At 43.0% G+C, this 61,211-nt stretch overlaps 5 protein-coding genes, 1 long non-coding RNA gene and 1 pseudogene across 8 annotated transcripts; 1 reads left to right on the top strand and 6 right to left on the bottom strand.

The window, feature by feature from the left end:
* Positions 1–4,328: 4,328 nt before the first annotated feature.
* Positions 4,329–19,110, bottom strand: LOC139422228 (ribonucleoprotein PTB-binding 1-like). Of its 3 annotated transcripts, none has more exons than XR_011635713.1 (15): positions 18,765–19,102; positions 17,033–17,099; positions 16,402–16,871; positions 11,476–11,667; positions 11,246–11,366; positions 10,538–10,638; positions 9,940–10,018; positions 9,392–9,579; positions 9,174–9,252; positions 8,926–9,065; positions 8,418–8,489; positions 8,134–8,265; positions 6,344–6,403; positions 5,203–6,243; positions 4,329–5,150 (listed from the first exon to the last, which is right to left on the bottom strand). XR_011635713.1 is itself a non-coding variant. In XM_071173398.1 (15 exons), the coding sequence occupies exons 1-15, from the start codon at positions 19,077–19,079 to the stop codon at positions 6,109–6,111; spliced, it is 2,223 nt and encodes a 740-aa protein (XP_071029499.1). In that variant the 5' UTR covers positions 19,080–19,110; the 3' UTR covers positions 5,897–6,108. The 3 variants fall into 3 exon arrangements, 2 of the variants coding, with proteins under 2 accessions (XP_071029498.1, XP_071029499.1); XM_071173398.1 differs by lacking the exon at positions 4,329–5,150 and adding an exon at positions 10,312–10,383 and having other exon boundaries at positions 5,897–6,243; positions 18,765–19,110; XM_071173397.1 differs by having other exon boundaries at positions 4,329–6,243.
* Positions 19,111–19,402: 292 nt separating this feature from the next.
* LOC139421273 (non-receptor tyrosine-protein kinase TYK2-like) lies at positions 19,403–32,286 on the bottom strand. The gene is made up of 24 exons (XM_071172002.1): positions 32,170–32,286; positions 31,338–31,546; positions 29,437–29,560; positions 28,748–28,880; positions 28,439–28,602; positions 27,808–28,192; positions 27,499–27,684; positions 27,071–27,228; positions 26,877–26,994; positions 26,555–26,738; positions 26,267–26,385; positions 25,849–26,031; positions 25,478–25,565; positions 25,090–25,217; positions 24,729–24,864; positions 24,201–24,352; positions 23,927–24,077; positions 23,705–23,796; positions 23,355–23,547; positions 23,003–23,121; positions 20,996–21,168; positions 20,790–20,907; positions 20,514–20,624; positions 19,403–20,423 (listed from the first exon to the last, which is right to left on the bottom strand). The coding sequence occupies exons 2-24, from the start codon at positions 31,522–31,524 to the stop codon at positions 20,283–20,285; spliced, it is 3,543 nt and encodes a 1,180-aa protein (XP_071028103.1). The 5' UTR covers positions 31,525–31,546; positions 32,170–32,286; the 3' UTR covers positions 19,403–20,282.
* LOC139421274 (uncharacterized) lies at positions 31,393–35,537 on the top strand. The gene is made up of 2 exons (XR_011635606.1): positions 31,393–31,555; positions 34,454–35,537. It is a non-coding gene; the product is annotated as an uncharacterized lncRNA (long non-coding RNA).
* Positions 35,538–37,956: 2,419 nt separating this feature from the next.
* LOC139421275 (hsp90 co-chaperone Cdc37-like) lies at positions 37,957–41,004 on the bottom strand. Its single transcript, XM_071172003.1, has 8 exons — positions 40,622–41,004; positions 39,921–40,202; positions 39,668–39,773; positions 39,472–39,587; positions 38,971–39,093; positions 38,701–38,883; positions 38,519–38,590; positions 37,957–38,336 (listed from the first exon to the last, which is right to left on the bottom strand). Exons 1-8 carry the CDS (start codon positions 40,730–40,732, stop codon positions 38,196–38,198), a joined length of 1,134 nt encoding a protein of 377 aa, XP_071028104.1. The 5' UTR covers positions 40,733–41,004; the 3' UTR covers positions 37,957–38,195.
* A 112-nt stretch (positions 41,005–41,116) lies between these two features.
* On the bottom strand, positions 41,117–43,571 carry LOC139421277 (vascular cell adhesion protein 1-like). The gene is made up of 5 exons (XM_071172005.1): positions 43,434–43,571; positions 42,617–42,883; positions 42,111–42,443; positions 41,745–41,996; positions 41,117–41,461 (listed from the first exon to the last, which is right to left on the bottom strand). Exons 1-4 carry the CDS (start codon positions 43,483–43,485, stop codon positions 41,746–41,748), a joined length of 903 nt encoding a protein of 300 aa, XP_071028106.1. The 5' UTR covers positions 43,486–43,571; the 3' UTR covers positions 41,117–41,461; position 41,745.
* Positions 43,572–46,488: 2,917 nt separating this feature from the next.
* Positions 46,489–50,182, bottom strand: LOC139422532 (intercellular adhesion molecule 2-like; annotated as a pseudogene).
* Positions 50,183–51,397: 1,215 nt separating this feature from the next.
* LOC139421276 (intercellular adhesion molecule 3) lies at positions 51,398–59,507 on the bottom strand. Its single transcript, XM_071172004.1, has 8 exons — positions 59,270–59,507; positions 58,500–58,772; positions 58,083–58,409; positions 56,466–56,729; positions 54,687–54,935; positions 54,011–54,334; positions 53,516–53,758; positions 51,398–52,731 (listed from the first exon to the last, which is right to left on the bottom strand). The coding sequence occupies exons 1-8, from the start codon at positions 59,328–59,330 to the stop codon at positions 52,505–52,507; spliced, it is 1,968 nt and encodes a 655-aa protein (XP_071028105.1). The 5' UTR covers positions 59,331–59,507; the 3' UTR covers positions 51,398–52,504.
* Positions 59,508–61,211: the final 1,704 nt, after the last annotated feature.

Raw genomic sequence — 61,211 nt, forward strand, 5'->3', positions numbered from 1 at the left:
CATTAGTCCTCTGAATATAGTGTATGCATGTCTGTCTGTCTCTCTGTGAGAGTGAGCGCTCAACATAAACCTGTGCCTGCTGGGTATTTGATGTTTTGGAATATTGATATTAAGATGATTCCGGTAAAGGAGCGCGCTCTCTCGCTCTTTGATGCATCACCAACACATGAAAGTCTCTATTTATATCATGACAAGAAAAGCCCTGTGTGTCTGGCCTCTGTCCCAAGCTGTGTGTAGTGTAGTGTGAGCACCAGGGAATTCTGGGAATTGTCTGTCTGGTCTCTGTCCCAAGCTGTGTGTAGTGTAGTGTGAGCACCAGGGAATTGGACCTCCTCTTAGGGAGGACAATGAAAAATGAATCCACACTACTTTTCTGACAGTGAAGAATAATCTTGCCTGGCCACTAACATTGTGTGTGTGTGTATCAGTAAATATGTGGTACTGTAGGACAATGGGTGGTAGAAGGTACTCCATACATGCTCATATGCCACCATGTCAATGCAGCCATACATAACAATGTAATAATGTATTTTGGTGGAAGGTAGTCCATACATGCTCATATGCCACCATGTCAATGCAGCCATGCATTACAATGTAATAATGTATTTTGGTGGAAGGTAGTCCATACATGCTCATATGCCACCATGTCAAGGCAGCCATACAAAACAATGTAATAATGTATTTTGGTGGAAGGTACTCCATACATGCTCATATGCCATCATGTCAATGCAGCCATGCATAACAATGTAATAATGGATTTTGGTGGAAGGTAGTCCATACATGCTCATATGCCACCATGTCAATGCAGCCATACATAACAATGTAATAATGGATTTTGGTGGAAGGTAGTCCATACATGCTCATATGCCACCATGTCAATGCAGCCATACATAACAATGTAATAATGGATTTTGGTGGAAGGTAGTCCATACATGCTCATATGCCACCATGTCAATGCAGCCATGCATAACAATGTAATAATGGATTTTGGTGGAAGGTACTCCATACATGCTCATATGCCACCATGTCAATGCAGCCATACATAACAATGTAATAATGGATTTTGGTGGAAGGTACTCCATACATGCTCATATGCCACCATGTCAATGCAGCCATGCATAACAATGTAATAATGTATTTTGGTGGAAGGTACTCCATACATGCTCATATGCCACCATGTCAAGGCAGCCATGCATAACAATGTAATAATGTATTTTGGTGGAAGGTACTCCATACATGCTCATATGCCACCATGTCAATGCAGCCATACATAACAATGTAATAATGGATTTTGGTGGAAGGTAGTCCATACATGCTCATATGCCACCATGTCAATGCAGCCATGCATTACAATGTAATAATGTATTTTGGTGGAAGGTACTCCATACATGCTCATATGCCACCATGTCAATGCAGCCATACATAACAATGTAATAATGGATTTTGGTGGAAGGTAGTCCATACATGCTCATATGCCACCATGTCAATGCAGCCATACATAACAATGTAATAATGGATTTTGGTGGAAGGTAGTCCATACATGCTCATATGCCATCATGTCAATGCAGCCATACATAACAATGTAATAATGGATTTTGGTGGAAGGTAGTCCATACATGCTCATATGCCACCATGTCAATGCAGCCATACATAACAATGTAATAATGGAAATTCTTCCATCTGATGTCATTTGTATAAACCTAGAAATAACCTCAGTGTCTACATTTTCTTTTTCTGCAGTGGTGGTGAAGGAGCGTGTTCATATTGGCTATGAGCCCGTTACCGACCGGCATCCTCCTTTAAACTCCATTTGAAACGGCAGTGTCTCTGTGTGCATCTCTGTGTGTGTGTTTGTGTTCCAGGGCCGAGGTGGAAGAGAGAGAGATGACGTGATCTAATGTATTAGGAATGGGAGACCTTGAGACTGTGGTTTACTTTGGGGACCAGCTGAGCAACATTTATGACTTTTAAGTCCAGATAAGTAGATTTGGGAGCTTCTTAAAACCATATTGATGAGGCTGAGGGGCTGGAGAGGATATCTGAGAGCAAAGATCCAGTAGCTGACCCATCCACAAGGCTGTCCAATTTCCTCACTGCCGCTCCCCCATCTCCCCATCCACTGCCATGGCTTCTGTTTCAAACACAATTAGCAATGATGCTGATACTGCGTCTGTATGGAACATGGGCATTGAACACCATGGATGTGACACCACTGAAATGGGGAGTACATGGCAAAGCAGTTGCTTTTTATTTTAACTTTGGAACCAGAGGGGCTGGACCCATTGGCCACCACATAGATTACAGATTAATAAAACATTGCAGGCAGCCTTACATTTTTCACATCGCCTACCAAAGCTTTTATATAGTCAGCGATACAAGTGGAAAGGGTGGTTTAAGAGGTATTCGTGCTAAAAACAGCTCCATTAATTGAATGTGATTAAGAGTATGATTTGTAAACCCCCCCAAAAGTCTCTGGTTGATTGAGTGTTCAATTGTCATTTCACTATACTGATTATAAACCGAATTGATCCTGCAGAATAGCAACACTTCATGTCTAAGTGTAGCACAGGGAGAACATCTCTCTGCTGCTGATATTTACAGTGCAGTCCTCATAGCGCTTCTCCCACCCTCCTGTATTTTGGAAAATCACAGGTTTCTGCAGCAACTGTGTGCAGGGTGACTGCGTGGGTGGAAATATGAAAGGCAGAAATCTAAATGTGTCTGACACACTGTCCACTGAGCCGCGTTTGGTGGTTCCCCCAGAGCGCTCTGGTTAGACAGCAGGCACCACGAGAGATTAAAGGCACTAAAAGTATCAAAACACAAAATGGAGGTGTACAGATTTGTTTCCAATATGCTAAAATGATGCAACCATCTGAGCAACGTTCCATTTCTATGGTAACATTTGTTTCCGTCGCCATAAAATTGATATGAACGTTCCATTTAAGCCATATGAGAATGGTGTTCAGCCAAATGTAACGCTGAATGTAACGCAAACATTTCCTCTACATAGCATCTAATTGGTTTCATCTCAGTGCCCCAGTCAAGAACACTGCTGCTTCTAGCGGTTGTGACCAGGAGACAGTAACAGCCAACCAAAGTCACCTTGGAGCCTGATTACAGGATGGAGGACTGGCCTCTTCAGTCCCCCTCGTTTCTTACAGTAGGAGCTGAGGGGGTGAAGGGCACCAACAGTAAAACATTTGACCACGGTGTGCCCTAAAACCACGGTGTGCCCGAAACCAACGGTTTCCACAGAAATCCCAGTGCTGGTGCCCTGAACATCATCAGCGCCTTTTCAGCTATAAGATGCAAGGAAACAACTTTATTTTTTATATATATTTTTTTTAATTGGACAAGTTCAGGTAGTCATATGTCCATTTCGAAATATTTTCACCCTACTGAACACAACCATGTAACCTAAACACCAGTCAACTTCCCCTCCTATTAACCACTGACTACTCAGTTTTGTCCAGTTCTCCCTCTAAGAGAGTTAACATTTTCAGTCATGTCAGTCTCTCCATTGGAATTTCTCTCCATTTCATCATATTGACATTTATCCTCCTCGCCACAAATGGCCATGGCTTTGGAGTCAAGCTGTGTCAGCCAGTATCAATTGCCAGCACCACGTTCACCGAGTCTAAAGTAGACTAACATCTTTTCCATGTCTAACTCTGGGACTGTATTGTGCATGTGCGAGAGGTGCCTTGGGCCATAAAGCATAACAGACCCAGAAACAAGACAAACAACTATCCTCTCTCCTAACAGCAGAAGCCATACTTGGTCAGTTTGTATCTGTATTCTGAAGCCATCTATTGGATCTTTGATTCACCTCGACAATGGTTTCAAAGGCAGCCAATGAAAATTTCAGTTGATGAATAGCAGAATTTGTGGTTTACGAAAGACTATTGAAACGCAGTCCTTGTGCAGACCTACAACCAAAAATGAGTGCTAGTTTGCATGCCAACTAATTGGTATTATGGGGTTGCTTTTGGCCAGTTATTATAACCCATTTGCATGAGTACAGGACTCCAAATGTATTCATTTGACAGTTAAGGTTTATGGAGGTATTGTTATAAATAACATGAACAACCCAAATGGGGACTGTAGAGAGCCATAAAAGTAACAATAATTTACTTATACGTTTGATCTGTGTTCCTCACTTATGAGAGGAGGCAGGGAGTCTCAGGTGTGGTGGCTGCATCCATGGCAACATTGTCAACCAAACTTTGCAAGTCAGTGTTGTCCTGAGTTAACAGCATCAAAATGTAACTGCTGTCTAACACAGCCAGCGTATTGACCATGGAAATGAATTGACCACAAAAAGATGAATTAAATAACATTTACTTGCTCCAAAACAGACATATGGCAGTACAGATGACAGAAGAGATGAGCTTCTTGTATTCATGTCATACAGCAGCACATCTGGGTCTATACAGAACATGGGGAAATCTGCCATGTGGCTGCACTTGATAATGGTCACTAAAATATACACTTTGTATTGAGCAGCAGTTTCAATCTTAAAACAGACCAGAAGCCAAAGATATGATTGAGAAAACAAGAGTTCAGGACTCGAGGAAATGTTCAAGCTTTAAAGTATGTACACGGCAAAGAGGGGGGTAGTCTAAAAGCCCAGAGGGGGAAGATGAGATGACAGGGAAAAACTGTTAAGGCGCAAGTGTAATTGCAGTTCCCATCAGAAGTCAAGAGGTAATGGTGATCACAATCAAAATGTCAACCAGATTATTCTTCACAGACTAAGAACTCAATCACTGACCAATCATAAGCTTAATATCCATGCAAACCTCCCGAGGCAGACAGAGTAAACACCTGTTAAGAGTCCCTGGACACTCCCATCACAGTAACACTTCAGATAGGAAGTCAACTTCTCCTGGACTGGTACACTGGATGAAAATTCTACAACTGTCAAGCTTGATTAAATATCAGTTTAGCCCCTGAGGATAAACAGCCCCCCCTGCTGGTCTAAAGGAGAGGGACAGCCACATGGGAGCCAACCTAGCCATGGCTCATTAATAAATGACAGTAGTTAATTCATGTTTAGGCTCTGAGTGGATAGAGGCCACAGGTGTCCCTGCTTACTGTTATAATCTGTAGATATTAAAGTCGGGATAAGGCACAGCAACCATCCCCTCCGAACAAACGAGCGCAAGTCAGGTGCCATGGTGGTTGAGATGCAAATACTAACTCAGACAAAGAGCTCACGTCAACACAGAATACACCGATTTAGCAGAGCACAGGTTGAAAAAAAAAATGAAAAAAGTGAGAACAGAAATTCAACAAACCTGGAGAATTGTGACCCACCTGTGTCCTCCAAGTGCAACACTAAAACACTCAGTGCAGAGAACAGGCTCCCAAATGAGATGGAGGGGTGGAAGAGTGAAGGGTTGAAAACAGCATATGCCAGACTAGTTTTTGGTAAGGCGACGAAAGACAGTACTGCTACACAGATCTAAGTGAATCCAAGTAAAGGCCTGAATCCTGTCCAGACATAACCCCTGTAGGAGGAAGGAGCGGGAAAAACACCATCCAATCAAACAAACTAATTAACTATATACACAAAAATATTGGGAGGCAAAACGTTTTAAAATAGAAACCCGTTGACACCATCACAACAGGAAGAAAAAGCTAATGCAAAAAGATTTTAAAAAATAAAATAAAATAGTATTCAGCCAACCAATGAAGAGAATACGCAGAAGAAAAAAAGACCTGAAATCAGATTTTACAATTATTTTCTTATAGTACAAGGTAACTCCCAGTTTTTAAACAAAAGGATTTCCTGAATGAAAAAAATGACATTAAAAAAAAAAGATAAAACTTAATTTACAAGCACACTGAAATCATATTTACAAAAAAAAAAAGAAAACATCAAACTCCCATACACTGGCACGCATTATGTCCTGATTAGCGACAGGCTGCACCCCCAGCGCCCTCCAGGGGTCACTGGCAGGAACACAAGTGAGAGACCACTGGACCACCAAGCCCAAACCTATAAAAGCTGATTGGAGGAGCTCCGGGGTGAAATGGAGCCATGAGCCACATCCTGGCTGTTAATTGGCAACTCATACAAGAAGATTTGATTGGTTTCCATTAGAAGATACGCTTGCGTTTCAGATAGGAGTCAGCATAGTGGCCCCCAAGGCCCTGGGAGTGTTGTCCCACGTAGCCCCCTTCTGGGCTGGGCTCTGGAGACGGGATCAGACGCTTGTGACCACCAATGGGAGTCTACAGGGGGCAGAGACATTACCACTGTCAATGCCATGGTGAGAAATGGGGACAGAACAGGAAATGGCAAACAAACTTACAATGACAGAGGCACACTGACCTTCATCCCCAGACCAGATGGGTGTGTGTTAGAGTGGATCACCGGAGGCATGCCCACAGCCTGAACAGACAAACAGTGTTCAGGGATCAAAACAGAACCACAAAGCATTGGGTCTCATCTAAAATGCACAATATGATTTCCAGTGAAGACTGCCAGCTTGGGTCTTTGAGTGTAAAACTAAAAAAAAAAGGAACAAACAGGCACAGTAAAGCCTGATCAACTTCGACAGTCCACTCAAACAAAAATATGCAATATCAAATATCCGCATCTGACTACACAGGATTTCGCTACAAAATCCCTGCAGGGCAATTCTCCACCATTTTGTTTGTCATTGTCCTGCCAGCATGGCTACTGTGGTTATGCAACAATGCGCGGCTTCAAGCATATCAGATAATGTATTGTCCGCATTCGTCTGAGTGGACCGAGGACACGCAGACTAAGCCAATCATTTCAATTAACATTTGCAGCCCAACTGTTTCATAACGTTCAGAACGTAAATTGTCCCCAACATGGGTGCTACGCGAGCCAACAGACGTCAAGACTAGAGGTCGACCGATTAGGATTTTTCAACGCCGATAATTGGAGGACCAAAAAAGCCGATAACGATTAACCGGCCGATATTTTTTTGTAATAATGACAATTACAACAATACTGAATGAACACTTATTTTAACTTAATATAAAACATCAATAATCAATTTAGCCTCAAATAAATAATGAAACATGTTCAATTTGGTTTAAATAATGCAAAAACAATGTGTTGGAGAAGTAATGTGAGCCATGTAAAAAAGCTAACATTTAAGTTCCTTGCTCAGAACATGAGAACATATGAAAGTTGGTGGTTCCTTTTAACATGAGACTTCAATATTCCAAGGTAAGAGGTTTTAGGTTGTAGTTAATATAGTATTTATAGGACTATTTCTCTCTATACCATTTGTATTTCATATACCTTTGACTATTGGATGTTCTTATAGGCACTATAGTATTGCCGGTGTAACAGTATAGCTTCCGTCCCCCTCCTCGCCCCTACCAGGGCTCGAACCAGGAACACGTCGACAACAGCCACACTCAAAGCATTGTTACCCATCGCTCCACAAAAGCCGCAGCCCTTGCAGCGCAAGGGGAATAACTACTCCAAATCTAAAAGCGAGTGACGTTTGAAACAGTATTAGCGCACACCCAGGCAGCCCAAACGGTTGCATATACACTGACTCTGCGTGCAATGAACGCAAGAGAAATGACACAATTTCACCTGGTTAATATTGCCTGCTAAACTGGATTAGTAGTTATAACTAGTGATTATGATTGATTGTTTTTTTATAAGATTAGTTTAATGCTAGCTAGCAATTTACCTTGGCTTCTACTGCATTCACGTAAGAGGCAGGCTACTCGTGGAGTGCAATAGTTAGAGCGTTGGACTAGTTAACTGTGCGGTTACAAGATTGGAACCCCTGAGCTGACAAGGTGAAAATCTGTCGTTCTGCCCCTGAACAAGGCAGTTAACCCACAGTTCCAAGGAAGTCATTAAAAATAAGAACGTGTTCTTAACTGACTTGTCTAGTTAAATAAAAAAAGGTATAAAAATAAAATAATCGGCGCCTAAAAAAAAAAATCGGCCATTCCGATTAATCGGTCGCCCTCTAGTCAAGACATCTCCGCTAAGTCTAAATAACAGAGGTCAAACTTTATATTTTGATCAGACACTCAATCATTACATATGGTTGATTACATTGGGAAGAGGCAGAGAGAAAGTCTAAGCAGCATTGGGGGTGGGCATCAGTGTGGGCCTACCTTGTTGAGATGGCTGGAGGGGAGGCTGCCGGGGCCGGGTGCCACCGAGCTGTAGTAGGAAGACGAGGGCGGGCTGGGGGGGTAACTATAGTGGGAGGAGGCCTGCTCACTGTAGCCGGGGTGGCCAAACCGCTACAGAGACATTCATCATGTTATTCTATGCTGCATGTACAGTTCTACATGCATAGAAAAATGTCAAAAAAGACTACAAAGGGGAGTAGAGATTGAAAAGGCAAGAGATGCCTCAGTTTGAAGGCTGGATGTGAATAGTGGAGATGGTTTACCTGCTGTCCGAACCCTGCCAGAGCTCCAGTGTCCAGAGCCTCCTGCTGTTCATACAGATGGCCCAGAGGATCCTGGGGAGAAAGGAGCCAGATGCCATTAAACCTACTGCTCATATAACCAAGTTAAGACTCTACCGTACACTTAAACCACAGCTTCAAGCTTTTTGGTGGCGCATCTGGCTAGTACATTGTCAAGAGGGCAGTCCCGTGTTTGTGAGGCAGAAGACCCTAGGTTCAAACCATTGTGAGGACAGGGTTGCTAGACAGGGAGAAAGTGGTGCTGATAAGCAGGCCCACTGTGTTCCATCACACTAGAAAAGCCCATGCACTGACCACTGGGCAGCCAGAGTTAGAAAACCCACCGGTGGCCACAATGACCTTAACCAAGACAGCAGTGTCCTCGGATATCAAATAAACATCAATGACCAGGCATTCTATCACAACATCAGATCAGCCATGCCAGGCAATAGGCCTGGACAGTAAAGGTTAGAGGATAAGGGGGACCTACCTGGTGTATTGGGGGGTAGTCTGGGGTGTAGGACTCCTGGTAGCGCAGCCTGTAGTTACAGTGGATGTTCTGTGTGCGCTGGTTGGATGAGTTGCCTAGCGCTGGTCTCTTCCTGTAAGGGTGGGGCCTGCAGTTGGTGCCTGAGTGAAGGACGGCAGGAATGGAAAATGTCAAAAACCCTACGAGTCAGTACTGGGAAGGAATCAGTCAAACTTCACAGTATGCAGACAGTAGGAGGGGCAGCTCACCTGATGGGAACAGGCTGTGGACATTGAAGGGGTTCTGGGGAAGATTCACATTGTTGGGAGGGTGTCCTAGTATGGACAACTATTGGAGAAGACATAAAAATAAAAAAATCATTAAATTAAATTAGGGGACTTGATGTTATGTAATGACGCACAATGACTTGAGCATCCCTCCTAGTAGGGACAATATTAGAAAAGTATACAGACTATTTTAATCATACCCCAGGTGCTGTAGGCCCCTCTGCCCCCATCACTCCACCCAGGTGGGAGATGGACATGCCCTGGAGAGTGGGGGAGGGGTTCTGGGAGAAGCTGGTGGGAGACTCTCTGCCCAGGGGTCGACCCATAGAGTGGGGGTTTATGGGTCCCATAGGGTCTGAATGGAGGCCCAGGGATGGAACCACAGCGCCTGGGGACAGGAGACAAACACCTTATTAATATAACAAACACCCCATCACTACACAGAGCCCTGAGATCACATAAAGTCAATACACTGAAAATCAATACAACACTAATACAGTAAATAACCTAGATGTAATAAGTACTGCCCAAATCCACTGCATGTGTAAAGAAGCTGTAATGTAAATCACTAACAGACCAGCAGGGCTAGCATAGCATGCATATGCTCAGCATCAATGTAGAGCATTGCTGTATGTGATAAATAAGTCAAACTAGAGAAACGGCCACTAGTGAGTAGTATTGGCAATACAAAATAGACTTTAGTTATGCCAATAAAGTATTTTAAAATTAGATGAATGGAAGGCCAAACCTTGAGGCAGGTCTCCCAGCAGATGGACTCCCTGCTGGAGAGGCATAGCAGCCAGAAGGGTGTCCCCCACCAGTCCTGCCTGTAGGAGACAAGTTAGACACACACACCTCAGTGACCACAAGATGATAAAAACAGTCTACATACCAGATATTTACTGAACCAAAAATGTCATCACATTTAAGAATTATGTCAGTCAACAGAATTCACAGTAAAACACTTCAAAACCAAACCATTAATATTACTAGAAAAACACCTCAAAAAGAACTTTCCAGAGGAAGAGCATTTACCAGCTTTGGTTTAGGGAGCAGTCCCTTCACGACAAACCTATATCAACCACACGCACATCTACACACACGCTCAGTGATCACTCACACAAGGAAGTAGTCGATTCTCTTTATTGTGCAGCACCTGAGCCCAGAGAAGATGATTTCCCAAAAAGGCTTGCTGATAGTAGAGGAGAGAATAAAAGTAGGAGAAGTGTGGATGAGAGAGACTAATGAACCAACATAAGAGGGGAGAGGAGCTGGAGGTGAGAGAGGGGGAGAGGAGCTGGAGGTGAGAGAGGTGGTGAGTATGCAGGGTATGGTATGCAGGGTACCTGTTGAACTTGGGCCTGGTTCTGGAGGAGGAGCTGGAGCAGAGCAGCAGAGAGGGCGGGGTTAGCCAGCAGCGGCATGGTGGGAGCAGCACCAAGGAGACCTGCAGAGAGACCATTTGACCTTAGGACCTGACAACCTATTATTTCACCATGCATTAAAGGTGCAATATGCATCCTTGTTGCTAAAATTCTAATATTTGCCTAATTTCAGTTTGTCACAAAACAAGCAAGTGTAGAGAATCATTGTGTGACCTAAACCGCTGTGAAATATATTTTCAGCTGGTGTACAAAACCGTAAGCGACAGACACAAAAAAAACTATTGAGAAGCATAGAAATTGCGCACATAGAAAAAACCTTTCATTTCCCAGCCTTGCTTACAATGAGAATGACAGATCTTTAACTCACATTCTATGTGAATTTGGTCGGGTCGCCGAAAAAGTTAACCGTTGCAGCTTAAAAGCACGTGTCAATCTCATTCCACATAATTTCCACAGGGTTTGGCTCCTCCTTTGTACTTGTATGATGAATTAAGGTCACTAATTAGTAAGGAACTCCCCTCACCTGGTTGTCTAGGTCTTAATTGAAAGGAAAAACACTATGCCCACTATGAAATTATTTTGACACCCCTGCTTTAAAGCATTAACACCAGGGTAAGAGACTCATACCATACATTGTCATCCTTTAGGAAATGGCATGATCTTACTCACCTTGTTTCCTGCCCTGGGTGAGGGGGTTGAGCAGCATCTTGAGGGTGGCAGGGTTACTGAGGCCTGTGAGGATCTGCATGGCTGTGGGCTCAGGGAGGAGCCCTTTTCCTCGGTTCAGGGCCTGTGGAGAGGGAAGAGGACAGCCATTCAGAACATTTGTTTTACCACAGTAACATAAGGGAGTAATAGTTCAAACATATGGTCTGGTGTGGCAACCAAGAAGTCTTTACCATGGTCTGGGCAGCGATGAGGGCAGCCAGCATGCTCCGTCCCGGGGGTCCAGGGGCACAGAAGGAGACCCGGATATGGGTCCCAGCTAGCGCCCTGCCGTCAGCCTCTCTCTGCACCTGCTCAGCCATCTCTGCCGAGGAGAACTCCAACACGGCAAACCGCCGGAAACTGTCATCCTGGCCCTGAGCCAACTGAATAAAGGAAAATTAAGTTAAATATGCATTCCTTATGCAATCAGTCCAAAACTAATGACTAAGCCTTGGTTCTGCCAAATTCACTACATTCACTTCATTCTGTTTGCCATTGAAATAGGTTTACGCAGAGAATTCAGTAATATTAAACTTCTTGACATGGTTAAAAACACCATCCACACAATGATAACTTTCCATACAGCAATTAGTAGAAAGGAGTATTTGATACGATGGTAGAGACAGTAGGTGGGATTAAACTGAATCATGCCCAGTGGCATTCTGTAATATAAAGTAGAGAAAATACTTCAGATTTCATGTCCACATTTCTCTAGTTTGCCACAGCTACGACTGGAGTCTCAACTTTTAAAAGCAATTACCAATCAATGATCTAAAAAAGAAAAGTAGTAATAAACAATGTATCAAGACCAAGTGAGCTATGGGAAAAAAATCATGAGCTTCATATTCCTGAGTTTTAACCTGTCCAATAGTTAAATTGCCTCACTCGCACTATTACACAACAGTGTTCTGCCAGACCTCAAACTACTGTGCCCTATAGGTATATGAATGAGTGTATGTGGTGCCAAAAGGACAGTGCTGTCTCGTTCCAGAAAGGCCTGTAGGGCCAGAGGCCTGCTGACTGACACCACCTGGGAGTCAGGTGGTCATCACCATAGAAACCAGCAATGCTCATTGCTAAAGAAAGTGGCCACAGGAAAAGCAGGTCAAAGGTCAGGTCAGGGCTCGAAAGCCAGATTCATACAAAATACTCAATCCATATCCACCTCCTTTATATGGAACTTCCCAAGACCCGGTCATCACAACAGATGCCCCATGTTACATGATAACACAGCTCTGCTACAAGGTTCAGATGGTTACCTCAAACAGATTGTCAAACACACTTGCTCAGGGTAAAACAAAAGCAGTTGCCAGTGTTTCCCCTACATGAATTTAGCAGCATTCCACCACCATTCTTAAATCGTGGCGATCCACTGAAAAAAATGGAATATATAATAAATAAAAATAATTCAGGATGGTAAAACATTCAGTGTAAACTTAAACCAGACAAAGTATGTAGACAAGACAATGGAGCTAAAAACTACACTGCTCAAAAAAATTAAGGGAACACTAAAATAACACATCCTAGATCTGAATGAATGAAATATTCTTATTAAATACTTTTTTCTTTACATAGTTGAATGTGCTGACAACAAAATCAAAAATTATCAATGGAAATCAAATTTATCAACCCATGGAGGTCTGGATTTGGAGTCACACTCAAAATTAAAGTGGAAAACCACACTACAGGCTGATCCAACTTTGATGTAATGTCCTAAAAAAAAAGTCAAAATGAGGTTCAGTATTGTGTGGCCTCCACGTGCCTGTATGACCTCCCTACAACGCCTGGGCATGCTCCTGATGAGGTGGTGGATGGTCTCCTGAGGGATCTCCTCCCAGACCTGGACTAAAGCATCCGCCAACTCCTGGACAGTCTGGATGGAGCGAGACATGATGTCCCAGATGTGCTCAATTGGATTCAGGTCTGGGGAACAGGCGGGCCAGTCCATAGCATCAATGCCTTCCTCTTGCAGGAACTGCTGACACACTCCAGCCACATGAGGTCTAGCATTGTCTTGCATTAGGAGGAACCCAGGGCCAACTGCACCAGCATATGGTCTCACAAGGGGTCTGAGGATCTCATCTCAGTCCCTAATGGCAGTCAGGCTACCACATGGAGGGCTGTGTGGCCCCCCAAAGAAATGACTCACCCACCGCCAAACCGGTCATGCTGGAGGATGTTGCAGGCAGCAGAACGTTCTTCATGGCGTCTCCAGACTCTGTCACGTGCACAGTGTGAACCTGCTTTCATCTGTGAAGAGCACAGGGCGCCAGTGGCGAATTCGCCAATCTTGGTGTTCTCTGGCAAATGCCAAACATCCTGCACGGTGTTGGGCTGTAAGCACAACCCCTACCCGTGGGCGTCGGGCCCTCATGGAGTCTGTTTCTGACCGTTTGAGCAGACACATGCACATTTGTGGCCTGCTGGAGGTCATTTTGCAGGGCTCTGGCAGTGCTCCTCCTTGCACAAAGGCAGAGGTAGCAGTTCTGCTGCTGGGTTGTTGCCCTCCTACGGCCTCCTCCACATCTCCTGATGTACTGGCCCTTCTCCTGGTAGCGCCTCCATGCTCTGAACACTACGCTGACAGACACAGCAAACCTTGCCACAGCTCGCATTGATGTGCCATCCTGGATGAGCTGCACTACCTGAGCCACTTGTGTGGGTTGTAGACTCTGTCTCACGCTACCACTAGAGTGAAAGCACCGCCAGCATTCAAAAGTGACCAAAACATCAGCCATGAAGCATAGGAACTGAGAAGTGGTCTGTGGTCCCCACCTGCAGAACCACTCCTTTATTGGGGGTGTCTTGCTAATTGCCTATAATTTCCACCTGTTGTCTATTCCATTTGCACAACAGCATGTGCAATTTGTCAATCAGTGTTGCTTCCTAAGTGGACAGTTTGATTTCACAGAAGTGTGATTGACTTGGAGTTCTTGTGTTGTTCAAGTGTTCCCTTTATTTGAGCAGTATATATATATATATATATATATATCTCACACTGGAGCAAAAAAGTATTTAGTCAGCCACCAATTGTGCAAGTTCTCCCACTTAAAAAGATGAGGCCTGTAATATTCAACTATGACAGAAAATGAGTTTTTTTTACAGAAAATCACATTGTAGGATTAAATGAATTTATTTGCAAATTATGGTGTAAAATAAGTATTTGGTCACCTACAAACAAGCAAGATTTGGCTCTCACAGACCTGTAACTTCTTCTTTAAGAGGCTCCTCTGTCCTCCACTCATTACCTGTATTAATGGCACCTGTTTGAACTTGTTATCAGTATAAAAGACACCTGTCCACAACCGCAAACAGTCACACTCCAAACTCCACTGTGGCCAAGGCCAAAGAGCTGTCAAAGGACACCAGAAACAAAATTGTAGACCTGCACCAGGCTGGGAAGACTGAATCTGCAATAGGTAAGCAGCTTGGTTTGAAGAAATTAACTGTGAGAGCAATTATTAGGAAATAGAAGACATACAAGACCACTGATAATCTCCCTCGATCTGGGGCTCCACGCAAGATCTCACCCCGTGGGATCAAAATGATCACAAGAACGGTGCGCAAAAATCCCAGAACCACACAGGGGGACCTAGTGAATGACCTGCAGAGAGCTGGGACCAAAGTAACAAAGCCTACCATCAGTAACACACTACGCCGCCAGGTACTCAAATCCTGCAGTGCCAGACGTGTCCCCCTGCTTAAGCCAGTACATGTCCAGGCCCATCTGAAGTTTGCTAGAGAGCATTTGGAGGATCCAGAAGACAATTGGGGGAATGTCATATGGTCAGATGAAACCAAAATATAACTTTTTGGTAAAAACGCAACTCGTTGTGTTTGGAGGACAAAGAATGCTGAGTTGCATCCAAAAAACACCATACCTACTGTGAAGCATGGGGGTGGAAACATCATGCTTTGGGGATGTTTTTCTGCAAAGGGACCAGGACGACTGATCCGTGTAAAGGAAAGAATGAATGGGGCCATGTATCGTGAGATTTTGAGTGAATCCCTCCTTCCATCAGCAAGGGCATTGAAGATGAAACGTGGCTGGGTCTTTCAGCATGACAATGATCCCAAACACACCACCCGGGCAACAAAGGAGTGGCTTCGTAAGAAGCATTTCAAGGTCCTGGAGTAGCCTAGCCAGTCTCCAGATCTCAACCCCATAGAGAATCTTTGGAGGGGGTTGAAAGTCCGTGCTGCCCAGCAACAGCCCCAAAACATCACTGCTCTAGAGGAGATCTGCATGGAGGAATGGGCCAAAATACCAGCAGTGTGTGAAAACCTTGTGAAGACTTACAGAAAACGTTTGACCTCTGTCATTGCCAACAAAGGGTATATAACAAAGTATTGAGAAACTTTTGTTATTGACCAAATACTTATTTTCCACCATAATTTGCAAATAAATTCATTAAAAATCCTACAATGTGATTTTCTGGATTTTTTCCCCTCATTGTCTGTCATAGTTGAAGTGTACCCATGATAAATTACAGGCCTCATCTTTTTAAGTGAGAGAACTTGCACAATTGGTGGCTGACTAAATACTTTTGCCCCACTGTATATAAAACCAAGATCTTTAAGAACTAACAAGCAAAGTAAAAACAGTCCAGGACAATCTAAAATTCCAAAAAATGTCATGGCGTTGGCCATCCATTGATTTTGTTATACGTTTGCGTCATCCAGATAGCATAAGAAAATTGTATAAGCAATGGCAAAGTGTATAATAGCTCTAAAACTGCTCATTTTCTCTGCCCAATGGCAAAATGTGTAGAACTGCAGGACATTAGCTTAAAACCAAATGGTGTTTGAGGCCAAGAGGGCCTCTAATTCCGTGCCATTAGCCATGCCCACACTAACTCTGCCACCACTGCTTAAAAAAAACCTAGAGGGAAACAGTTGGAACAGCTTTCATGACAAAAGTTAAAAGTAGTGTCAAAAGTACAAGCAGGCATGTTCTGCTTGCTACTAGAGTATACTGGAGCCACAGATACAAATTGAACTGAGAAAACCTACTAGATACTATTCATGAGAGCCAGATACACATGTTAAATCCTCTGAAAATATCAGAGTAAGTTTGTGTGAGAGGGCGTTGGAGTTCCTGTCCGCATGTGACTGACCTGGCAGAAGATGGGTGCGTGCGTGTCGGCCAGGGCATTGCTGAGGTCCTGGGCGGTCAGCAGGCTGGGGGGCAGGCGGTCCACACAGAGACACCTTGAGTGCAGCAGGGGGTAGGTGAGGGAGCCCACCTCAGTCCAGTGGACGTACAGCATCCTTGAGCCCAGCTGCTTCCCCAGCAGCTCAGACTTAGCCCTAGCCGCAGAGTCCTTCTTCATGTACTCCACGAAGCCGTAGCCCTTGGAGTGGCCAGTGGAGGCGCTGTGGACCAGGAAGCAGCGCTCTAGGTTGCCGAAGGGTCTTACCAGCTCCTCAAACTGCTGCTGGGAGAAAGCGTGGGGCAAGTTGGCGATGCACAGCAGCGCGTCGGTGGGCTGCAGCTGCACAGAGATCTCCCTCTCCCGGAGCATGTGCTGGTGGAACTCTTTGATGGCACATTGTGCCTGCTCCCCATGGAGCAGTGTGATGAAAGCTGAGGGAAGAGAACATGAGCTAAGACCTTGAAGAAATATGTGGAAGGTTACATTGCTCAAAATAGGAAGAGAGTTGAGGAATCTGTCTAGCTCGGTCAGAGAGCCTGCTGCATCCAATTAGTCTTACTGGGATTTACATTTTAGTCTTTGTTTTACTAACCTGTTCCCTTGTATTTGTCCACAAAGCAGTACTTCAAGTCATAGTTGCGCAACAGCTCATGAACCTCCTGAAAGGGAGAAAGTGTGGTTAGCTACAGTCAGCATTTCCCCTAACATTTTTAAAAGCCCTCCTTGGCCAGAGGTTATTTTGCTTTTTTCCCCCTCCTCCCCCCTGCAATTGAACACATCTTGCCTGGGCTTATGCAGTGTTATGCCATCTGAGTGACTCAAACATAATGCCATTTTAGATTCTCCCTATCTAGTTTTTACTTTTGTGATTGTTGGTTCTATCACATTTTTGGGCATGGAAGCAACGATTTAGCAGTGATAGCCCACCGCTGCTAAACTAATAACTTAACCTAAATGAATACCATTACCTTAATACATTAAGGTGTCATTCTTCTCCAACTACCACAGAACACTTAAAATGTGATATTCCCAGATTAGTACAGGTCTACTTTTAACCATACAATGGTGTAGTATTGTAGGCATAAATTAAGCTTAAAATTAAGTGTTAAACACTACAATCACTTGAAAGCATGACAAACTAATGTGATGTGTTAACATCCCTAATCTAAAGCATCTGTTGTGTAGCTCCATCTACATGTCTACTATTATTCACTGACCAGCTTTCCATCATTTTTTTTAAGGGGGGGGGGGGGTCGAAACATGTTGCCATCAGTTTTTCGAAATGTCCAATTAGGGATAGTGTGATATTGGCAAGTGCTTTCCACAACAATATATGAGTATACACATTCTGTAGTGCCTAAATGCTCATCAGTATTGATTTAAAAAAAAATAGAATGATTGCTTGCTTAAAACAGGTGTCTTTAACAACATGTAACAAAAGCAAAGTCATCCCTAGCTATTGGGCAATGGCGGAAAACAGTTGCCCAGTCACTGTGATAGGAGAAATGGTTGTTCCACAACGCTTTGCCTGTTCCACAAACGAATCGCAATGCTGTCTAGCATTTTCTGAAAGCGGCTACGTTGCCTCTACACCTTCAACCCTTTGTCACTGCTACTCACGTTCCCATCTCGAACTCCCAATATGCACCAGGCAAACAATGAAACGCGCACAGGCCACAGTTCCCCACGAGTCAAGCATGTTCCAACTTTTTTTTTTTACAAAATGTTCCAGGGACATGAAGTTTGTTTCAATGAGGAAAATTAACTGAAAATACTTTAAAAACGACACTTTTGAACCAGTCACATACAATGCATGTCAATCCATAGCCTGACAATTACTGGTCAAAACAAAACAAACAGTTTTGCTAACGTTAGCAACTAGCATTGCCTTTCCGCACGAGGATTTTAATTCTGCACTTTCAACTTGTCCATCAACCACGCGTGATGCTGGAGTGGGCAATTGCAGCCAGGCCGTGAATAACCACCAAACATCACCTACCACGTCCCAGATAAACTTTGAGGTCTCAACGTTTATTCGCGACATAATTAGGAAAGACAATTAGTCAGCAAAGCATTGTTAGTTACTAGGAAACGATGCTAGCTAACGGTAAGAGAAGCTAGCTAGAATATAGAAATCACCAAAAGCCAGCGAACCCAGTTAAATTACTGGTAAAAAAGCTAGATGTCAACTTCATGGCAAGGGTATGGTCATTTATGTTTTATATTTATTAGATTCAACAGCTGCAGCCTGGGCTTGACATGATCTGATGCAATTAGAACAATCTAACGCTTGTGAAAACTAAAAGAAAGTTTAGGAAACTTACCTGATTGCTAACATCGGGTGGCAGGTTTTTAATTATGATTTTCCGGCGATTGTAAAACTCTCGACGAGTTCTGTCCAAGCGACTCTCAATCTCTTCAGGGCTAAGCGTCGTCAACTCTTCATCGACCCTTCGCTGACACTTGTTGTCCGATGATGCATCCCCATCACTGGGCTCGAGTTCGGGATCCCTGGACACCCAATTCTCGTGTTCGACAGCGGGGTCATAGTTTTCGTGAAATGGACGGCTAGCGAAATTGGGCCCTGCATTTGGATTTTCTTCTCTGGCAACTGCGCTAACGGACGCCGCGGCCTCCATCACTGTTGCTTGGGAAGTTTTCTGAAACTGACAACACCGTCAGATTTGAGCAGTTTAAACAATACACACATGGGCGCAACTCGGTTTCTAATTGGACGAGAGAATGCATTTTTTTATAACACGTCATGAGCGGGGCGGGTAGTTGTACTGTTGCTTGCCTGTCATATATCAAAACCAGTGATGCCCACTGCAAGTTCCACAAACCCACATGATCCAGTACATTGAATTGAATTACCGGTATGAAAATATGGAGAAAATCATTACATCATTTCTGATTCAATAGAAGAGGTATTTTCATTATATTCAGCTGTGTATGTCCATGATTGACAGAGGAAAATGTACTTTATTTTAGAAAAGCTCAACTAATTGGGAAAATATTTAGGCATAAAATCAAATTAGCTTTCACCTCTAGGCACACTGGACATTTTTATCTTATCCAATCTGAGTAGGCAGTTTGCTCAAATTGACAAACACAAGAAAACTTCCCTTTGCTTTGCACTCAACACCCTTTAAAATAAATACACAATTGGTCATTTACATTCAGTGAAAGTGTTATAAATGATGAGCTAACAATTTACAACCTGCATTTTTTGGACTTTGGTCAAATTGATTAAACACAGTGATACACAGGGATAAAAAATGCTTAATTTTCAACATTCGCCCACTCAAACATTTAATACATACAGACATAAGGAAAAACATGATACAATAAAAACAGCAAATGTTTAATATTTACATCAATACAGAAATAAAGAGAAACTGTTGGTAATATACATGCCTCAATTGAAGTGTTATATTAATCATGTGAACATTATGAGTGACAAATCATATTTCATATGATAGGATCCTCCAACTCGGGCTAAAATGTAGCACCTAATTGGATCAGTCATGGAACATGAACCCAGTTCTCCTCCGGAGACAGCACTATAGCTGCCATTCAGGGAATTTCACACCTAAAAAAATTATATCTGTCGCATCAAAATAAAACAAGTGCCATCACTAAGGGCTCATCTATATGAATGAATAGATGGGAGTAACTAAAAACCTGAGTTCCAATTTATTAATACAAAGAGCAGTCTACTCCTTCAGAACAGACAGAGGGCACTATGGTGCAGGGTGTGGTGTAGACTCTAGAGTAGACTTGTAGCAAAGTGCTGAGGCATACAGGAGTAAGGCCAGCTGGCCTGTGAAAAAGTATGGTTCTCATTGGCTAATTTGGGCCAGCCACATATTGGGTTGCCGTTCGTATGTCTTGCGGATCGCTTCGATGGACTCCATGAGGGATTTGAAAGATGGCCGTCTCGCGGGGTCAAAGTCCCAACAATGCTGCATCAACATGTGGACCTGTTGAAAACAAGACAGATTCGTTTCCCTAGGTGCATTTGGCTTACAGAAATAATGAAGACTGTGAGAGTGTTTAGCTGTATGCTTGACCTCGCTAGGACAGTCTCGGGGGCAGGGCAACCTATTGTGTTTCTCCAGCAGCTTGATCAGCACCATCACCGTCATCTGACCCTGCACGTTACCCATCATCTGAACAAACTTCTATAAAAAAAACACATACAAAACACACACGTCACAATTAATGCACTCAGCAAACCACACGCTGACTGTATCAGTATTATGCAAAAAGTTGGTGTCCTTGATTAAATGGATCATGCAGATTTAGACTGAGCTAGTTTGAGAGAGATGGAGGGTGTCGTTTCGTACCACTGGAGGGCTCTGACGATGGTCACCGTGGGTCAGGACCTCATAGAGCGTCACGCCAAAGGACCAAATGTCCGAAGAGAAGGAAAACTTGCTCTCCTTCAGACACTCAATCGCATACCTGTAAAATAAGTCAAACACCTTTTTCATGCACACATCTGGACTCTAAATTAGCAGACCAGCAGGGAAGTAATGGCTCCAGGACTCACCAGTACACAGGACTGTCTCCATCCTCACGCACACGGTAGTAAACATCTCCCTCTGGGATGTATTTGGTAAGGCCAAAGTCCCCGATCTTCACCAGATGCTCATTCTCCACCAGTACATTCCGGGCAGCCAAGTCCCGGTGGATGTATCGCTTCGAGTGCAGGTAATCCATCCCCTTAAAAGGAAAAAAAGCAGAAGGAGCAGGAGGAGAGATGAGGGAGACCAAGGTGAAAGAGAGTAGTGGTTAGAGAAGAAAATATAATACTTTAATCTATTGTTGTATAAAACAATATTCCAATATTGGATAGCAAATCTTCAACTTGAGCCCAAGCAGTGTACCAGCTACAGAACTAAACAGAACCCTAGAAATAATCTAGATTACATATACAGTTGAAGTTGGAAGTTAACATACACTTAGGTTGGAGTCATTAAAACTCGTTTTTTCAACCACTCCACAAATTTCTTGTTAACAAAACTATAGTTTTGGAAAGTTGGTTAGGACAAGTAATTTTTCCAACAATTGTTTAAAGACAGATTATTTCACTGTATCACAATTCCAGTGGGTCAGAAGTTTACATACACTAAGTTAACTGTGCCTTCAAACAACATGGAAAATTATGTCATGGCTTTAGAAGCTTCTGATAGGCTAATTTACATAATTTGAGTCAATTGAAGGTGTACCTGCAGATGTATTTCAAGGCATACCTTCAAACTCAGTGCCTCTTTGCTTGACATCATGAGACAATCAAAAGAAATCAGCCAAGACCTCAGAAAAAAATTGTAGACCTCCACTCTGGATCATCCTTGGGAGCAATTTCCAAACGCCTGAAGGTACCATGTTCATCCATACAAACAATAGCGCACAAGTATGAACACCATGGGACCACGCAGCCGTGGGAAGGAGATGCGTTCTGTCTCCTAGAGATGAAAGTATTTTGGTGCGAAAAGTTACAATCTATCCCAGAACAACAGCAAAGGACCTTGTGAAGATGCTGGAGGAAACTGGTACAAAAGTATCTATATCCACAGTAAAACGAGTCCCATATCGACATAATCTGAAAGGGCCCTAAGCAAGGAAGAAGCCACTGCTCCAAAACCGCCATAAAAAAGCCGGATTGCGGTTTGCAACTGCACATGGGGACAAATATCATACTTTTTGGAGAAATGTCCTCTGGTCTGATTAAACAAAAATAGAACTGTTTGGCCATAATGACCATTGTTATGTTTGGAGGAAAAAGAGGGAGGCTTGCAAGCCGAAGAAAACCATCCCAACCGTGAAGCACGGGGGTGGCAGCATCATGTTGTGGGGGTGCTTTGCTGCAGGAGGGACTAGTGCAACTTCACAAAATAGATGAGATCATGAGGCAGGAAAATTATGTGGATATATTGAAGCAACATCTCAAGACATCAGTCAGGAAGTTAAAGCTTGGTCGCAAATGGGTCTTCCAAATGGACAATGACCCCAAGCATACTTCCAAATTTGTGGCAAAATAGCTTAAGGACAACAAAGACAAGGTATTGGAGTGGCCATCACAAAGCCCTGACCTCAATCCTATAGAAAATGTGTGGGCAGAACCGAAAAAGCATGTGTGAGCAAGGAGGCCTACAAACCTGACTCAGTTACACCAGCTCTGTCAGGAGGAATGGGCCAAAATTCACCCAACTTATTGTGGGAAGCTTGTGGAAGGCTACCCGAAACATTTGACCCAAGTTAAACAATTTAAAGGCAATGCTACTAAATACTAATTGAGTATATGTAAACTTCTGACCCACTGGGAATGTGACGAAAGAAATAAAAGCTGAAATAAATCATTCTCTCTACTATTATTCTGACATTTCACATTCTTAAAATAAATTGGTGATCCTAACGGACCTAAGACAGGGAATTTTTACTAGGATTAAATGTAAGGAATTGTGAAAAACTGAGTTTAAATGTATTTGGCTAAGATGTATGTAAACTTCCGACTTCAACTGTATCTTTATATTACCGTGCAGTGCTCCTGTCTCACCTGGCAGATCTGCTGTGCAAAGAGGAGGCTGTGAGCCACGCCCAGGCGGTGTTTGGCTAGGTACTCTCTAAGGCTGCCCAGCGGTAGGAACTCCATAATCAGCTGCACCGTCTGCCCTCCTGTGGAGACAACGAAACAGGCATTTACAGCAGTCACTCATACATACAGACGCTACCCTACACATGTATATGTGAACAGATGCTGGAAACCCCCCACACATGAACATGTCATATGTAGGAAGGAGCCAAGCAAGAAACGTAATAAACAAGCATTGTATGAAAATGAGACAGCTAGTCTTATACAGCAGGTGGATGACAGACAGGTGAGCTTGACTGGATCACATGCCACTCACCCAGCTCAGAGCAGCAGCCCTTGTACTTGACTATGTTGCTGTGGTAAAGAGACTTGAGGATCTCAATCTCCTTCATCCAGCCTTCATGGAGATGACTGCCTCCCTCATGCTTCAGGGCCTTTACTGCCACATAGTCCCCTGTCCCGTCGTTGGCTGGGTCATACACATAGAGCATCACCTTCCCAAAGTGACCCTGGAGACAGAGCGAGAGCACAAAGCATTCTCTCAGTTAGAGGGAGGCCAGGGAATAATGTTTTACATAACACCAGTAGATCACAAAGCACAACAGAAGATAAAGAGCACAGAGGGGTTTATAAGAGTCATGTTGACCTGCAGGGAAATTAACTCACCTCCCCTAAGTCCCGGATCTTTTTCAAGTAGCGTTTGAGGAAAATGTTGGGGTCAGCATCCGGGAGAGACTCCAGGGGGGATATGTCAGGATCTGATCAGAAACCAGGAGAGCAACATTAAAGCAACACTAATCAATCACGAAAATGTGGTCAATCTAAATGCTAGAAGAGGAAACGGAGAGAAACAGACTGTGATCCAAAGAATAAAAGGAGAGGACATACTCTTGATCTGTAGTTCAGTGAGCTCTCGAAGCACAGTACGGAAGGACGGCCTCTCCCGGGGTTCGTAGGTCAAACACATGCTAATGAAGCTGGCCAGTTCCTGCGACGAGGGTTCGGTGAGGCGACTCCGCGTCTCATAGAAACGCTCTTTCTGTTGGCAGGGTAGACGTCAGGGTTCAGTATGAATCACAGGCATGGTAAGAGGATGGCAGAAAAATGAGTTATGATTAGAGGGAGGAGAATTGAAGGGCAGTGACGATAGGACTGTAGGTACCTCAGTGAGCGTGCTGCCACTCATGGGCAAATCTCCATTGTTGCAGATCTCCAGCAGTGTGGCTCCAAAGCTCCACTGGTCAGCAGCTCTGCCGAATGGGGCACCGCTTGGCACACACTCCGGGGCGATCCATGGAATTCGCTCGACACGCTCTGTAGGGCATACAGACAGTCTAAGTCAGACCAGGCTATATAATACCACTACATTCAGTAGGTTCATGAATCACATGGTCTCACAGCACAAACTAAATAACCTCTAAAGCCTTCCGGCTAAGTGTCAATATGATAATAAGTACAAGACAACCAGGAAGTAGGCCTCACAGCAACCAGGAAGTGGTTTACACAGGGCTTCCTGTGACTCAATCTGATCTAAAAGAATGAAGATCAAACAAAATCACCAGAGACGGAAATTGAGGGTTGACAAAATAACTCACTGTGGAGAGATTCTATTTCTCATGTAGTGAGTGTTGCCCAACATGGAAGTGGTCTGGAAGGAACCAACTGTTTTATTGGTCAAGTAGGAACTAACCTTCTCTGGACAGCACGTTGAGGGCAATGCCTGGATCGCTCAGCTTGACGAAGGGAAAGGTGCCCTCCTCCAGACCACGGCGAGCCACCAGAATGTTTTTGGCACAGACGTTACCATGTACCAGTTGTTTAGTCTCCTGTAGTAACCAGGTGGTAGAGGTAACAACATAAAGTACATTCGGGACACTCAATAGTGGGAGATGAGGGTTGGCAATACATTAACTATGGACACAAGGGTTTAGAGTTTGAAACGGGACTATCACAGAAGACAGGAGATCAACATCCTAAAATATCATTGTTTCATACAATGAGTGAGGAGTAATCTTAGTTTGTTGTGATGTGAGGGTATCAGGCTGACTTACAAGGTAGCTCAGGGCACTGGCCAGCTGTTTGGCTACAGTAAATTTCCACTGAGGGGTGACCAGCGCCCTTTCCCTTCGCAGGAACACATCCAGAGGCCCAAACTCCACAAATTCCTCCACCATGATGTCTGCACAGGTCAAAGACAAGGATTATTATCAAGGATCACACCACTTACTGTTAGAGATGAGCGACACTTCAATGTATTGATTCTAATTAAAGGGCTATGGTTTGGCTGAGAGTCAGGCTTGTGATTGCACTGTACACCAGTCCCGTTGCCTAGTAATTCAAACAACCTTAACCTTCTGAGAGGGAAGTGTCAGTGCTGAAGAAGGAAGTTGCACAGCTGAATGAGGAAGTGTGAGGTTGAGTAGTGCCATGGTGACTTACTCTCAGATCCTTTGACAGACACGCCGTGTACAAAGACCAGGTGACTGTGAGATACTTGGCTCATCAGACTGGCTGTTTCAAAGAACGCCTATGAGAGGACAGGAAAGAGGAAGGATTATCATGACATTGTAAACAAAGGTTCACATTGAACAGAGTTGAATTGGTGAAAACGGTAGTTTAGAACCAACAAGGTACTTAAGAAACCGTTGTGTAATTGTGGCAAACTGGGTTGGAACCTGGGATGGTGTTATCGCACAGAGCCAAAGTCCAGGCATTATCGCACAGAGCTAAACTCTTCAGGTCTCAGGTAAGGTTACTCATCACGCAATCAATTCCTGTAAGAGGATAATGATACAGTAATGGTAACTCACTAATGCTATGTCCTTGTGGCTCTGGTCCAAGATCTTAAGAACCACTCGGATCTCTTTGCAATCAGTAAGATTGTTGTTCCACTTGTCCTCCTCATCCTCCTCCTCCTCCTCCTCTGCTCCGCCCCGCACCAACAGACTGCCCGAGTAGATGTTGGTCCTGGTCCCACGGCCCAGATGCTGCTCCTGAGCACAGGGACAAACAGCCATTTTAGAAGTACTGGGTACAAACCGGACAAAGATAAAGAAGAGCATCAGTGTTCAGTAGGGAAAAATGTATTGGATTTTAGTGAAACTGGGAGGTACTGTTGCAAAAATGTTCTCTATGGTGTGCCCTACTGAATATAACCCAGGTGAAACATACACAAAGGAGGGCGCTGACAGAGAGATGTATAGAAGAGAAGAATGCCCTCTCTCTCACCTGGGTGATCTCCTTGTCTTTGATCTGATGGAACCTCAGCTGAGTCAGACAGAGGGCCACAGAGTCAGGCTGAACACACTGGTCCGCACCCTGCCTCATCACCAAGAGGTTGGACAGTTCTGCAGCACACACACACTCATTTAAATACAGCACAGGAAAACATGGACACACAACACGACACTTCCTTACAGAATAACATCTCTGTACATATGTTGAGCTGTGGTATGTTAGGGGCAGAACAACACCAATGCACATCTATTAAAAAAAACACATTACACACAAACTAACCTGCAGGTCGGGGTAGGCAGCATTTCTTCACAGTGAAATTGTCCGTGCCAGACTTGAGCACAAAGGTCTTGAGGCTGTCGGTGAGCTCCTTGACACTGGAGAACTCCCGGTCCCAGCCTTCCAGAGCAAACACTGAACCACTATGCAGGATCCTGAACTGCTTGTGGATTGCAGCTTGTCCATTCTTTAGAAAGCCAGAAAAGACACACACATGCATCCAAATATATAACTTCTAATGACATTGTATTGCTTTTTATATTTTTGGACTCGACATTTTCCATGTTCCTCGTCCTTCAGGGCTTGGGTGCGGAGGCACGTTTACCTGACTCTTGTTTAGAACAGCTAATATGATGCGGTGGTAGTCGAGGACGCTCCAGCGCACAAGAAAGGCTCCCTCTTCAACTGCTTCCTTCCTCAGTCTCTGCAGCACAAAGTCATCACTGAAAAAGACAGTCAGAATTGCAGTGGGAGCCAGGGAAGTGTGTGTGTGTGTGTGTGTGTGTGTATGTTACTCACTTCATTGGTCCATGGAGACCATTGGTGGCACTGAGCACTACTCTGGGCGGAGCCACCTCGTGACACAGGTAGTGGTGTGCGTCTGCAGTAAGCCGGAAGTACCCGTCCAGCAGGGAGACGAAAGACAGAGCCTCAAGGCTGGAATTCATTTGAACCTCCTACACACATATAAACATATCATCCTCGGAAAACACCACCTACACGCATTTCGCAGTCAGATACTCCGCTTCCATACAGACATACATCATATAGTAAGATGCAACTTCACACACAAACCTAACTTGAGATCTGCACACTTGACTTAGGTTTTCGCATAAATCATGCAATGTTGTCAATGGGGGATTTGCACAAAACATGGAGCTACGTGTGTGTATCTCAAGATAAGTTTGGGGCCCAACAGAAAGCAGTTGAGAGGCAGGTGCTCGAACCATAGAGAAGTTGTCCTGTTTAATGATGCTGACGTTGGCTCCAGTGATGGTGATGTGGGAGATTTCAGGGAAGTCGCAGAAAGATGTCCATGTGTCAGAGGAGTTGGGTTCTTGCTGGAGGGGCGATTGCTTCACACTTTTCCGATTCCCTAAGTAATCGTTCCCAAAGTAACTGTTGGCCTGAGGCTAGAACAGATAGACACAACTTACAGAGCATCCTACAGAAGGCAATACTACGAGAAACACACAAAGGCACAGTTCTAACTAGCAGTCAAAGAGCCTGATAAACATCCAATGGGACAGACATACGTTCTGCACTGTCATCTTCCTCCACTGAATCCCCTTGGTACCAGACACCATGACCTCATGCATGACCTGAGGGCCAACGTTCCCAGGGTCAGAGGCCCCGTGGGCGTGGCTGGTGTTGAGGTAGGAGCCGCTCCCGTCGCCCCCGTCCTTCCTCAGCTCCAGTTGGGCCGCGGGGAAGGTCTCAGTACCGAAGCGCGGGGCTAGGTGCTCCAGAGTAGACAGGTATTTATACATGACCTCCTGGGAGCCCAGGCGTCCTACGTCCACAGTGTGCTCCTGGAAGGTCTTCACGAAGTCAGCAAACACACGCCGGATACGGATCTTGGTCAGGAAGTTGTCCCTCGCTATGTGTTTGGAGAAGGATCTCGGAATGCAGCGCAGGAAGCTACAGTATGGCAAGGGGAATACGGAAGTCAATCAAAACATTACGGCTGCGTTTGTAAAGGCACTAGTTTCCCTATATAGTGCACTAGTTCCCCTATATAGTGCACTAGTTTCCCTATATAGTGCACTAGTTTTGATAGTGAATATGGTGTCATTTTCAACACAGCCTCAGACTATAGTAATGTCTGAAACCTTGTCAAAGCCCTTCCTGAAGCAATGCACCCATCCCCTCTGACTCATGGCTTACCTGACAGACTTGGCCACTTCCTGTAGCGTGCAGCCTGAGCGCAGGGCCTGGTGAGAGAGGTGCAGCACAGCCATCCCCAGACTCTCATTCTTAAAGCGACTCAACTCTTCCTTTCCTTGAGCATCCTCCATCGGCGTAACATCATTCACAAAATCAAACTTTGCCTAAGAGAAACAAAAAGGGAAATGAGTTTTTTCACAATATGAAAACATTCGTGTGACACAGGAATATTATGTTAATGCACACTTCCACATGAATATATGAATACAAACACATTTTGGATAAAACACGCCTCATTCTGAAACTCACCTGGCAGAAGAGGTATTCCAGGGAGGTCATTTCTAGCAGAGGTGAGCCCACGTGCTCTGTCCCTGATCGTGGGGCATATCGCGCCACTGACGGCTCCTTCTCACTCAACCCATGCCAATTCCGAAAGTAAAACCTGGGAACAGAAAGAGAAAATTCCCTATATAAATATGCCTGTACACAAAAGCATTCAGTGCATCGTCTCCCCATACAGACCAATACTAACTATCTTTCTCACACACACCCACACTATAAAAACAGTTGGCTGGTATGCCCTAGCCAGTCTGAGCGGTCGGCTCCCGCTAGCACAATTATGCTGACTGGGACTTGGGTTCTGATCCTCCACAGGATGTCCGTTCAGAACAATGCTGATGCTTCTCTGGGTTCTGATCCTACACAGGATGTCCGTTCAGAACAATGCTGATGCTTCTCTGGGTTCTGATCCTACACAGGATGTCCACTCAGAACAATGCTGATACTTCTCTGGGTTCTGATCCTACACAGGATGTCCGTTCAGAACAATGCTGATGCTTCTCTGGGTTCTGACCCTACACAGGATGTTCGGGATAACTACGGTAGACTGAACAGCCAAACTAACGGGACTCAAGGGAAACTGAAGGGAGTGTGAGGGAAATGAAGTTAGGGAGAAGGGGACGGACGGCCTTTTTTTAAACACACACACACAAACTAACCTCATGCGATAATGGAGTGTCAGTCTTGTCTGCTCTTCTGAGTTGAAGAAATGGTTGGGACTGTACCAACAGTGGGATTCAGGGTCATACAGGGAAAACAGGACATGGCACAGTGGAGTGATACCTAGGGGGACAGATATATAGGTTACACACACCTTGGATTCACCCTTTCAATGACATACAGTGCATTCATAAAGTATTCAGACCCCTTCACCTTTTCCACATTTTGTTACGGTACTGCCTTATTCTAAAGTGGATTACATTTTTAAAATGTCCTCATCAATCTACACACAAAACCCCATAATGACAAAGTGAAAATAGGTTTTTAGAATTTTTTGCAAATGTAAAAAAAAAAAAAAAAAAACTCTAATACCTTATTTACATAAGTATTTAGATCCTTTGCGATGAGACTCGAAATTGAGCTCAGGTGCATCCTGTTTCCATTGATCATCTTTGAGAAGTTTTATACAACTTGATTGGAGTCCACCTGTGGTAAATTAAATTGATTGGACATGATTTGGAAAGGCACACACCTGTCTATATAAGGTCCCACAGTTGACAGTGAATGTCAAAGCAAAAACCAAGCCATGAGGTCGAAGGAATTGTACATAGGAATTGTACATAGACAGGGTTGTGTCAAGGCACAGACCTGGGGAAGGGTACCAAAACATTTCTGCAGCATTGAAGGTCCCAAAGAACACAGTGGCCTCCATCATTCTTAAACTGAAGAAGCTTGGAAAAACCAAGACTCTTCCTAGAGCTGGCCGCCCAGCCAAACTGAGAAATCGGGGAAGTAGGGCCTTGGTCAGGGAGGTGACCAAGAACCCTATGTTCACTTTGACAGAGCTCCAGAGTTCATCTGTGGAGATGGGAGAACCTTCCAGAAAGACAACCATCTCTGCAGCACTCCACCAATTAAGCCTTGCTGGTAGAGTGGCCAGATGGAAGCCACTAAATAAAAGGCACATGACAACCCACTTGGAGTTTGCCAAAAGGCATCTAAATGACTGACCATGAGAAACAAGATTCTCTGGTCAGATGAAACCAAAATTGAACTCTATGGTCTGAATGCCAAGCGTCACGTTTGGAGGAAACCAGGAAACCAGGAACCTTACATGGCAAATAACATCACTACAGTTAATCATGGAGGACTAGTCAGGATCGAGGGAAAGATGAACAGCGCAAAGTACATTGTTGATGAAAACCTGCTCCAGGGCACTCAGGACCTCTGAAGCGAAGGTTCACCTTCCAACAGGACAACAACTTGAAGCACACAGCCAAGACAACGCAGGAGTGGCTTCAGGACAAGTCTCTGTATGTCCCGGTCTACCATTTCTGGAGAGACCTAAAAATAGCTGTTCAGCGACACTCCCCAACCAACCTGACCGAGCTTGAGAGGATCTGCAGAAAAGAATGGGAGAAACTCCCAAGATACTGGTGTGTCACGCTTGTAGCGTCATACCCAAGAAGACTCGAGGCTGTAATCACTGCCAAAGGTACTTCAACAAAGTACTGAGTAAAGGGTCTGAATACTTACGTAAATATTTCAATTTTTAATACACTTGCAAGCATTTCTAAAAACCTGTTTTTGCTTAATCATGATGGGGTAATGTGTGTAGATTGATGAGGAAAATGTATTATTTAATCCATTTTAGAATAAGGCTGTAACGTAAAAAAATGTGGAAATTGTGAAGGGGTCTGAATACTTTCTGAATGCCCTGTGAAACCCAGATTCCTGTGGTCATCAACCCAAGCACACCCTTATGTGGCAGGCTGTCAATGTCCTCATACATGAGGAAACAGAACACCACACAGCTAACCGGAGAGTCCTAAATTCTTTCTCAATACTCACACAAAATATTGTTTGTTTCATGAAAATAATAAATGGCACTGGTTCTTACCCACAGTCTGTGCTGCAGAGATGGAAAGCTCCTCGGCTGTCACTTTACCATCTGTGTGGGTCAGATAGCGCTCCCCTGCCTTGGTCCAAAACAGATAGACATGGACGCCTGGTCCCTGAGGAGGCTCACACTGGCCTGTGGATGACCCTGTCCTGGTACTCTTGGAGCGGCCACGTCGAGACATCATGGACCAGGCTGGGTCACAACACCTGTCCCAGGTAGAAAGTAAGAGAAAAGTATTTCACTGTAATCCAGCATTTACCACAAGCAGTAATTCAATAGTGTCTTGAGGTGCAGAATCACTCATTGAAAAGGCAATTAGATAACAATTAAGGACATACGTTTTATACATGGGTTTTGTTAATAACAAAAAAAATTATACTCAATTACAAAGTAAGCCTTATTGTAGCAAGTAAGCACATCTGGATCAAATAGATTTGTTACCATGTAATTGATCGGCATTATTACCATGTTCTGAGAACTCGCGATATGATTCAATATTTTCTAGTAAGGCCTTCCGGGTATTGCACATGAACATCAGTAAAGACGCAAATTTAACGATAACATGACATGAAAATCCGGATATAATTTATCCAATGTTTCCACATTTTAAAAACCTATTCTCACCAATACATTAATCACTTCGTCATCGAACTGATTGATCACGGATATGGTGGCATATAGCCTACTGTGTACTGTAAACAATTGTAAACCAGTGGCATAAAGCCCACTTCCTATAATACTGATATAGTATGCTTTACCCGCGAATGCAGGAATAAACCCGGGTATTTGTAAATTGTACTGCACATTTGTCAAACTACAGATTTCTTACCATTTAGTTGCGTCCCTAAAACGTATAGTTAGAAAACCCAATGCAGGTTGAAACGAAGTCCACTCTTCGTATGATTTCCTAATGCGTGTTTCCCCTACTCCTACGCATGCCCGTGAAGCGCATAGATGGAGAAGTCAGCTTCAAAATGAAAACACCGAAACCACTTTTGGCCACTCCCCTAGAACCAGCTGTACTACAGTAGGCTTGTGGGATAGATCAAATCCAATTGTATTTATCACATGCGCCGAATACAGCAGTTGTAGACCTTATCGTGAAATGCTTACTTACAAGCCCTTAACCAACATTGCAGTTCAAGAAATACACTACCATTCAAACGTTTGAGGTCACTTAGAAATGTCATTGTTTTCCATGAAAACATACATGAAATTAGTTGCAAAATGAATAGGAAATATAGTCAAGACGTTGACAAAGTTATAAATAATGATTGTTAATCGAAATAATAATTGTGTCCCTTCAAATTTTGCTTTCATCAAAGAATCCTCCATTTGCAGCAATTACAGCCTTGCAGACCCTTGGCATTCTAGTTGTCAATTTGTTGAGGTAATCTGAAGAGATTTCACCCCATGCTTCCTGAAGCACAAATTGGCTTGGTGGTAGCGATGGGCATTTCCGGCTATTTTCAGTGAGCCGGCTCGTTCTGATCAGCTCACCAAAAAGAGCCGGCTCTTTTGGCTCCCAAACGGCTCTTTTAAAAACATGTTTTGTATTTTTTCCAAGTCAAACAGTTTGCGATAGTTTGACTATGATTGTTAAAACAATTCGAATTAAATTATAAAATGAAATCATACTCTACCTTAACCACAATGTATTTAAAAATGCATGTTTTGTTATGTAAAAGAATGCAATTAAACATTTGCATTTAAAGTATACATTTTTAATGTATAATAACAAAGTGCATATAAATCGAACCATTCAAAACGAATACAATCTGAACAGAATAATATATTACACCATATCAAAGAAAAATAAATAAAACATTAAACTAGTCCCTCTTTTCTCTCTCTTTATTGCCATGTTATAACCAGCAGCACACAGCAATGCTGACCATATTTGGCTTTTATGAGACATTTTCATTCAGAAATGCAAGCTGCCCCACTTTTGAGGGGCTGATGCGGTTTCTTCTCTCTGTAATTATTTGTCCCGTTTTCGAGAAGACCCTCTCAGAGGGAACGGATGTGGCCACTATGCAGAGTCTCCCTGTCATGACTTTAGTAAGCTGTGGGTAGACAGAGGCCTTGTTCTTCCACCAGCTCAGGGGCTCCTCCAAATAGGATCGGACCTCCATTTATGGCATCTGCTGAGGGATTCCTTCGTGCTGCATCCCCAGTTGCTCTCTCGTCAAACAGCATCCAGCAGACTACTGCTGCTGGTGCTTCTGATCCCTCTTCTTCCTGGTGCCTGAGCCAGCTGACTGCTGGGGCTGTCCCTCCCTGCTGCTGAGGTTATTCTTTGAAGAGCCTCATCAATCGCTCTGGCATCACGGAAGGCTAACTTCTTATACCTGGGGTCAAGTGCAGCGGTTTCTGATAGCACGTGATTATATTCCATTCTGTGGAACTTTCTGTCCATTGATGAACATAGGGTGTCCATCCACTCTGTCACATGTCACATGTCCTGTGGACGTGCTACCTGTCCCAGACCTGCTGTTTTCAACTCTCTAGAGACAGCAAGAGTGGTAGAGCTACTCTAAATGATTGGCTATGAAAAGCCAACTGACATTTACTCCTGAGGTGCTGACTTGCTACACCCTCGACAACTACTGTGATTATTATTATTTGATCATGCTGGTCATTTATGAACATTTGAACATCTTGGCCATGTTGTTATAATCTCCACCCGGCACAGCCAGCAAAGGACTGGCCACCCCTCATAGCCTGGTTCCTCTCTAGGTTTCTTCCTAGGTTTTGGCCTTTCTAGGGAGTTTTTCCTAGCCACCGTGCTTCTACACCTGCATTGCTTGCTGTTTGGGGTTTTAGGCTGGGTTTCTGTACAGCACTTTGAGATTACAGCTGATGTACGATGGGCTATATAAATACATTTGATTTGGTTACATTTGCTTCTCTCTATCGGCTGGCTGTGATTCACTGCAGACCCTTATACAGGAGTATCATTTTTGAGGCTGTCACATAGCTGAAAAGAGAAAACAGTAATGTATTAGTTCAGTTTAATGTTTTGTCTACTGATACTACATTCTCATCTACATATATAATACTGGATTAAATAATGATGTAGTAATAACTGCTTACTGTACCTCTCTCCACAGTGACCTGCTCAAAGGGTTCCAGGACTCTGTCCACCACCTCCCATTCCTCTTTGATCAGAGCATCAACAGGTGCATTGACAATGGCCAGAGTAGAGATGATGGCATCCTTGGACTCAGGAAACTGCTTCAACATATAAAATGTTGAATTCCACCTTGTAGTGTAGTCTTGTTCAGGCCTCAGCATCTGGCGTTGTGTAGAATTTCGTTTTTCAGTACCTACTCTCCTCCTGTGGAAGTATTCCACAGCTGCTTTCACTTTGTCCACAGTGGGCTTCATCATCTTCAGAGCATCTCTTACAATCAGGTTGATTGTGTGGGAAAGACATGGATGATGGGTCGGTCCATTTAAACATTTTCACGACTTTGGTTATGTTCGCTGCATTGTCGCTAACACAACAGACCACTTTTCCATCTGCTTGCCACTCTCAACAACTCCTCTGACAGGTGTGCCTGTCGCTGAACTCAAAGCAGTCCAGAAGACAGCTTGACATTGAGGAATCTTCAATGAAGTGACATGTAACCGACATGTAAGAAGTGGTTGCCCTTGATGTCCAGCAGTCAGTGGTAAGGCAAACTGCAGTAGCTTTTTGGACTCTTTCCCGCACTGAAGCCTGTGTGCTCTTGTACAGTTTTGGAATAAGTGATTTTGAAAGGGTTTTCCTGCTTGGAATTGTGTACATTGGATTTAGACTATTGCTATAATTTTTAGAACCTCTGTCCTCCGCGATTGAAAATGACTGGAGAACAATCATTTAAGCCAATGCAATATCTATTTGGCCTTGTTTTGCTAGACATAGACTTTGGTATAAACTGGTCCATAGAAGACTGCGTTGCTGTGGTTGCGGAGTAGGTCTACTTGACTGGGTGGAAACATCTCCACTTGTGGAGGTGCTGGCTCCACCACTATCACTAGCAGGCCTGCTAGTTTCTCGAAGCTCCTCTACAGCTAGCTTCACAGTTGGGTGTAAAGTCGCATATGCCGGTGTAGGTTGTGCATTGAACCGGCTTTATATGAGATTTGGTTTGGCAAATTCTACTCCATGCTCTAACATTGTCTACATTATTAAAATGCATCCACATGCTACTGTGCTTCCGACTCATTTTCCAGCTGTTGTTTTCAGTTATCCTTCCTCTCTCTCCTTCTCGGCAGCTAAGTGTGTGACTGTGAGTTAGTTGGCTCGAGCCTCCCTCACGCGTCTTTGGTTCATTGGTTGACACTGTGTGTCTGATTGTCAGGAACAACAGGTGAGGCTGTTAGTCTGAGCAGACAGTCAAAACGAATGTGTGTGCGCTTGAGCATTTAGGCCTATATTATTTTATTTCGTTTTTTTAATTAGTTAATTCTCATTATTTAAATATTTGTATTATTTATATCTTAATTTTTGTATATTTTTATAAATAGATTTGGCTCTTCTGATATGCGAGCCAGCTCCCAACATTCACCTATGTGAACGACCCATCACTACTTGATGGGAATTTCTTACAGTACCTTATGGTCAAGTGGCACCCATAACAGCTCAATAGGGTTGAGATCCGGTGACTGTGCTGGAGATTTGTACTGGGTAAAAGGAATCTTGAAGAAGGAAGGCTATCACTCCATTTTTCAACGCCATGCCGTCGTACCCTGTGGACGGTGCTTAATTGGAGCCAATTTCTTCCTACAACAGGACAATGACCCAAAGCACAGCTCCAAACTATGCAATAACTATTTAGGGAAGAAGCAGTCAGCTGATATTCTGTCTATAAGGAGTGGCCAGCACAGTTGTGCACCAGGGCCTCCCACTCCTCTTTCTATTCTGGTTAGAGCCAGTTTGCGCTGTTCTTTGAAGGGAGTAGTACACAGCGTAGTACGAGATCTTCAGTAGAAGTTCCAGAAGAAAGTTCTTAGTTTCTGGCCATTTTGAGCCTGTAATTGAACCCACAAATGCTGATGCTCCAGATACTCAACTAGTCTAAAGAAGGCCAATATAATTGCTTTTTAAATCAGCACAACAGTTTTCAGCTGTGCTAACATAATTGCAAAAGGGTTTTCTAATGATCAATTAGCCTTTTTAAAATGATAAACTTGGATTAGCTAACACAACGTGCCATTGGAACACTGGAGTGGTGGTTGCTGATAATGGGCCTTGGTACGCCTATGTAGATATTCCATAAAAAATAAGCTGTTTCCAGCTACAATAGCCATTTAAAACATTAACAATGTCTTCACTGTATTTCTGATCAACTTGATGTTATTTTAATGGACATAAAATTTGATTTTCCTTCAAAAACAAGGCCATTTCTAAGTGACCCCAAACTTTTGAAAGGTAGTGTAGGTGCTTACTTACAAGCCCTTAACCAACAGTGCAGTTCAAGAAATAGAGTTAAGAAAATATTTACTAAATAAAATGGTAAAAATAAAGAAGTAACACAGAATTACATAACAATAACAGGGCTGTATACAGGAGGCACCGGTACTAAGTAAATGTATGGGGGGGGGTACAGGTTAGTAAAGGTCATTTGTACATGTAGGTAGGGGAAAGGAACTATGCATAGATGATACAGTGAGTAAGAGCAGTGGGGGATCAATGTAAATAGTCCAGGTGGTCATTTAATTAATTGTTCATTAGTCTTATAGCTTGGGGATAGATGTTCAGGAGCCTTTTGGACCTAGACTTGGTGCTCCAGTATGACTTGGGTGACAGGAGTCTTTGACAAATTTTTTTGGGCCTTCCGCTGACACCGACTGGTATATAGATCCTGGAAGGCAGGAAGCTTGGCCCCAGTGATGTACTGGGCCGTACGCACTACCCTCTGTAGCGCCTTATGGTCAGATACCGAGCAGTTGCCATACGAGGCCGTGAGGCAACCAGTCAGGATGCTCTCGATGGTGCAGCTGTAACACCTTTTGAGGATCTGGGAACCCATGCCAAACCATTTCAGTCTCCTGACGGGAAAAATGTGTTGTTGTGCCCTCTTCACGACTGTCTTGGTGTGTTTGGACCATAATAGTTTGCTGCACTTAGCATTATTATGCAATGGAAGACAGGTGAAACAATCTAACAATATTTCTAATAAATCTAAATTTAAGAACACCCTATCCTGATATGTAAACCACAGTGTTATTTTTAATAGCAAATAATTCTCAAAAGTGATTCTTCATCAACTTAAAAGTTGATGTGGAGTGACACCTGCTGGTCAAATTAAGGAGAGAAAACAATGAGCAAAAAGGTCGTAAGGGGTCAGTAGACTGGATTCAAAATGTCACATGTTGATATGATCCAATTTCAACCTCAGTTACTAGGCTATCCCACATTACATCACTATGTATAATTCTATCACATCAAGAACTGAAATTCTGCCTTGCCTTCCCTATACATGTAGAACCAGTAGTGAGAATATTGAATGAAAAAGAGAAACTTATTCCCCAGCAACTGAAAGCACACAAATACAAGGTACAGATTGGCTGGCTGACACACAGTGTACAGACACACATACACAAAGAGACTATGTACAGGCACACACACGTTTAAGAATACAGCTTTACTAATAAGGCCCAAGCAAGAATTGTTTAAAAAAAGAAGAGCATTCAGCAAGTGATATTGGTGTGATATTGTTGTCCACAAAGAGTGGACATCGCCACAGAGAGGTTACATTGTTCCAAAGCGTTAAGGAGAAACTCATGAAAAAACATTGGGAGTAGCAATAGAAGTGACGACTACATAGATGAAAATATCATCATCGTAAAGTCAATTCATGTCAATCATTCTATCTTCTGTTCGCCCATCTCCTTATTCAGCGCTTCATAAGTAGCGTCTTCCTCCTTGTCGTCTCCCTCGTCTGCCTGTGAGTTAGGGACCCACAGCCCAGAGTCAATGCATCTCTTCATGTGGACCTTAGCCTCCTGACAGGTGGGAACAATGACATTCAGAGCACCAGTTTATAACAACTTCAGGAGGTTTTATGTCACTATTCAGTGTGCCTTTACATTTGTAGAACAATGTATGTTGTCGTATGCTTGCCCTGAGCACGTGGAAGACAATACAACAAAAGAAAAACAGGAATGGATTTGGTTTTGTAACCTACCGTTGGGTCCAGCTTCGTGATGACAGTCTGCAACATGGCAATGTCCTTCTCGTCAAAACATTTCTGCATCTCCTACAAAAAGGACAAAATAAATGGTTTCGTTAACTTGCAAAAACAGAGATAGAGATGATGATGGACGGACGGTGCTAAATGAAGGAGGTGCAGCAGTAGATGTCCTGTACCTCAGGTAAGGACTCATACACCTCGGCAGGATCCAGTCCTCCGGGCCCCAGGCGTTTCTGTCTCTCCTCCTCTTCGTACTCCTTCATGGCCCTCTCGATGCGGATCTTGGCCCTGCCGCGCACCCTCTCCTTAAAGGACTCCAGCTCATCATTGAAGGCATCCTGATACTGCTGATCTGCAGTCTGAGAGAGGGAAATGTAACTGTTAGTCTATATACTTTGCTATTGAGTGCAAGTGGGAAATGTATCACCTTTACCACGCAAACAAACCTTTATCTTGTCGAAGAACTGACGGAAGCAACCGCGGGGATCCACCTTCAGGCTCTTAGCCAGCTCCAGGATGAACTGCATCACTATAGTCTGGTGGGCCACCTGCTCCATCAGCGCTTTCTTCTACCGGAGGAAAACATCAACAGGACACTGACATTAACCCTTGTGTATGCTCATCTGTATCAAGAAAAGGAAACTGCATGTGTACTTCGTACTGAGGCATGTTTGGCCAAATAAAGAGGATCAGACGATCACTTACTAACCTACTTCATAACCTTCTCTACACCAGGATTGTGTTAATTATGTACCAAATGTAAGAAAATGGACAGAAACAGGGAAGGACTACCTGGACTTGTTCAACAAGAAACAATATAATTTTCTGTTTCAAAACATGTTGCTACCCTGTGCCCTACTGAACACCCTGATGAGTGGTCTCGGGGGTAATGTATAGCGGATGGGTTATTAGTGGTGAGGTTTGTCGTATTACGGTTCTGCACTCACCTCCTCCACCTCCAGGTCAATGCACATGATGACTAGGTAGTTGGCCGTCTCCTCACACACCAGGTGAGGGTTGTCTGATAGGTACTTCTGGCTGTCGTCCCAGCGTTTCATCATACCTGACAACAGAGACAGAGACCATGGCCATGACAACTATCCACAAAGAATGGGGACAACAAAGAATGGGAAAATGACTCACCAAAGTGTTTGATCTCTTTCTCATACTTCTCCACAAAGGTCTTGTGTTTCTGCTCTTTCTGCTCCTCGGTCTCCTCCTTCACATCTGGCTTAACATTCATAACACTCTAGGAGAGACAGAAGGAGTGAGAGAGAGATCGGAGTGGGACAGAAGGAGTGAGAGAGAGATCGGAGTGGGGGCAAGTCAAGTGGCATCAGCAAATAACCATCACCTGCAGCCAGGGTGCACCAGTGGTTCCACACACTTAACCCACCTTGCTGAAGCCCTCCTTGCAGAGTGTGTCTACATTCCATGGCATCTTCTTCTCTTCCCGCCGGTGGTCCTCCAGTTTCTTCTCCCAGTCCCGCTCCTCCTTCTTCAGCCTCTTCTCCTCGGCCTGTGCCTTGCTCAGCTCAGCTTTGGCATCGTCCGTGACTGAACTGGACAGATTCTTGGTCTTCTTCTGTGCTTCAGTCAACTTGCGCTTAGATTCAGCTAGCCCCTTCTCCAGGTCCTCACCAGCCTTTATGAACTGGTCCATTCGTTCCACACGCGCCTAGGTGATGGTGGGGAGATGGGTCAGGACAAAGATATCTCATCGCGGATAACTACAACACAACGTCAAATGTTATGTTTATCTTTCCATTGCATTTATCTGCGATAGGAGGCTGTTTACTTAACGCATCTGCAAATCTAGAAAGCTAGCTAATAATGTGATTCTTAGCTAACTTACAGAGACCAAGTAGCTATCTAATTTATTTTATTTTTTTACCTTTAACTAGGCAAGTCAGTTAAGAACAGGGTATTATTTAAAATGACGGACTAGGAACAGTTGGTTAACTGCCTTGTTCAGGGGCAGAACGACACATTTTTTTACCTTGTCAGCTCGGATTCGATCTAGCAACCTTTCAGTTACTGGCCCAACACTCTAACCACTAGGCTACCTGCCGCTCCAAACGTTCGACATAACGTTACCTCATGTCTCCATTTGAAAAGGCTGGGTGTATCGATGTTTGGATGAGTGTCATCTTCATCATCTGAAACCTCAATGTGGTCCCACACGCTGTAGTCTATCCTACTTGTCATTCTAGCTACCAAGCTAGCAGGCTAAAACGTTGCTTGCAGCAAGAGCACGTTAAAAGTGAAAATAACAGATGTGAGTCTAATGATACAACGTAACTATCTAACTTCAAACCTTGTTAGAAATTATATTGGTAGCTAATATATTTACTATTGCTAAACAACAATAGTGCACAATGTAGCTTTAGCTTGCTATGGAGGAAACCCTAGACATTTCCGTTTAGACGCTTTCCACGTCTCTACGTAAACTCGTTATTGAAGAACGTCAAGGCAAAGGCATGTGGGTGGGGCATGAGATTTTTATAATAAAAAAAGAAATATAAAGATTATTTAGTAGTTTAAATAATAATAGCCTACCATCATTGATAATAATAAAACCAACTGGCCATATAAATATACATTTGTCATTTTATTAGTGTTTTTATGCATGTAAAAAAGAGAACATAAACAACAACGTAGATTTCCAAAATAAAGTTAATGCATAGCTTATTAATGGATATAATTATTCACACTACCTCTCGTTCTAGGGTTCTCCACACTGAAAGTGAACTGTATACCCTACATATATATTTAAACACATCAAAGTATACGTTATGTTGCAATAACAACAACAAGAATCAAACATAACACAATATGCTACTATAAACTATTACATGACCAAAGTCTTTAAAAATGTAAGGCGATTCCTTTTTTTTCTGTGCGATGGTCTGGCTGACAATGATGACATTCTCACACCTGTAACAAAACCATGCAATTGATATTAGAGACAGACAATATCTTCCCTCTGCTAATCCCCCAAACTTGGACTTTTGTTTTGTAAAGCCAACACTCCACTGTGGGGAAAAGTCACATACCTCCGATGTGGCCCTTTGTACCTTAAAGAGACTCCTCACATTACATACCATAGAAAAATCAAATAAGAACAATGGCTTCTATAACAAGTGTGATGGTAGAGAGTGCTAGTTCTATCATCTAAATGTGTGCATTTAACAATGCCCCCTTCACTGTGTCTTCCTACCTTAAGACTTAGTCTTGATGATGAACTGCTTACTCTTCTTGCCAATCTTATTAGAAGAAATGCAGGTGTAGGTCCCTGGAAGCAAGGAGGAAGAGGTAAAAAGAGGTAGGTCCTCCATCTTCTCTTTGGGATCTGAAGACTGCCAGCTGTACACAGGACTGGGGCTTCCTGTAGCCGTGCAGTTTAATGTGATTTCATCCCCCATACCGATGTCCAGGGTCTCAGCCTCAGGACTGAGGAAGGATGGGGGGTCTGAGAAAATAAGGGAAAGGGATGGATATTGCATAAAAACGAATACACAAACACAATTGTATTTCATTGTTTCTCATGAAACTATAAATGGTTGGGTTGAGTGGATAGGCTCACAGTGCACAGAGACGTTGAGAGGCTCTGATGTCACTGAAGGAGGCGGTTGTGGTCCCTCTGGTCCCAAGTCCAGCTGAGCCACACACTTGTACTGGGCTCCATTATCAGCTTTGGTTGGGGTGATCAGGAGGATGGAGGATACTTGGACAGGGGAGGCTGGGGTCAGATCAGAGAAAGAGTGGTTGTAAACTTCAGTCTGCCCTCTGTACCACCTCAGGGTGAGGTATTGAACAGGGGCAATGTTCTGGACATCACAGAGCAGCTGGTACTCTTTCCCCTCCAACATGGGACCAGTGTGGTTCGCTGAGCTGATAGTGACACTGTCTGGAGTCTCTGTGAAAGATCAGCTGGTTAGTGTGTCAAGCAAAACACGTACATTTAGTAGTAGTCGTCACAAATAGAATTCATTATTATGAAGTATGGCCTGATGCATGTACAACAGCCATGCTCTGCCTTAAATTGTGCTAAGATAAAAAGCCATCTTTATTTAGGCCAGGTTGACTCACTGTAAAGAATGAGGTTGAGTTTCTCCTCACACTGTCTGGGTGCAGTGAAGAAGACTCCATAGCAGATAGGCTCCTCGATCCAGTCGATCAGACTGTCCACCTTCCATTGGACAGCACGGTCCTGTTGGGTGTGTGCTGCCCCGATGGCTGACTCCCAGCCTAAGACACGCACCGGGCGAGAGGCCTCACAGCTGACGGAAACAGGCTCCCCAAACCCCACCACCACCCTGGAGGGTTTCAGCTCCAGAGAGCATCCTTCACCTGACACTGAGACATGGACAATATCATCATCACTATCATCATCGTTACATTGTCTTCATCCTCATCATTTTCACAATCTTTTTCATTATCATCATGATCATCACGTAATCAAATTAGAGAGTTCTATTATTGCTGGCATATCCGCAACATTCATATTTGTTAAATAAAATCACATTTACAGATACAAAGAAAATGTTGCTTGCAGTGATTTGATTGTGTGACTTTAGCAGGTGTTTATGATCTGTTTGTATCACTGTGGATATAAGATTGGGTGGGATGCAGGTTCCACTTTGCCATCCTCTCTGGGTTGCAAGTTCAATTTCAGTGGACAAAGCACAGGTAAATAATTCACACACTCATACATGCAATATTATATAAGAGTATTTCGCCAAAGAGCTTTAAAACCATTTATGACCGATTCTATTGCCAAACACGTCTTCAAACTACAAACTCGTTGGTACAATGGGGGCCTCTACTGCAGATGTCCCATAACCCTCGACTCCACAGAGAATAAGCAAATCTTATGAATAATAAAATGTCTCTTGCAACATCTTACCGGTGCAGAACATGCAAAAGTTTAGGATCCATTTTAGAAAGTAGTTTTCCATCTTTTTGCAGACTTTGCTGAAGTCCACTATGGTCGGAGTTGAAAGACGAGTGGAATTCCGACTTGGTCCTGCTTGGCAACTCCAAAGTGAACTGTGATTACTAACAAAAGCCCTCCCTCACCAAACGAGGGCTCTCATACCGTAGTCTGTGTCTGACTGCAGGGCCCCGAGGGAGAGAAGAATGGGCTAAGGAAGTTTGACAGGCATCAAGGCCAGACCTCCTCAATGGTAACTCATTAGGCCTACATCCCAAATTCTTCCTTTAATCATTATTTGTGGTTTAGTTAGAATCTGTATTTTCATGTTCAATGAGAGTTAATATATCAGACCCATTATATATTTCAGCCCAAAATGTATTCCTATTCCTAGAATCACAGGCTAGGTCTTTTGTAGTTCTGTTTGCTGTCATGTATTGTTACAGCAGCACAACCCCAAGCTATTCAGATGACATCTCTGTTCTGTTTTTAGAAAATACCCATATAGAGTTCTATGACTTCAGAAGGGTACTACGGTTACAATTTTCAGTTCTTTAATCTGAAATGAAACCCCAATGACCTGTGTTAACTTGCCTCAAACTAAACAGTTCCCGTGTGACTGTGGATTCATATACATAGGTGGTTTGAGAGAACTCACAATGCAGTTCTACTCTCTTTTCTGCAGGCATGTTTGAATCCCATACGCACACTGCTTGGAGACCCCATGCTTTGTCAAGACTCAGCAGGTTGGATTGTTGGACTCGAGTTGTCCGGCATGTAGTGTGTAGGCCTCACACTGTGATCAGAATGTACCACCACTGCACAACAGCACCGGCCATGACCAGGCTGCCAGAAACATTGCTCAGTAATTGGATGCTTATTGGGTGTATTTATAGAAGGCTCAGCTGCCAATCCTCAGTGTCTACAGTATGTCGACTCTGTTTTGTGTTTCTACCCTGTGCCTTTGTTTGTTGTGGAAGTACACTACACTTGTTTCTGACAATGATCATGTGTGTATAATATAAAATGTTTTTCCTCAAGGGCTAAATGTGCTGGCAAATTGCCCTTATAAGTCTACACTGCAGCCAGGTTGTTATAGCAACAGTCAGGCTGCACACACAAAGTGTTTCTTGGCAAGACAGAAGTCCCCTTCACCAGGATAAACCCGAGTGACACAAAAAGGACACACTCAATTCTGAAAAAGGAAGTATTTATATGAGCCACTGTAGGCAGGATAACAGAGGGACTTTCATGCTTCTCTTTAAATTGACCTTAGTTTGCACTGATTAGTATGGAGGTGTCAGTGTTACAGTGATGTATGAGAGAAAGGTTCCCAATGGCATACAAAAGACAGTAGAGGAACATGTCACAGTGAAAGACTGATTCTTCCAAAGCTTTAACTCAATGAGCATAACTGGTTGATGTTTGACAGTGAATGCTGTGTATGCATGCATCACCTGCATTGTAGATGCAAAACTTTCAACCAATGTTGCAGCACTATTGAAATGAAAGACAGCATCAGTCTCACCTAAATAGGTTGCAGTAGAACACTTCCTGAAACAGAATCTCTGACACAATGCTGAGCCTGACAGTATTGACATTCCAAAGAGAGAACTAAATGTCTGAACGGAAGAGCAGTCAGATGGAAACACACACATCACAGGTCATTTAAACATAAGCAAGCTGACAAAAATGTCTAAATAAAGTAGAGAATGAGTGTTAGTGACTGTTAAAGACGGCATATAACAACATTCAGTGCTGAAATCAAATGGACAATATACACATAGTTAGTTAGCGACACAATACACAAACATCACATGTAAAAAGCTAGTTTACATCGGGCAACTAAAAATAGTGTTCTGTGCAACTTACAAGCACCATTTCCAACTGTACCAATGCTATTCCAGCCCTGTGCAATGTGAACTGAACTGAACATACTTTGCACTTAAAACTGTAAACATACCTTGAAATATCTAGCATGAATTGGTTAAATTTTTTTAAATAAAAAATAAACCCAAATCTCTGATTGTGATTCAACAAAAAAAGACAACTATTGAAGAACTGTGCCACTGCACTCTTGTCAAAACAGAAAGAATTGGCAAGTAACAAAATCATCATCAGGGAATTGTTTCTACTTAACACAGTTTAGCAACTTCTTAAAGGACCATGTGAGCCACCTATGGTGAGATATGACTGTGTAGCCTATTAAAATACCTGAGATAGATAAAACACATTAGTGGCCTTTCTCTCCTCACAGCCCTGAGACTGCGTCCATGGGGTTCATGTCGGTATGCATGTCCACTTCCCTATGGTCCACGGATATAGGTTGAGAAAGTGAAAGACAAACGATTAAAGCTATCATCAAACATACTGACAATACTGAGAATCAAGGGTGCTGTGAAGGTAAAAGAGAGAGATAAAATGGAAGAGTGTGGGCAGAGAACAAAATTAGCAATAGTGAAGAGAAGCTTCCTGTGGCTCTTGGAATAGTACACTTAAATCGGTTAAAAGGCTCTGGTAGCACCAATTGAGAGCAACAAGAAAGAAAAAAAAACATTAGATAGGAAGTGATGCATTGCATGGCTCATTTCTCATTGTATAGTCACATAAGGTCACTTGTTGCTGTCATCAGATTACAGCGATCAGGCTAGCCTGTTTTCCCAGCCGCTTTACATCCGTGACAGAGACACAATGGCCGTGAGAAGAGAGACTACATTCAGACATGCTTGATAATAAAACAAATAATAAAACAGGACACACATGCCTGTGAATGAATGCTTTGTAGTGTCGCGCCACATGTTCACACCGACACAGCCCAAGACTCATTCAAAACAACACCACATACAAATGGCACAAAGCTATTGGTTGGAGTAGGCTAATAGAAAGCACTCTTTGGATTTATAAGCCATGCAGGATTGGAGTGTTCCATCATAATAATTGAGTAAACAACCATTCTTATTCATACAGTGTCTGTTGAGGAAGTCCTGCTGGTCACATTGACGATAGAAATTCTCTTCCTCTGGCCTGGTCAGATGATGGAGTTGGGACCTGCTCTCTGTTTGACAACGACATAGACAATCACGATCACAAAGGCCAGGCCCAGGCCCGATCCTATGATGACCCAGAACGTTATTCTGCCCCCTGTGGGAAGAGGGTGTGGTTAATGAGGGTTTGATCAGCTGACCGTCCCAAGCTCCTCAGCCCCAGCAACAGCAGAGTTTATTTGTTTGTGATGCACCACGCAGACAGACACTAGAGCAAAGAAAGCATGCACGACCACTACTATCCCTGCAGTGGTTCCACGACTGCCTGGAAAAACAGGAGCAATTTGGCAATATTAAACATTTAAATATACTGTCAACGGAGATATTTCACAGAGCAGTCTATATTAAGAAAGTAACACGTATACATGGTACGGAAAGAATGGGTCCCATTTCACATGAAGTGTCCTGAAAAACATTTTTCCATGGTAGTTAGTTTCATATGTACAGTGTAGTAACAATGTAATAATTGCAAAGTAACAAAGTACTTGTGGTCAACTGATGAGGCACCCGTACCAATGGACAGTCTCATTCAGGTAAAAGGTAACATGAATGCCACTAGTGAGTTAAGGGGGAGCGAGAGAAGAAGAGGGAGGGGTAGTAGGAGAGAATAGAAGCATTTGTGAGAAAGATAAGACTAGGTACTAATTAGAAACATGATCCTACCTATAGGTTTGGGATTCACAGTGAAAGTCTTGCTGATCTTGCCTATCTGACTGGAGGCAGTGCAGGTGTAGGTTCCTGGGAGCTTGGAGGCGGGTGTGAAAAGAGCTTCTTGGACATGTGAAGAATGCCAGCTGTACAGAGGAGTGGGCTTTCCAGTAGCTGTGCAGTTTAAGGTGATTTCCTCCCCCACTCTGATGTCTAGGGTCTCAGCTTCAGGTCTGGAAAAGGTTGGGGGGGTCTGAAGAATGAGGAGAAATAAGAATCAATCAACATGGACTGTTCCCACAAGATTCAGTGTCTGGGGAGGGTGAAATTAGGAGATGGATGAGAACAGATTACTGAAAGAATCTGTTAAATATCACAGTCGGGTATCAGATCAAACTAAATGATCAGCTGTAAACATGAATGGAATGATTGAAAATACGACTAGAGGGAACTTACAGTGCACAGTAATGCTGAGAGGTTCCTATGTCACTGTAGGATGGGGTTGTGGTCCCTCTGGTCCCAGGTCCAGTTCTGCTCTACATCTATACTGAGCTCCATCATCATCTCTACTGGGGCTGATCATCAGAGTAGCTGACACATCCACTGGTGTCTTACTGACAGTACTGTAAGTTACATTATCTAAGGGTTCATTCCCTTTGTACCACTTCACAACCAGGTTCTGTAGAGGAGCGATGTTCTGGATGTCACACTGCAGTTGGTACTGTGTCCCCTCCACCATGGGACCAGAGTGTCTCAGAACAGAGATGGAGACGCTGTCTGGAGTCTCTGTAGAGGAAGTCAACAATGTAAAAAACCCTCAATGCTGATATACAGTTAAATAGAAACATACCTTTCACATTCACAAGGAGGAAAATACTCACTGTAGAGAATGACTGGAAGTACTTTTGAGGGTTGTCCGCCAACAATGAGAGTGATGTAGAATGTAGGTTCTATTGTCCAATCAGTAAGGTTATCCACAGTCCAGGTGACAATGTTGACATCTTGTTCAAAACTTCTACCTCCGAATGTGTCCTCCCAGCCCATCCCCTCATGGTCTGTGGATGATGTGCTGCAGTTGACTGAGACTGAATCTCCATATCTCACCACCACTCTGGGAGGGTTGAGCACAAGAGAGGAGGCATGTGTTGGCCTACCTACCGGTCAGAGCACATGACATGTGAACAACATGGCAATGATTACATAAAACCATAAAATAACACTGACATCACAATACAATGTCTGTCAAAAAATATATATTTGCTGGTATTTTTGCTGGTTTGTATTAGTCAGCAGCAGATCCGCATAATTTATATATTTTTAAGAAATGTCATGGCGGCGCAAACAAGAAGTAGCCCTAAAACCCGCAACCAATAAGGTGACATTTTCACCCACTACATCGTTTTCAAAGTAGACAAATAATACGAAAAGCACCTACATGGCAACCCTGAATCATCGCTCTCATGTCTGTGCAAGCAAGCTAGATAGTGCTACGTATCAACTGGGGCAAAAACCATAGTGAGCTTCGATTAGTCAATAGCAACGGGATGTCGTGTAAACGACGAACTTTAACCTTTCCCAAAGCTAATGGTTATACAGATTTAACTGAATTGTTGTCCCGCCCTGTTCACGATACCATTCTCATTCTTATGTTGAATAAATGTATCATGGCTCCCGGGTGGCGCAGTGGTTAAGGGCGCTGTAGTGCAGCGCCAGCTGTGCCACCAGCTTCCGCTGTGATAAGAAGCAGTGCGGCTTGGTTGGGTTGTGTATCGGAGGACTTTCAACCTTCGTCTCTCCCGAGCCCGTACGGGAGTTGTAGCGATGATAGTAGCTACTAAAAAAAACAATTGGATGCCACGAAAATTGGGGAGAAAACGGGGTAAAAAAATAGAAACAATTATCTTATAGTGTGTGGCAGACCCTGGTGCTAGAGGGGTGTCCTGAAAAACATTTTTCCATGGTAGTTAGTTTCATATGTACAGTGTACGCAGTTGGAGGTTGAATGTTTGAAGGGGTACGGGACTGACTCAGAGCATCATAAATTGATCTCCAGGGAGCATACACAATTCACAAAATAAATTGTGTATGCTGGGGTATTCTCTAAGCCTATTGGGGCTATAAAAAGCCATAGGGCCTAATTTACATTTTGTGGCTAGAAATGTAACAGTTAAAAAAAATATATATATATATATATATATATATATATAATTTACTTTCTGAAAAGGAAATTCTGATATTTGTGTTAAATAAACAATAATTTCTTTGAAATATTAAACACATTTTGCTCAATTATTTGTTCAGTCATTTTCACAATGCAACAATAATTATCATCATAAAAAACTCAATATTTTAATGATAACTCAAAGCAATATTATACAAAAGATTAATACAAATGAATTTCTTAACTAGGAGTATTTACATGAGAGGATTGTGAAATAAAAGATCTCCACAGACGTTTGTGTAGACTACATACTGTGGTGAAAGGGGATCAGGGGAGAAACTCACTCTCCTAACAACCAGAGGACCAATATTGGTAGAAAATCTACACTGACCATCCCTTTGTACAATATTAATTGTTCTCTTCTTCCCTATAAGCCCCCCCTTTGCAATCTATTCTCCACATACTCTATGGGCCCTTAAATGTAGAGGCACTCATTTTTACAGACTTTATTAAATATACAGTTCTATATTTTATATTACATACACAAAAGACTTTGAGTTTACATGAAGTAGCCTAAAACGTATGCATTTACATTGCAGTTACATACACTCATTGACCAGTTTATTAGGTACACCCATCTAGTTCCGAGTCAGACCCACTTTGCCTCCAGAACAGCCTGAATTATTCGGGACATGGATTCTACAAGTCAAAAATGTTCCACAGGGATGTTGGTCCATGCTGACACGATGGCATCACGCAGTTGCTGCAGTTTGGACGGTGATACACCACCGTCACCAGCCTGTACTGTTGACACCAGGCAGGATGGGTCGTGGGCACCCGTTTCTGAGATACTGGATTTGGTGTGCCATGCTCAAAGTCGTTTAGGTCACTCGTTTTTCCCATTCTAACGTTCAATCGAACATTAATTATATGCTTTGATGCCCGTCTGCCTGATTTATATAGCAAGCCACGGCCAGGTGACTAACTGTCTGTAGGAGTGATCCATTTTCGTGAATTGGGTGGTGTACCTAATAAACTGTCCGGTGAGTGTATATGGGCACCTTGTAATTACAAAGTGTTACATACCTGTAACTGTATAACAAACCGGTATAACAGCTGTAAGTACTATGTAACAATGTAACTACCATGTAATTACAAAGTGTTACATACTTGTAACTGTATAACAAACCCATGTAATTACAAAGTGTTACATACCTGTAACTGTATAACAAACTGTTAAAACAGCTGTAAGTACTATGTAACAATGTAACTACCATGTAATTACAAAGTGTTACATGCCTGTAACTGTATGACAAACCGGTATAACAGCTGTAAGGACAATGTAACAATGTAACTACCATGTAACTACAAAGGTTTTAGGCCACAATGTGCAGTGGGACCTAAAAAGTATTGACATTACTCTTGAGCTCCAGGCTTTCTCTTGACTCCTGCATTTGATAAGAATGGCTTGATTCAATCTGCTTACAGGAAGAGGCAACCACACACCAACTGCCCCTTCCACACCTTCAGAACTCACATGCAGTCAGGCATTACAGTGATGCAGTTAAAACACTGAACACTTCAGATGCAGTGGAACAGTGTAGAGTAGTAACAGAGTAGCTCTGACCCTCATGAGACATGAGCTCCCCTAAATGAGCTCACCGCTGGTTTAACCTGGTTCAGGTTCTTTCAATCGCATTCATTCTCCACCTGTCTGCCTCTCTGATGTCTGTTTTGAGCTTTGCAACATTGTTTCAACTGGGCCCTCACATGAGCTTGGGACAGACAGCTGTAGTTGTGTCCCGTATTTCAGCCCCTTTTCAGGTGTCCAGATTTTTTTTTAATGTACATTTGTCAGCAAGACTCATCAATGAATTCAGGCTACAAGAGTGTAGGCTTCCTTACAATCACTGAATGTCAGTACACGTTTTGGTCTTTTGTAACAGATGTCTCTTTCCCGTCGTGAAATGGCGGGTGCACTGTTTGGTCTTTTGTAACAGATGTCTCTTTCCCTTGGTGAAATGACGGGTGCACTGTTTGGAAGCTGGAATTATTTTGTGGACAAAAGTGCACAGGTAACTTAATACTTTTTGAAGTGATTTGTTTGAGAATAAGATGAAAACCTCATGACTGTTAGTGTTCATGCCACATTAAAAGGTAACACATGTTTACTGTAAAAATATATCTTTACTATTGGGCCCCCTCACCAATTTTCTTTTTTTTAGGAAGTCGAAGAAAATAAAGACCCCTGAATGTCACGGAATAATTCACACTCTGGGGAAATAATACTTTTCACATGTAGGCTATATTAATTGGTTTCAGTGATCATTGTGCTCACAACTTAAATAAGTTGTGTGCATATACTGTAGCACAGGAGGTTGGTAGCACCTTAATTGGGGAGGACGGGCTCGTGGTAATGGCTGGAGTGGAATTAGTGGAATGGTATCAAATACACCAAACATGGTTTCCTTGTGTTTGATGCCATTCCATTCACGGCGTTCCAGCCATTATTATGAGCCGTCCTCCCCTCAGCAGCCTCCACTGTACTGCAGGTTACACTCCAAGCTTCTTGTCACGAGCAAGACATCACATCCAGGCAAAGGGAACATTCTCACAATTTCAATCATGTGCTACTCTTCAAGCAATTGCATAATGTGACAGCAATTACATTGTCATCAGACCAAACTAAAAAAAGACATTCAAAATGACATAACAATTCCCTTGTTGGTGCTTATGCAATACAAACCAGTTTTTCCAAAACCAGTCATATAAAAAATACATTTCAATTAAGCCAATTTCCAAAGAGGGATTTCAACTTGTCCATTCGCTGCTACTTCTTCTTGTCCTTCAGAGAAAACATCAGCTACACTTTGAATGTGTAGAATAGATCATAAAGCTCACACTAAAAACAGAGGTTATTCTACCTCATCAGGTACTTCAGTAGAAGAGGAAATAGAGGGACTGATCTGTACTTAAAATCTTAGTGCTAAAGAGGAAAGGGAGTGCATATGAAGCATAGGGAGGTTGGAGGAGAGTCAGGAGACACTCCCAACCATCACAATCCAGACCGGCGTCTGCCAGCTGAATGAGTTGTGACCAGCCCCTCAACCACCTCAACCACTCGGTCTCTCACTTAGTCACTTAGTCTCTCAACGGGGAAAGAGTGGCTCATCCCAATAAAGCTTGTTCTCTTAAAAGTTGATGTTTGGCTGAGACAGTTTAGTCATCGGGAGCGGAGTGTCCCGGCCGCCGTTCTGCGCTACGTTGCCGTTGGGCGTGCTGCTGAGCTTGGCCTTCTTCAGGCTGTAGCGGCCCATCTTGGTGTTCTTGTAGTAGATGGAGTAGATGAAGACGAAGATGACCGAGATGACCACGACCATGAAGGCCACGAAGCCCGCTATGAGGGGCAGGTAGTCCTCTGTGACAAGAGAGACAAAACAACAAACACTCATTAATCCATCACACTCTGTTAACGTTCTGGCGCCACCTCAGACTGAACCATTTTCACCATCAAATAGAGAAGCGTCAATACACTGATTTATTCCTACTTCTTTCAACAGGAAAGAATAAGCACGTATTACTTAACATAATATTACATGATCCCACCAGTCAGAGTAGATCTACAACATACCGTAAGAGTGGGGACATTGCTCAACTTTAACCTTGAAATAGTCTTCTACAAGGAAACAGTCAGTACTGAGCTAAACTGCCAAATATTCAACAACTTTACCCAACACTCTTCAATGAACGATGGATGATGCTCAGTTTTACCTACCCTCACCAGGTGCCCTTCCCAAGGAGTTTGTTTCATGCCTGATTTTATATGTGCACAAAAATATACTGTCCCCTCATCATCTCATGTTTTGCAGCTTTGGTTCAAACTCCCTCACACAACAGAGATGTACTACATGTATCTGACTACAGAATGTGGCAGGAGGAGAGCAGTTCAGAAACCAGTAACTAAGAGGTTTTGGATTGGTCAACGGGTAAAGGACATATGAGAAAAACTGCCTAGTTAAAAGCTATTAATACAATTTGTTCAGAGAACAATAATCAGTCAACCAAAGAATAACAGACACAGAGAGAGAAAGGAAACCAGATAGATGGGAGGAGGAAGCAGACCAGCAAGAAGAAAACGTCCTACAAGACATTCATAAACAGTAAATAAAGGGTTTAATACAGTTTAATAAAGGTTCAATTACCATTTAAAACCACCTCTACCACAATGAAGCTCGTCTCCACAATGTTGGTGGCGGTGCAGTTGTAGAGCCCTGCCTCAAAGACAGTCAGGTTGCCTCCCGCCTCACTGACATGCTTCGCTGGGTCATAGACCCACTTTATCCTGGGCTGTGGGTAACCCTCAGCCTCACACACTAACTCCTCAGGATAGCCCCTGAACACAGGTATCCTCACTGGCAGTCGAGATGCATTGATGCATGGCTTATCTTAGAGAGAGAGAGAGAGTAAAAAGGCAGGTGGTGAAAATATGACAACACATTTCTTGAATGAATTACTGCAGTGAAGGAAACAAACACAATTGTAAGTTTGATTATTTTCTTCTAACATTAAAAGACAGTGGAGTGAGACTTCACCGTTGAACATTACGCACTTACGGAATGTGCATAGAGCTAATGTTTTATCGCACGTTATACAACGTTAGCATGGTTTGTATATATGAACAGTTCTCAGCAACTCACAGTGTACAGTAATGCTGAGAGGTTCTGATGTCACTGTATGTTGTGGTCCCTCTGGTCCCAGGTCCAGTTCTGCTCTACATCTATACTGAGCTCCATCATCATCTCTACTGGGGCTGATCATCAGAGTATCTGACACATCCACTGGTGTCTTACTGACATTACTGTAAGTTACATTATCTAAGGGTTCATTCCCTTTGTACCACTTCACAACCAGGTTCTGTAGAGGAGCGATGTTCTGGATGTCACACTGCAGCTGGTACTGTGTCCCCTCCACCATGGGACCAGAGTGTCTCAGAACAGAGATAGAGACTCTGTCTGGAGTCTCTGTGAAAGACAATTTTCAGACTTATTAGTGTTTCAAGACGAAAACCGACCTTTAAAAACAACTAGAAGTTCATACAAAACAGTAAAAAAGAGACCGTAAATATGTATAAGAGCATATGGTGAATAATAATGGTGTAACGGTTCACCAAACCCCCTCGGTAGGTGTTGCGGTTTTGGGGTCACAGATTGTTTTTTTTCGGTACAACAGGAACATGAAATGCCATTCACAATGTTCATATAATACAATATACAGTATAATATATTATACCAGCCAGATATAGAGGATACCCCTTACGGATAGAGACATTGTTCTTCTGACATAGAGAATGAGGAAGACAGCATCTTCACTTACTGTATACTGTGATGTGCAGAGGCTTACTGCATCTTCCAATCCCCTGAAAGGTTGCCTTACAACCAGGCCTTATGTCCCAGTCTAGGAGTTCCAAAACACTCCAGGTAGTGTCATTGACAACTTCTGGACCTGTGGTCCAGTAGATCTCTTCAACACTGGTTGTGTTTCTGCACGACACTGAGATTGGAGATCCATATTTCACCACCACACTCTCAGGGATCAATTTGATAGGACATACCGGCTCCGCTCCTTACAGAGTTAGGAGAAAAGAGAGATACTGAATTACATCATTTAAATACCTGGTAATAACCAACAATAAATCACATCATATTTCAATGAGCAGCGGCAAAAAAGGTAAAGTGTGGTCCAATGGGACATACAGCTGAAAGCCGCCAGTGACTCAGTAGACCAAAATACAGGAAAATGAGCCAGGAAGGATACACTTCCTTCACAAAAATGGACTTTTTTTGCATCTCATTCTTTAGCGGAGCTTTTATGTCACTCTCCCTTCCCCTAATAAGCTCCATCAATAATGTAACACACTTTACAACTAAATAACATACTTCACATGAAGCACATCTCTACGTAACTTCAATGTAACTTCAACTAGTTAAGCAATTATTTATTCAATGAACTGGGGTTTAGTGTGTGTGTGTGTGTGTCTGTGTGTGTTTGCGCACGCATTTCAGTGGTTCTTTAACACTATTGCTGGATTAAGGAATATGACTAAAATACCTAGGAATAGTATTTCTATACATGATGTTGACTCTCAGAATCAGAGAGCACAGAGCCAGGTTATAGCCAGGTTATAGCCAGGTTATGGCAAATAAACCAATATCTACCTTTGTAGCCTATTTCATCTCAACAATGTGCGTCTACTAGTGTGGTATTTTTTTCTCATCATATTTTAGAGTAAACAAAATAAAGTTGTCAGGCAATTTGTATGAAGATGAGCACGTTAACATGTTCTATAGTGGACACCACCGATCACTTCCCGTTCAGTGCGCTACAAAAACTTACTTGATTCTGATCCATTCAACAGCGACAACAGTTCCAAAGTCAAAGCCAATGAAATAAGGCGATTTAGGTACAAATCCTTCATTGCCTGAGCTCGAGGCTTTGTAAGCCGCCTGGATGTCTATCGGCCCGTTATTTAGCAGCCTCTAAATATATATATTCGAGTGCTTTTCTCTAGTTCATTGGAAGTTGCAGCCGAGCGGCGCCGAATTGTTGACTTATTTAACGAAAGTGCAGCCAGCACAGCACATTCACTCTATCCCTCAACTCCACTCCCTCTTAAATATAATAGAAAACAACCCTCCCCCACAAGCACCAGGCCGTTTCTAAATGTGTTATTCAATTATGGAACGAGAAACCACATCAATAGCCTAGATAGGCTATACATAACGACATTTCAGAAAGCAGAGATTAATTTGGGAAAACAAAACTGTATAGGCATACTGTTTTTTTTCCCCTCTCCAGTAAAATACTGGTTGAGCTCAGTCTTATTCCTGGTATTAAAGGGACAGTCCAGTAATATTGATTTCAATGCATGTTCCTCATCATATTTGTTGTCACGAAATTGTGATAGTATCATATTATAGACTATCATATACAAAGGCGTCACTGAACAATGACATAATGTCCAGTAGGCATAAGCAAAGATGACAAATGCAAATGTGAATACAGCACATAGAGTGTCCCCCTTACTATGTAAAGCGCTTTAAGCATCCGGACAGGCAAAATCCAATAATTCATTATAATTGGTGAAGGTCTTACCTCTGACAGAGACCCTGGCTATTTTAAAGACCTTTCCCAGGGTATTACTGGCGTGGCATGTGTAAGTCCCAATGTTCTCCCCTGTGGCCTGCTCGATGGTCAGTAAGGACCCCCCATCATTGTTCTTCAATTTCACGTTGGGAGCCCGGTGATAAGTCCAGGAGTACTCTGGCCGGGGGTTCCCATCTGAGGAGCAATTCAGCCCAGTAGGGGAACCAACATCAACTTCTGTGTCCCTCAGCTCCAGAATGTTCTGTGGTGGGACTGGAGGCACGAGAGTGACATGAGCATAATAAGACCAAAATACAACAGACGATGATATAGAAAATACAAATATGGACAGAAGACCTGGGTTCAAAGAGTATTTTACATTTTCATTAAAATACTTTGCATATTTGCTTGGGCTTGTCTGGATTGCTACATGGGTGGGGTTTGAACTTTTGGGACTATTACATTGATTCCATTGCACAGATAAGCTCAATCAAGCACAGCTAAATCAATTCAAAGATGTTAAATACTATTTGTATTGTACCAAATGACCTCAGGTACAGGATAACCCTCAACAGTGCAGCTCAGGTGATAGGTTGTGTACTCAGCTATGCTGTAATATTTTGGGCATTCAATAAGTATAGTAACAGTACTGGGGAAAATGACAGAGACCTTTCAGCAGGCTGTTAAATTAACAGTACAATGAAGGCTAATAGAAAGTTATGAGAGACAAAAACACATGCAAATTGCTGTTGTGATCGTTTGGAATTTTGGATTTGTTGGAACACACTAATAGTCCGTACCTGACTACCCAAAATGCTACACCACTCCCACAGATGTTAGTTTCTCCTCCTCAATAAGTCTTGATCTGACTACCTCCCCGACGATTTGAGGAACGCAAACATATTCTAACTATTCTGATTGGTCCCAGAAACCAATGGGTTGGGCCAGAGCCAGAACAACACGTGGATAAAGCGGTGTTTTGAAAATTGTTCATTGGCTTTGACACTCTGATTGGTTAGAGCTGATCCAATCGCTGATTACTTTGTTTGTAGAATACCCCTCATTTTGACGTCACTACAAACGACTTCAACAATGGCAGTTTTAGATTAAACTTTGTAGCTAACATAGAGCAGTGGAATAATTCAGTTTGAGTTGTCAGGCAATATGTCGCAGACAAAAATAATGGCTGCCTTCCCCTTTAAGATGAGCCACCACAAGCTGTCATCCAGGCAGAACTACAGTTCCCCTCAGTCAGCACTCCCCACATCCTGCCGCTAGTTGCAATGGGTGCAGCAACCAAGGACTTCACAGCTGTTTTGGCTGATGACAGTTTTGCCATTGATACAGACTACAGGCACTGCAGACTGAAGTTAACATCAAACAAAAGGGTCAATGACATCACTTTAGGATCGTTTGAAGAATGTGAAATGAAATAGTCCCTTAGGCCCAAAACACTTCCATTTTTCTGTTTCTACCTGGTTGCACTCACCTGTAAATTGTCCCAGGTCTGAATGAGTCGCTTGTTAGAAGGAGAGGATGAAAACCAGAAGTGCTTCGGCACTCCAGGACCAACATTGAACAGCCCCGCAGGGCCACCAACCCCAAAAAGAAAACAAAAAGACTTACAGTAAACAGCAAAATGAAGAGTCTGTGATGAGAGGACAGAAGCTAGTGGTCCCTTCGGTCCCAGGTCCAGCTCTGCCTCACATCTGTACTTTACTTCATCCTCAAATCTCCTGGGGGTGATGTTAAGCGTGGAGAACACATCCACTGGGATCCTCGTGGAGTTATGAAATGTTTCAGTTTTTACAGGTTCATTCCCTTTGTACCACCTCACAACCAGGCTCCGTAAAGGAGCGACGTTCTGGATGTCACACTGCAGCTGGTACTCTGTCCCCTCCACCATGGGACCAGAGTGGCTCTGAGGAGAGATGGAGACGCTGTCTGGAGTCTCTAGAGACAAAATAGTTATATATAGTGAGAAAAAAACTATTGTTTTCACTGACAAAACTCAGTACAAGACGCAAAAGAAAAACAACTTACTGTATAGAATGACAGGGAACTTTTCCAAACACTGCTCTCCATCTTTTTGTGTGAGGTAGCATGCAGGTTGTATTGTCCAGTCTGTCAAATTCTCCACATTCCAGATGACATAGTTGACCTCTTCTAAAGCTGTACCTCCTGATGTGGCCTCCCAGCCCATCCCCTCATAGTCTGTGGATGATGTGCTGCAGTTGACTGAGACTGAGTCTCCATATCTCACCACCAATGTGAGAGGGTTGAGCTCAATAGGACAGGCGGCATGTGTAGGCCCACCTACAGGTCAGACCACAAGCAGACATACTGTTTCTTTAAACATATAAACGATCCCAAGTCTAAGCCTAGAATGCAGAATGGTAAACTAACAAGAGGTTAAAATTAGTTGCCTTTTTCAGAAGGCAGTTTCTAATCAGTAAACAAAATATAGGAACAAAAGTTTACAATGTAGTATATTGGACAAAGACATATTTGTTAAGACAAAAAAATGGACATTTTGTGTCATGTCACATAATCTTTACTGCGAGCATACAGATTTTATCCGCTACTACATTGCCCTCTCCTGGTTATTCCAAAACGTGTTATTGGTTCTTAGTTTATCTCTTTGGCCACTATGAAATACGATCCAGTTATTGCGGATTTTAATGCGAACCAAGGCGGCTATTGTTCTTATCCCTCTTAAAACTGGAATGTCAAATATTTTAGCGTTATCTGTGTTCCTATTCTGCTTGAAATTCTTAAATTTTTCAATAACGGTATAACAAAACTAACTTTACCTGTCATCCAGAGAAGTAACGGAAACCCAAGAAAAATCCGACTAAATATTATTTCACACATTTTATATTAAACTAATGTTTCATTCCCAGAAAGACGTAGAAAAATGTAGGTATTCCTTGTGGTCAGTGTCTGATGTCCAAATGTCCAGTCCCCACATGCACACAGCCCAACTCTTCAACAGGCGCAGCGGTCAGTTGTCTCACATTATATTTTGGCTCTGTATTGAATTACAAGAACAGGACCGAAAAATCGTGAGAAGTCACGTGCTCTTTAATGGAAGACCCCTTTGAACGATTTCAACCATCAAGCGCAAGAAACCGATCAATGTAAATTTAGGGAATTTCCATGGAACAGGACCCGGAACCTCGTTTTGGACTGTTTCATTCTGGAACCCATTTGCAAGGATGCGGTAGCTTTCTTTTATCATACATAATTTCCATTGTTTGCGATGTAAAAATGATAGTAAAAGCAATCAGAGTTCATTCAAGTTGCCTGCTGTGTATTTATCCTGCCATCTAAAAAAGGGCCGGACAGAGTTTATGGTTTGCGCAACATTGTATCGCCTATAGACCAACGCGTGGCCATTGTTGTGGTCAAAAAAATGATTGCGCCTGTATCTCTCATAGAACTAGAATGACATTCACTTTCTGTGATCTCTCTCCCTCTGCTCTGACAGGCGTGAGCCTGCAACTGTCATCTCTCCAGTGTTGCGCTTCATCATTTCTTTCACCGCTGATACATTGAAATACATTTGCCAAAATGATAGAATTACTGTTGTCTGTTCAGAAAGAAATGAAACAATTCAGAGAACTACACCAGTAATAGGCATATAATTTAGCCAAAACTAAAAAGATTTATGAAATATGACAAGTTAGAGATTTAAATAGCAATATTCATTTTTTTCTGAAAGGCTATGTCTAAGCATCTGAGGTCACCAGCTCACAGTTTGACACCCACTCACTAGCATTAGGCAATGTGATGCAGTGTTTGTGTTCTTCCATTTCAAACAAAATGAACAGTTCCATCAAATTTACATAATAAGTCATTTGTCTTTTAATTTTGTTGTGTATATTATTTATTTCAGGGGAACAGTCACTCAATTGATTGCATCGATTTAATTTCAGAATATTTATATTCATATTTTTATTATCATTTTTCATAGTGTTGAAATTAGCACCGTAGTGCGGAATCTGTGTGCATTCTAGAATTAACTGTTATTTCCAGCTTCTCTCTGCACTTTCCTGTCTATTTATGAGACTCGTGGAAAGTACTGAATATCTTGGTCATGTGATGTGTGCTCTGGTAGAGTGGATGCAGAACTGAGTGGTGAAGTGGTGATGATATAATAAGTCATCAGATGAGGGGGAGGTAGTGGGCGGTGGGATGGCTCCATCCACAAATAACATCTCTGTTGACTTAGACTGATATTTAGTTAGAATAGAGATGTTGAGAACACAGAAATGCCTCACTATCTTATACACTATACCGGCTTTATAGCAACCCACAGGTGGGCAAGTGCAGGTGGGAAGACACTCAAGAGCTCCATCCAATCAAAAGGTGTATCTGCTACACGTCTGAATGGGTCCCTCGGTCTAGTCACAGTAGCCGTCTGGACTAGTACAATGGAATTATTTAGCTAAAGCTCTAGCCTTTTAGATGATTTCTTAGCCCTACATCATCCATCAGCCCAGGTTTTGTCTGTGTTTAATAGATACGGTGAGGATAAGTCATACCCGGGGATCAGAACAAGAGGAGTATTTACAAAATACCAGCTGCTGCTATTTCTAAGCAGAGTTCTAGACTTGAGTTAGGGTCAGAGGCTGTTCTAGCTAGTTGTCAGAGAAAGGGGAGGTGAAGGGAGAGGAGAGACAAAGTTATATACAGGGGAGGACTGGACTCCCCATAAGAGCAAACAGTGTGTTCTTGTTGTAAAAACAAGTG

This window comes from Oncorhynchus clarkii, chromosome 12, assembly GCF_045791955.1.
Source record: "Oncorhynchus clarkii lewisi isolate Uvic-CL-2024 chromosome 12, UVic_Ocla_1.0, whole genome shotgun sequence".
Lineage (NCBI taxonomy): Eukaryota > Metazoa > Chordata > Actinopteri > Salmoniformes > Salmonidae > Oncorhynchus > Oncorhynchus clarkii.

What these genes read in the sequence shown, in the direction of transcription:
- LOC139421275 (XM_071172003.1), bottom strand. Translation starts at nt 40,732, where the DNA reads ATGACAAGTAGGATAGACTACAGCGTGTGGGACCACATTGAGGTTTCA. An exon ending in TTTTCAAATGGAGACATGAG is followed by an intron (nt 40,203 to 40,621) that starts GTAACGTTATGT and finishes ACCATCACCTAG; the next exon opens with GCGCGTGTGGAACGAATGGA. An exon ending in GAAAGAGATCAAACACTTTG is followed by an intron (nt 39,588 to 39,667) that starts GTGAGTCATTTT and finishes CTCTGTTGTCAG; the next exon opens with GTATGATGAAACGCTGGGAC.
- LOC139421273 (XM_071172002.1), bottom strand. Translation starts at nt 31,524, where the DNA reads ATGATGTCTCGACGTGGCCGCTCCAAGAGTACCAGGACAGGGTCATCC. An exon ending in AAGACAAGGAGATCACCCAG is followed by an intron (nt 26,032 to 26,266) that starts GTGAGAGAGAGG and finishes CCCTGTGCTCAG; the next exon opens with GAGCAGCATCTGGGCCGTGG. An exon ending in CCCGAGACTGTCCTAGCGAG is followed by an intron (nt 20,424 to 20,513) that starts GTCAAGCATACA and finishes TGTTTTCAACAG; the next exon opens with GTCCACATGTTGATGCAGCA.
- LOC139421277 (XM_071172005.1), bottom strand. Translation starts at nt 43,485, where the DNA reads ATGGAAAACTACTTTCTAAAATGGATCCTAAACTTTTGCATGTTCTGC. An exon ending in CTTTTGCATGTTCTGCACCG is followed by an intron (nt 42,884 to 43,433) that starts GTAAGATGTTGC and finishes TCCATGTCTCAG; the next exon opens with TGTCAGGTGAAGGATGCTCT. An exon ending in TCTCAACGTCTCTGTGCACT is followed by an intron (nt 41,997 to 42,110) that starts GTGAGCCTATCC and finishes TTATTTTCTCAG; the next exon opens with ACCCCCCATCCTTCCTCAGT.
- LOC139421276 (XM_071172004.1), bottom strand. Translation starts at nt 59,330, where the DNA reads ATGTGTGAAATAATATTTAGTCGGATTTTTCTTGGGTTTCCGTTACTT. An exon ending in GTTACTTCTCTGGATGACAG is followed by an intron (nt 58,773 to 59,269) that starts GTAAAGTTAGTT and finishes TCTGACCTGTAG; the next exon opens with GTGGGCCTACACATGCCGCC. An exon ending in TCTTCATTTTGCTGTTTACT is followed by an intron (nt 56,730 to 58,082) that starts GTAAGTCTTTTT and finishes TCGTGCCTCCAG; the next exon opens with TCCCACCACAGAACATTCTG.
- LOC139422228 (XM_071173398.1), bottom strand. Translation starts at nt 19,079, where the DNA reads ATGGAGGCCGCGGCGTCCGTTAGCGCAGTTGCCAGAGAAGAAAATCCA. An exon ending in CACCCAGGGCAGGAAACAAG is followed by an intron (nt 10,639 to 11,245) that starts GTGAGTAAGATC and finishes GTCTCTCTGCAG; the next exon opens with GTCTCCTTGGTGCTGCTCCC. An exon ending in CATCTGGTCTGGGGATGAAG is followed by an intron (nt 6,244 to 6,343) that starts GTCAGTGTGCCT and finishes TGCCCCCTGTAG; the next exon opens with ACTCCCATTGGTGGTCACAA.